Here is a 71,599-nt window from a genome sequence, read left to right as displayed (position 1 = left end):
ATTACACTTCTGCCACAATGTACAGCTTCTGTAGCATAGAAGACTGAAACCTTATTTGTTCATTCATTGTGGGTTTCAGCCCAAGATTTTTTCCTTGCACTCTTGTTTGTGATTACTTATTTCCTTATTTCTTCTGTCTTTATAAGTAGAGTACTTAGGATGTGTTTGAAGGACCACTTTTCAAGACACCTTTTATCTGTGCTTGCTTATGGAGGATGCTGTTGACAGGTAACCACTGTCAGTCCCTTTCAGCCTAAATTATTGTGTTCTACAAGCACAACTTCCTGAGCAATGGATGCATCTTTGCAAAGAAAAAAGAGTGTGGGCAGCATTTTAAAGATTTAACCTTAGGGTTTCTTAGAGGAATAAAAAGAAACGCTGTCTAACCACAGTATAAGCTAAGGTACAAAATACTGGGAATTTTTACGAAAAAATCACACCTGACATTTACAGCTACACCAAAGGCCGCTATTTCTGTGCCTTCACAGGAAGAGGTGCTATGTTTCTTTCTGGAAAAAGTAGTTAAGTGGAAGGCAAATTGTGTCCAAGTTCATTGACCCTCTTGCTGAAGGCCAGTCAACAGCAGCAGCAATGGCACTTCCCAGTCTTCCATCTAAAGCAGTGGTTCTTCTGTCTGCGGTTGCTTCTTCTCTGAAACTATTACTGGAAAAAGAAAAATCAGATATCTGAAAAAGCAGAGCTCAGTTCCCCTCACCACCTCCCAAGACTGCAGGCACTAAGTGGAGATTACGCCACAACTGATTAGTGGACTCTGCATAAGGTAGAAATCCACAGAGATCTTACTAGAAAGTGTCTTCTGAATAGCATAACCATTAGAAGTACTCAAGGTTGTTTGTAGGTAGACTCACTGTGGCCTTGAAACATTTTTGCTGATCCTGTATAGCTTGCAGATGTGTGGTGTATTTTAAACATGATGGTATCGGACAAATAAAAACTAGAATAAAAGCTTCTTAAAGAGAACTGCTTTGTGAGAACAAACCACAAGCTATCAGAAATTATTATATATAAATTCTATGAAATGTAGTATTTGCTGTACACAGATAAGCTCTGCATAATTTGGAAATCACTAATGTTTAGAACTCCTGTGTTGGAGCTTGGGTAGTGTGAAGGACAAGAGCCACTCAGTCCATCTCCTAGCCCACTCTTTATGCTCTCCTTCAAGAACACACGTGCATCACAGCAGTTGAATAGGCACATAGCCTTAGAGGGTATGAGACACGTGTAGAAGACTGAGCTAATGTCTCAAAGGGCAAGAAAAGGAAATGCTGCAGTCATCTGGGAGCCCCTGAGGTGTTACAGTTACCCAGCAAGGCCAGTGAGCACCTTTGAGGGACTGACAGTGAGGGAGTGGGAAAGCTCAGAAGCTCTACCAGTCTCCTAAAAGGTCTTAGAACAGACTGAGAATGTGTGAGCAAGACTATAAAAGACACAAACATGAAGGACTGCACATTCACCTGCCGCTGGAGGTCTACAGCTGTGAGCAGAGACCATAGCTGGATCCAAAGGTGATGGCATCTTTCCTCTTCTTTTTCTCCTTTTCTCATCTCTCTCGCAGTCTCTGACTTATCTTTTGGCTGGATCCAATCTTTCCTTTTTCTCTTTTCACATCTTTCTTTCTCTCTGACTTCACTTTTGGCACATAGGGGCAGTATCCTTACAAGTTTGGAATATCATAACAGTTTTGCAAAGCCATTGACCATTGGAATTCCACTGAATTCTCAATCAGTTCTGCCAAGTTGCTATCTTTTGTAAATCTGCCCAGTTTCTATGAGGGTAATATTGTTGCAAGTTTTGCCTCACTGCTATCCACTGTAATTTTGCTTTTTAAAGTACATCTGTGATTTGTTTGAACCTCGCAAGTAATTGCTCCTAGTTACTACACAGAGAATTAAAAGGGTAACTTCACCCTAGTCCACCGAGTGGGCTGGGACAACGTGCTGTGCCGCCGACCCACACAACCTAATACTGCACAGCTAATTCAAAAGTACATGCTCAGTATTCACCAGTTACCTTATGGAGCCCTGGGACAATTTCAGCTACAGATGGCTTTAACAACCCTGGGATGAACAAAGCAGGTGGTTGTTATTGCAACTGCTCCCCTGGAAAAGAAAAAACCTAGAATAAGATAGCACCTTCATTTTAATGTTTAAGCACATGGATGGGCGGATAGATGGAAAGAAACTTTCTTTCTTTCCCTAAAAGTCTCTGAAAAGGCATCTTGATTCATGCATACTCAATCACAAAGAATCATCACATCAGGTACTTTCAGTTCTGTTTCTTAGCTCTCATCCAGGAAATACCATCCTCTTGGAAACAGCATCTGGTATTCTGACTACAGTCCAATGCTGCCCAAATGTGAGGCTAGCATAATATCTATTACAAATGCAAATAGTTCTAAGCGTGTCCTCTCCATCTTCATAGGTCATTCTACAGCAAATAGTTTGGCAAGGGCAATGTAAGCTGGCAAACAGGCTGCTCAGTTGCATGAGCAAAGCAACAGGTAATTAGAAGTGCCTGACAGCGCAGTAAAGAACGAAGGTGGGAAGAAGCAGTCAACACGCAACCGCCCCAAAATAAAAGCTGTCTTGAAGAGCATGCATTTCCCTCCCCACGACCTCTAGACTGTTCAGCTCTCTCCTCCAAACCAGTCTAAGAAAAGAGGACATCGCAGTTAGCGTGCATTCCTGAAGTAGCAATGGGGAGAAAAGAGCAACAGACTGATCAGAGCAGTTGAAGGGATAGGGCTTTCCTGTTGGCAATGTTCTAACTTTGAGACTATCACATCTCATTTTCTACAATCTCAAATAAGGAGCCTGAAAGAATTGGAAAGGGAGCTTTCTTAAATCCCAGCGGAGAGCACAGGGAACCCCTGTTCGGCTCATTTGCACACCGTCAGAGCAAAAGTGATCTACAGGAATGAAGGATTGTTTCTCCCTTGTCCTATAACATCAAGGTCTCATGAATTCCAGGATTCCAGGATGATTAAATCAGTGGATAAATGAGATTCCATTCTTGTTAACAACCCCAGAAATATTTTCAGACCTTTTTACTTAAAGTAGCAACAACAAAATAACTAAGAGACTTTTTTTATAGCCCTACAAAGATATTTAGACATTAACTTTGAGGAAATACACTTTATTTTTACATGTGGAAAAATGGCTTTACTTTGATCAGGGATGAGAAATATTTCAACATTGTCCTGCACTGTCCCATTACCATCATACCCATTGGATGACTCTTGAAAGCTTGGGAATAAAGCATCATGAGCAGTACACATTTGGAGTCACTGCCTAAGCAGATGTCCTACCACAGAACACTATGGAATGCAGCTGTCTCAGTCTTTACTGTTAGGGCAGTAACATTCACCTAAAATAAGTACCAGATGAAGAACCAAGGTGTAAGGAACAACAAGAACCATCCAAACAAACAAACTCACTAATATCCAGGAATTTCTTCAAGTTTAGTGATTTTTTATTATACAGAGTGAAACGGTCTAAGCTGCTATAACTCAGTCTTCACGACTTGGCACTTCAGAGATCCTCCTCCAAATGAGACAAAGAGAGTATCAGAATTTGGGTCTCATGAGTTCCAGGATTCCTTACCTGCTAAGTTACTTAATATTGATTGCCTTGTTTCATGGGTAATGTCTAAAATCTACTGTAAATACAGTAATTTGATTCCAGATTTCCCGTATTTGTAAATGTCATCATAAACTGAGCATCTGAAGTCAAAGCATTTTGTTCAAGTTATAGTCAACAGGTTTCATTTATGCATACAATTAAGAAATTTTTCTTGATGTGCCAGTCTACCAGGCTAAAAAGAAATAGATGTTTTCAGTGCTGGTTTCCTGTACATGCAAACTTTGAACTCAGACTACACTACTGATCAACTTTAAATTAGCATAAATTAACTCTTCTCGGTAGCACAAGGAGTCCAGGACTCTGCCTTGTTAACTGAAATCTGTCATCTACAAACTACTTTGCTCCTTGCATCTGATAGGCAAGAATAAAGGAAAATACAGACACACACAATATCCCCTACACATTCAGAGCAAAATCCAAGTACCATAAGCCTTGCCATTGGCAAGTATACACAGTGATGCTCTGCATGAGGCATGGGTACATAGAGTTTGTTGTTTACAGGTTGGCAATTGACGGCTTCAAGGACAGCGATACACTGTGATCCTTCAAACGTGACAACTTCTATGCAACATCAGAGAAAAATGTCTGTAAGGCACTGCTTTCTCCTTTCACACACCTCAGTCCTGAAAAATGTACTTGCATGATGACAGAGGAAGGCACTCACTGCCTCTTGGATTCAGAGTATACTCTCAGCAATATTGAGACACAATGGACATCTCAACTCCCTCCTTGACATCTGGGGCTGTAACAAAACTCATTTCGGCATTGTGGCAATCTGAAATTCAATAGCCTTGGAGTGACTGGATAAAAACTCACATTTTGGTAAAGGAAGGAGTACAACTTTGAGTACACAAAGACATTATATGAAGGGAGCTCATATGGGAAGGAACTGGCTACTGCAAAAGTCTGCAAATAGAGGCTACCACAGGACTCCTGTTTAATATGAACTCAGCCATGCTGACTCAACTAGACTAGGCATTGTAAGCTGAATTTATTCTGGGCATGCATTTCATGCTTCCCAGCACAAGAAAGATGCAGAGCTCTTGGAACAGATCCAGAGGAGGGCCACTAAGACGATCAGAAGGCAGGAACACATTGCCTATGAAGAAAGGTTGAGGGAATGGAACTTATTTAGCTTGGAGAAGGCTCCAGGGAGATCTCATTGTAGCTTTCTGATACTTGAAGGAGGCACATAAACAGGAGGGAGAATGGCCATTTGTGAGGTTGGATAGTGATAGAACAAGGGGGAATGGTTTTAAACTGAGACGGGGAGGTTTAGGTTAGATGTTAGGACAAAGTTTTTCACACAGAGAGTGGTGATACACTGGAACAGGCTGCCCAAAGAGGTTGTGGATGCCCCATCCCTGGAGGCCTTCAAGGCCAGGCTGGATGTGGCTCTGGGCAGCCTGGTCTGGTGGTTGGTGACCCTGCACATAGCAGGGGGTTGAAACTGGATGGTCACTGTGGTCTGTTTCAACCCAGGACATTCTATGAATCTATGAGAGGATACTGAAAGCCACGGAATTAAATCAGGCAAACCACACTTCTCAAATAATAATGGATTTGTATGAAAACAGCCACGTTGAGTCAGACCAGAAATCCACCTAATCTATTATACTTTCTCCAACAGCATCTGTAAAGTACAATAATGTCATTAGTTCATCAGGTAGAGTAAAACCCAATGCTTCTATATTTTAAAATTGTCTAATTCAATATTGCAGAAGTCTTGCACACTCTTGTCTGACTTCCTCAGTTCTTGCCTGCAGCTAAGAGGTCCAAAAAGAGCCAACAATTATCAGTCTGCACAAACCTAAAACAGAACAGACTTCAGATTAGCTTCCTCAGATGAGCACCAAGACAAAGCAGTAGGTAGGAACTGCAGTTTTGAGAGGGGAAAAGAAGAGAAGAGCTACACCACAGGTAATCCTACCCTTGATTGCCAAAACTGTTGTAAACATGACCATGAAATTCAGCTGTTAGCTCTCCTGTAAGCTGCTAGCTTTCACAGTCCCTCCTTTCACTGATCCTCTGCTATCTTAGTACATTAATTTACCAGAAAACTTAACTATAGATTTCTCCCCTTAACTGACTTCGCAGACAGAAATAACTCAGTTAAGAATTTGTGAATGCAGCTATCAGATCTTTGATCCAACTTTCTCAGAGAGTTTCTGCAAAACACAGCATACCCCCCAAAGAGCTGCTGCCTCAGAACCAAGAATTCAAAGCAGAACCAAGAGAAAAAGAAGCACACCTTGTGTAGGCACGCAGCTTACACAAGACTCACTCGACAGAAGTGATGTTATTTCACAGTATTTCATACCCACAAACAACATTTCAGAATAAGCATCAAAACAAGGCAGCACAAAGTACAGTATCTCCCATATCCTACCTCTGGCAGCCTTCACTCTTCCCCAGACATCTAATCTAGTCTGTCCTACAACTGTTTACAAATTATGCGAAAAATCTGCACAAGACAGCTGCTTAAATTTCATTATCTCTACCCAGATTTCTCAAAAGAACACTGAACAAAATAATTCAATATAGCAGTAGGAACATAACTTCATTGAAGTCACCTAGACACTTCAAGTATCAGTAACAATCTTCTTAGCTAGCACTTCTGAAGTGAATGTCAAAACTGAAATACTTGGCATTTGGTCACAAGGCAGTTTGTCATACTGAGTTTTAAATCAACACAACTTTGCCTCTAAATTTAAGCAAGCATTATAGCCAGAGAAACAGCATAACAATATGCACCCTTGAACTTCCATTTCCTAGTTCCCTTCTGAAATCTGACGTGGCACTACTGCAGCCATCAGCAGGCAGTCTAATGTTATATAAACGATTTCAAAACTTAATGGTTATAGAACAGATGGTTACTTTGGAAGAATAAGATCTTCACAGCTTTGCTAAGTAAAAACTACACAATATAAATAAGTTTTAGAAGAATTTGGTTGCTTCAGGTTAGTACTTAAAAGTTTTTACAAACTACCTCTACGCGTCTAGCTGTCTTACTACCCCCACCAACAGCAGGCAACAAGGAGTCAACAGCAATCAGGAAAGAAATTTTAAGTTGCTAAACCATCCCATAAACAAATTGTGAAGTCATTCATTCCACTATGGAAACTGAGAAGTTCCTTGCTCGCTAGGATACAAAGAACATAAACTGTCTCTCACCAAACACTTCTCCTGAACTCAAAAAAACATCAAGCAGAAGAAAATCTACACCTTTGCTTCTTACACACCAACAGCAATGAGCAAGAACCAGGAAAAGCCCTTCAAAAAAACAAACAAACAAACGACAACAACAACAACAAAAAAAAAACAGAAACAAAAAACAACCAAGATTAAAGAGGGACTGCCCACCACACAGAATAGCAAGATGGAATTTTTCTGTTCAACTGGTTAAACCACATTAGAGTTTTACACCACAGTCCACTATGAAGCCCAGGAGAGATTTATAAAAATAATTATGTGCAAGTAATTACAACGATATGGTTATCTACCATCAGTCATCTAACAGCCCCAGGGTTGACACCAGTGCTATTTTGTTAAGAAGTAACCAGGTACTGAGTCTTTTTTTTTTTTCTTTCTTTTTTTGCCATTAACACCAACACTACATGTACCACAGTTCACCTTCAGACACCTATGCTTCCATTTGAATAGTTACACTCTTCACCAGCTCTAAGCTTGTTTACTGGGGATACCACAGAGCCTCCGTTAAGCACAAACACGGCAGACTCCAGCAAGGAACCCATCTCTGTGCAGTCCAGTTTCATTGAACTGAAACATCACTTTTCTTTAACTTTTATTAAGTTCACTTAGGTTGACCAAATGAGCTTCCCTAAAGTAAACATGTTTATAAAATATCAGCATGATTCTATCTTTAGGTGCTCAATAGAAACAAATACTTAGTTCAACTAGAAAACCTTAAAAATGACTTTAGATACAAAAGTGTAACAATTATACTGAGCAATACATCTGTATATATCACTAAGCCCATGAAAATTAAAAAAAAAAAAAAAAAAAAAGTTTTTGCACCATCAAGAACAGCCACAAGTCCTGAACCTCCATTCTTAACGCATCCTCGGTCAGAGTGAACTGAAACTTGGGAATGCTTGGGATTCAAAATACCCTGAGCACATACTAGTGCAACACCACAAAGCATACATAATCCATCAGAAAAGGGCGGGGGAGAGGGGGGGGGGGGGGGAAACGAGAATCGGATGGTGCTTTATTATACAAGCATGAAAGTTAAGTTCCTTTGGAAAACAACTTCTTGGGTGGACTTCTGGACCAGTGAGGTAGCCCGATGGGAGAAGTGGAAGCGGAACTTGGTCCCCACGCGCGGTACCCGCAGCCGGCCCCTCGCCCGCCCGGGGCCCGGCGCCCCGGCCCCGATTCTGGCGAGCCGTAAAGTGCAGCAGAAGAACATGATCCAGACAAAAGCAATGTAAACAGGTGACTGATATTGGTCTCTTTGTCCGCGCCGGCCTTCCCTCCCCTCCCGCCGCCTCAGGACGGCGCCACGGGCAGGCGGCGCACCCGCACCACGGGCGACAGGTCCACGCCGAGGATCCGCTGCGCCCGGCGCCGCGCCGCCTCCAGGCTGCGCCAGTTGCAGACGCCGCCGCGCACCCGGATGGTGGGGAAGGTGGTGAGGCGAGGGGTGGCCGCCTTCCAGATCTCCTCCAGCGACTTGCCGCCGAACGGCTGCCTCCAGGCCGCCTGCTCGGCCGGGCCGCCCCGCTCGCTGTCCTCGGCCTCAGCCTCGTCCTCGCCCGGCGGCCCCGCCGCCGCCTCCAGCCGCTCCTCGCCGTGGGTGCCATCGGCCGCCGGTGCCGCTCGGTGCCGCCAGCCCTGCGCCCTCCTGCGGCGCCGCCGCCGCCGCCGGGGCCGTTTGGCGGAGCCGCCCGTGACCGCGGCCCGGCGCTTGGCGGGCGGGAGGCGTCGTTTGCCGGGCCGGTGGCGGGGCCGCTCGGCCGAGGGCGGCGGCGGGTCGGGGACGACGGCGCGGCAGGAGGCGTAGCCGTAGACGTCCTTGCTGCGGAGGATGACCGGGGAGAACTCGTGCTTGAGGCTGCAAAGGAAGTTCCACAGCTCCGAGTCGGAGCTCATGAACTCGGTGGACTTGGGCATGAAGAGCTTGAGGGCGTCGCCCAGCGCCTTGGTGCCGGCGTAGGAGACCTGCGAACGCGAGTATACAACTTTCTCCGAATCCCCCTCCAGCCCCCAGGCGCCGGGCGCCGTTCCGTTCCCGGCTGCCCCCGCCGCCGCCGCCGCCGCCCGGGCCCCCTCCGCGGCGCTCCCCGCTTCTGGGTTCATCTTGCCGGCTCCTCTCTCCAGCGCCGCCTGCTTCCTGCTGCGGGTCATGGGAGCGGAGGGACGGGGGAAAGAGGCGCGGAGAAGGGCAGAGGACGGGCGCCGAGCGCCCCGCCGCTCGCCCGACAGGGAGCGACGATCGATATCCGCCGCCCGGCACAAAATGGCGCTTTAAACTCCCAGGCGGGGACTGCGCTCCGGCCCGCCCTCCCTCCGCGCCCGACGGTTCGCCCGTTTGAAACGCGTCGCGCGGGCCGAGCTCCGCCTTCCGCGCTTGGAGGCGGCTGTTGGGGGCGCTGCGGGGGCCCCGCGGGAGACCCACGGTGGAGGCGCGAGGGGCTGCCGGGGGCTGCCGCCCACAGGGCAGCGCCCACCCGTGGCCGGGCGCTGGGCTGCGCTGGGCCCTGGGGCTTCCCGCTGCTCTGGCTGGCTCCAATGGGCCAAGGGAGGCTTCATCGCACCATCGTTTCCAACCCTGCGTCCAGTAGGGTGGCCCAGTTGGCAGCCCCTTCCCTTAGGGCGCGGTTCTGGCGGCTTTGAGGTTGCAGGTGGGCTGACAGACTTGGCCGTGAAGGTGGGGCCTCTCTGCCACATGCTGCAAGGGCAGGGTGGTTCACAGAGCAGTGGGGATGGTGTTTGCTTCCTCAAAATGTCTTCAAGTAGGGGTTTAGGGTTAGAGGTTTCCGAGGACGAATCCCTCAAAGGGAGAAGAAAGGCAGAAGAAAATGACAAAATGAGCAGAGTAGGATTGTTCATTTGGCAGTGACCTACAAAGATCACCAAGTCTTTTCAAACTTCAGCATTACCCAAAAGTTAAAGCGTATTTATGAGGATGTTGGCCAAATGCCTTTTGAGCATCAGCCGCCTCAATAGGAAGCCCATTCTAGTGTTTGCCCACCCTCACAATAAAGAAATCTTAATGTAGATCCAGTCTGAATTCCAAGATGTCCAGTCTGGCCTGAAATGAGTGAATAGACATGTTGTGATGATCACCCAACATTAATTACATTCATCCTGTTGCTGCAGAAGAGTTTTAATGTGATGCTGTTGGTCAGTAACTCAACAATGTCATCAAGACATTGAAATACAGCACCATTGAGGTACGCTTCATGTCCCAGCAAAGCTGACCGATAATGAAAGCCATGAAAAAAAGAACAATCTTTGCTTGGCTGAGCCCTTTCTAAAAATCACCAACTGAATGAGTCCATGCTACCTTTCTGCATGGCGTGGCTATGCTGGAAGCTTTGTAGGACAACTTTGTCAGCTGCCACAAACCCCGCGGTCTCCCTTGATGGTATTTTCCAATAATTCAGAGATTGCTATCACAGGAAGAGTGTCTTGTCAGGTTCCTGGATTGTTTCAATTAAATCAGCACTCCTTCCAGTACCCAGAAAAGTGAAGTGGCAGCAAGGTCAGAGGTGGTTTAACCTTCCCTACGAACCCTGCATGGGGTTTGATTAGACTCCTAATTACTTTCTCTCAGCATTGGTAAAGGATGAAGAATAACAGTATTTCTTCATAGACAGTCTTTATACTGTAATTAATATCTCAGTTTAGAATAGGGAAATCTTTTATTCTCAACTCATCAAGAAACTAAATTGGAATGTCTGGGTAGCTACTCAAATAAGAGGCAGAAATTATGTATAAGAAATTATTACTTACTGCCAGTGGAAATAAGTGAATTTTTCTTCACGGTATAATTTGGCTTGTGCTCACGGGAAACTCAAGAATATTAATCCAAATAGCCATTTAAAGTAGGTTTTGACAAAACTATTTTAAATCTTCATGGAGACAGTCTCGAGATTTAGCCATATTCCAAAACATCTTTATAAATGATCTATTTTTTTTAAAATACACTCTCCCAAACAATAGTTGCTGGTGCCGTTTTTAATCAGATTTGTTCCGCAGCTCATTTCAGAGCTCAGTCGTGCCAGCAGACTGCTTTACCTGAGGGACATATGCTACAAAGCGAGGGATAAGAAGCCATAGCTGGAAGCCTTAGGACCACACATCTCTTATCCAGCTGTGTTGCAGTTCCCCCCCTCTCTAGCACGAGTGCCTGGTCACAGCCATGGGATAGCCACAGCTCACCGCCCTCTGGGCTGCAGGAGCTGGCATAAGCATTCCCAGTGGTGAGAGCTTTCACGCTGTCAGATTCAGCTGCTCAGTTGGTCAGTATGCCCTCATTAAACTTCAGAAATCCAGTTGTTTATTGGCTATTGGCCAAGGTCATTGGCCATGGCCTTTTTCCTGAAATTACACTTCTGGCTTATGACTCAAAATCATTAATAGAGATTTTCAGCAAGCAGGGGAGGAGCCACTGTATAAGTTAAAAGATAGATGAGCATGTTTTTGTGTTAATCAGCATTTACAAATTACTTTTGCTTCTGGTATGGATGATACCATTTTGCAGCACAGAATGTAATCTCAGTTTGACAACTTCATTGTAGATTTCTGCAGTGTAACATCCTCCTTTTAATACCTTACGAAGTCATCTCAAGAAAATCCACAGTAATTGGCTCTTTCAGCAATTTACAATAGCTCAGTGCAGTACTAATGATGATAATAAAATTAATAATCCTTTGGAAGTACATAGCTCTTCACTTTAATCATACTGCTGCTTATATGCATTAATTATCGCTCTCAGCACTCCTAGTTATGTAAGCAAATATTGCCTCTCTTTAACAGAGGAATAAAATGAAGAAATGGATTAAAACAGTTTGACTAACGTGTATGGACTCAATTACTTAATTTTCTGTAGATCTTCTTAGTTTCTAACAATCATTATTCTAAAAATACATTGAATGTCTACACCAAAACAGAGAAGAAAAAATCTAGTAATCTTCATTCTATTTATTCACTAGAATTTCTTTACAGAATTCTTAAGAATGGGAAACAAAAGTATAAATTGATGAACTATTGCATTAATGTTTTATTTCATAAAGAATTCCTGCCTAGTATCAAACAGTGCTGCTAACTACTAAAATGTTATCTGTACACATGATCACATAGAGCTTTGAGTCATGGTGATTTACCCGAAAATCCTGGATATTAAGTCTTATGCTGCTGGGGATTTTTCTCTAACATACTCATGCTCTTCTACCTAGACAGCAAGGACAGTCTTTTACTGTCCAACACCCCTAAAAATGATCACTCTTTCTTGCAATCTTTTCCTCTGCTCTTGAGAGGCTGTATTAGCTAGTGCTCTGCTTCAGTCACTTTGTTTCTTAAATATCTTTAGCGCATTTCTGGGAGACCCTGTGTGACCATGCAAGTCCACATACATTTGCAGCTCAATTTCAGGTGGTATCCAGCAGTCATCAGGTTCCTTGTTTTGAGCTGTTCCCAGACAAGCACTGGCAAAATTCCTGAAAGCACTTTCATTAAAGACAAAAGCAAGGGATTTGTAAGAATTGTGTCTCAGTTATTAAAAAAAACAGTTGCTCTTCTATACGTATATAAGAATCACAATGTGTACTTTAAAAAAATTGCTGATGCAGTTGCTGTCAAAAAAGGAAATGAGATGTTAGGAATTTCTCTGGAAGGGAAAGAAAGCAAAATAGAAAACACCACTGCTGAATACAAGTCCATTTTGCCTCCACAGATCTGTGCTTGTAGTCCTGCCATCTCTGAAAGGATACAGAATGATACAAAGAAGGGCAACTAAGATGAGCAGAAATATGGAACGGCTTCTCTTCATTATGAAGAGAGACTAAATAAGCTAAGACTCTTCAGTCTGAAAAACCAGATGGTTGAGAGGGAGTACGATAAAGGTTTATAAAACTGTGATAGTACAAAGAAGATTGTAAGTTATTATGTCTTAGTTTTCATAATCTAAGAATGAAAGAGAAGTACATGAAGCTGTAGAGCAAAAATTTTTTAAATAACCAAAAAGGTACTTTTTTCAGATGACTCATAATTACTCTGTGGAGTTCCTTTTCCAGCAAAGTTGTGGGTGCCAACTTGGAAACTTGTACCGCAGTACTGAATATAAAGATGAGCTCACTGAGAAGGGTTTACAAATATTACAGAGCTCACCATTCAAAGCAATGAAGGAGTGGAAGACATGAGGAGAAGGCAAAGATCCTGTTCTGCACAAAAACCAAGACGATCCCCTTGGTCTTGGAAAGCCTGGAAGACAACGGCTAGGCGAGAAGGGAAGACTGCATCAGGGAGGGAATCCTCAGTGTTTGGCCCATTCTTGCACTCTCTCCCTACCCCACCTCTTCTGGCCCTTAACAGACAGCCCACCAGACCAGGTGAACTCTGGAGCTGGCCATCATTCTATTCTACAGACTGACAGGAAAAGAGAAGAGGGCAACCACAACAGTAAAATGTAGCATTTATTTCCCAGTGCCTTACTGGTGCAACAGCTGGAAGAAGATATTCTAGAACTGAAAAGCAATGAAGCATTTTCAGAGAAAGGAGTGCAGAGTTTAAAGTCCATTGGCCGCCAGGACCCATGGCCAGGAGGAAGCCCCTGCAAGGACAGAGCCTGAGGTAAAGAGTATTCCACTGGTTATGATTATTGCATGTTCGTTTTCCATTTTGTTCATAGCCTCAGTAAACGCTCTTTCAAAATGGTGAGTGACTAGGTGCAAGAGGGAAGAAAAGATTTTTTTTTTAATGCATTCTATTTCAATAGCATTTGTTGACAATAATGTTTGGAGGAAAAAAGGAAAAAAAGAAAAAAGATATCTGTTTTAGCAAAAGACTTCAATACATCAAAAAAAAAAATCCCTCAAGCAATAGTGAACATAAAAATGCACCAAGAAACATGCTTTGTCATACAGAAAGCACTCTTAGATGTTTCACCAGATGCTGTTTAATGTTTGTTTCCACGTTCTGGGAGTAATCTCTGTATGCTGCACATAGCACTTATGAACTATGTCAATATAATCATTGTCCTGCTATTAATAAATGCTGTACTGGTGGTCACTGCAGTCTTGACAATCAATAATAGACTCTTAGTCTAAAATGTTAGGTTCGTGTCATAAAATACGAGACATTACTTTCAGAGCAGCTCTCAATAAGCGTATAATATAGTTAATATATATATAAGTAACAAAACTTATTTGATTTTTTAATGTTTTTTTATTAAAATGTATTAAAAAAAAGAGCAACAAAACATAAAAAGCTTATGAGATATTTGACCTTGTTTCTGTGAAACTAATACAGTAGTCTGGTTTGATGACAGTTGCTGCAATTCAGCGATTTCTCAAGGTGCTCAGGGGGGATTTTTGATAAAATTTTACTCTTCCTATACTTCATCCTTCAAAATAATTTTTCACTAATGTACTCACTGCCAAATGACACAAATAAGGCATGGCTCTGAAGTGAGCAATATTTCTCTTTGGTAAGAGAGGGCTTATGAAAGTTTGGTAGACAGACATGGTCAAATTTTTTACTTCAACTCTATCAACATCCCACTGGAAAACCATCAAATAATGCTTCAACTGCATATTGCTGTTTATAGGACTGTGTTTAGTCAATGTATCAAAATCCATAAACATATTTGCTATAGCTTGAGTTGGCACTGCAGTGCAGCCCTGGTTTCAGCCCAGATGGAGTCAACAGGACACCAATGTTGGGTTGGTGCTGAGGGCCGGGCGGCTCGGTGGGGCAGAGCTGCTGCCAGGACAGTATGGGGTGGGGGGTGGCCGCAGTGCGAGCTGTGCTGGGCCATGTGGGCTGCGGGCTGTGGGCTGATGTGCCTGGATGAGATCTTCACCAGAGGTCTCTGCTGACCTTGACAATTCTCCAAAAGGCAAACAATTTATTTCCTTGTATTTTTTTCCTTTGTTTTGATTTTTAGTTTGCTTTTGTTTGTCTTTCATTTTCTTCCCCCCTTCTCTTTACCGATGGTAAAATGCATGCAGGAACATTCTCCTATTTTTTTTTCCTATTGCTTTCTGTCAAAAATACAGTCCTGCAGCATATCCTTCAACTGATAATTTCAATTTATAAAACAAAAGAATGCTCTGCAGCACTTTCCCATACACGACCAACCGGTGTGGTTTTAATCTGAAAATGTATGTTACCGACGGTGCAAAATTAGTAGATAACAAATCAGTCTAGTAATACTTTTTGAATACAATTCCAGCGTAAGAAATACACTGCTCAAGAACATGGCTCTCATGCATCACAGACCATGTCATTCTGTAATGTTGGTCACACTGCATTTCCTGAGGCTCAGTACTATTTAAAGTACTGAGACTGTTAAATCAAATGTGAATTTCACTCCCTTGTCTCAACACAGACTATGTTTGAAGTCTGCTAAGAATTATTTAAAGACCTTATCTTTGATGCCACATGTTATTGAATCATAGAACCATAGCATCACCAAGGTTGGAAAAGACCTCCAGCACTGCTCAGTCCAACCAGCCACCTACCACCACTACACCATGTCCCTCAGTACAACGTCTAAATGTTTCTTGAACACCTCCAGTGACTCCACCACCTCCCTGGGCAGCCTGTTTCAGCACTGACCACTCATGTCAATTTAAGAATTCTTTTCCTGATACACTCCAGTCTATACTTCCACTTTCCTTTATTCCAGACGTGCGTTGCCAAAGTGCCAGGCAGTAGAATTGATTTTTCGTTTAATTAGCCACGGGATATAACACAGTGTTTATATTGGGTTTATATTTTATTCTGGACTGCAGAGGCTGTGACAGGCAATCCAGCATAAAGCCCATGGAGAGCAAGCTGCCCTTCAAAATGCTTTGAATGAAGTAGAGTAAGGGAATTCAAGCTGGATCAGCTTTTTATGTCATAGGGATTCGGCATTATTAAATGGATGCTTAGAGCAGCTTTTCACTGTCACTCGACATGTCTTAGTCAGGCTCCTCTAGTTTGTTTTCTTCGTCCACATGAACCTTGCCCTCCTCTCTGCCGGCAGTGCTTGTTTTAAGAAGTGTAGATGCGGATCTCGTGCCAACTCGGCCCTGGCACTTCCATGGGGCAGAGGGGTGATCTTCAGGAGCCTGAGGTACGAAAGAGTCTTGTTCTCTGATTCAGTGAAGCTTGTAAGCCCTCAATTATTATGCAGATGTTGGTTGTTAGCATTTTGAATTTCTCTTTTGTGCTTTGAGTTAGGCATGGACTTCAAAAGCCTGGAAGGATGATCTGCTTACCCCCAAATTGCTCCTGCTAAGGGACCTCTGCCCCCACTGCAGCACGGCACGGGGATGTGCAGAGCTGGGAGCGCGCTCACGGACGTGACAGAGCCAGGAAACGAGTTAAAACGCCTGGCGTCGGCTTGTGTGACTCGTCTGAGATCCTTTCTCGACGTAAAACCTGCCAGACGTTTGCTCGTGTTATTTGTGGATGTATGATCTTATATACACTGAATACACTTACCGTGTTTCATGCATTTATTTGAAAAATATTCCATATATTTCATATATTTGGTGCAATTCTAGATCAAAAACCCTGGATTGTGATTGGTATTCATTTTCAAAACATTCTATTAAATTGAGGTTCAGTAACGATTGGCAGCATTCCTTATAATCAATTTAAAGTTATTGTGAATTCACCTCTGCACAAAATAAATACCTAAATTAGATGATTGGAACACATTAATTATTTTGACTAGTTTTCAGAATATTATTTAAAGAAAGAATAAAAATGGGAACCTTAAAGAATATTTTGAAAATGATGCTTTTAGTTTGTACATTTTATGATGAAAAAAAAATACTGCACAGCTGTAGATAATCTTCATTTCAACAGAGAGATAGTGAGTGAAGCTAGCTGAGGTCTTGGCCCTCTACATGATCTGCATTACTGTTAAGTCTCTCCTCAAAAGTCAATGATATTCAAGGTAAGTTCATTCTCCATGAATCTCCAGTAGGATGGAGGTGGATGAATAGCTCATTTGCAAGTATTTCAAAATGATCTTTCAGAATTGCAGTGAATTACTTAGTATTTTTGTTCCCACAGTGGCTTATTATCAATGCTATCAATGTACAACTGCACTGAGAATTTTCCTATTTATACAAGCGTTCCAAACTTTCATTATAAAGTGAAAAAAGTCATCAAAGTTAACAAATGATCCACACTAAATCTTACCTTTTGAAGGTCCATCCAAAGAAGAAATAGTAGTGTTTTAATCTTTATTAATTAAATTAAACCCATGCTAAAACCTAGTATGGACATTTGCTCCAGTTTATGTGTATTTTATTTCAGTTTATTTTATGTTGGCTTCTATTCAATTTAAGCTCAATGAGCCATTCTTACACGCATTTAAGAGTACCCGCATAAGGGTGAGCACGAGTTTAATTATAGCCATCTAATTAAGCCAGCATTTTCACTGTCCATTAGTTTTTTCTTACATCTGCATTTTGAGCCTTAAGTTTTTGACACTAGGAGCCTAAAGTTAAAGTCTCGAATGCTTTGTCTGAAGCGAGCTGCTCAGTGCTGCACATTTGCAATTCATGGCCTAAGCCATTCATTATCCCCGCGCAGGCAATGAGATCTGCAAATGTCTCATCACCTTTGAAAAAGTGGTCATTATTTAGAAGTGTAAATGAAGATGCCAGAGGCTAACTTCAAGTCTTGCCTGAAACGAAGGCCTACATCTTAAATCTCCTGACGGCAAAGATGAGTTGGACATGTCGTAACAGGGAAATACTACATTTACTCTGAAAATAACATATTACGTGTATTAGAGCTGCTTTTTCTTCCATATTCCTCATATTCTCTTTTTCTTTTCTAGTTTCTTCCTAATGCACATTCTCCTTAATTGTCCCTCCCTGGCTGAAAGCTGAATCACCGAAATTCCTGCTCATTTGCTTCCTGCCAAAATGAGCCAGTATTTCCAAAGGCAGCACTTCCTTCCAGTGACTAATATATTAAAATACAGATTTGCTTTGCTTGGTGCATGTCTTGTTTTGCCTCACAGTGGTCATAGAATGAAATGGTTCAGTTACAAAGTGAATATCATATTATGCAGATCTTCATATGTACATGTCATATAAATAATGAAAGCAAAGGAAAAATAAGTAAGGAAAGAAGCAATAGCAAAAAAAAATGAAAAGCCAAGATTCCAAGATTGCTGTAAAAGACATTGATAATGAATAGTTGAACCACGGTTCCACTCAAAATTGCCAGATATAATCTGTAGTTGAATGAAATTTTAAAATTAATCACCAAAGCAAAGTGCTACAGAATAGCTCTCCCACAGGCAGGAACTTCCCAGCAGAATGCTCTTGTTTTAGGAAGGTTGGAATATGTGAAGATGGAGAGCTGGCCAATTACAGAAAAGTGGAAAGATTAGGAATGGATTAGAAAATAAGCAGAGAAATACAAGTAGATTACAGAGGCAGAACTGGCTTGCATGATGGCAGTATAAATTGGGCACATTTCAAATTTCTGAACTGTCTAATGTAAGCTGTCTGTCAGGGTGCATATGGGCATTTCAGCCATTTATCTCCACTGATTTTAGAATAATTTTATGACTAGGTTAGATAGATAATCACTAGAAGTCCTGACTAAAGCAAAATTCACTCTATCACAAGTATAAAATATGCTTTCAATCAAGAACACTTCCTTCAACCAGTCTCTAAATTGTCTTCCATCCATTAACATGAGACTAAAAGCAGAAATTGAGAGATCTGTAGTGTAAACAAATTGCTTATTGGTGGCCTTCTATGATAGAGTGATGGCTTCAGTAGACAGGGAAAGGGTGATCTACCTGGACTTCTGCAAGGCCTTTGATATGGTCCCTCACCACATCCTTCTCTTTAAATTGAAGAGGTGTGGATTTGAATTATGGACTGTTTGATGGATTAGGAATTGGCTGGCTGCGTGCAGCCAGAGGATTGTGATCAGTGGTTCGGTGTCAGGGTGGAGGCTGCTCACAAGCCGTGTCCCTCAGGCGTCGGTCTTGGGACCGGAGCTCTTCAACATCTTCATCAATGACACAGACAATGGCATGGAGTGCACCCTCAGCAAGTCTGTGGATGACACAAAGCTGAGTGATGCAGCTGATACATTGGAAGGAAGGGAAGACATCCAGAGGGACCTGGACAGGCTGGAGAAGTGGGCCCGTGAAAACCTAATGAAGTTCAAAAAGGCCAAGTGCAGGGTGCAGTGCTTGGGTCAGGGCAATCCCAGGTATTTATACAGACTGGGGGAAGATCTCCTTGAGAGCAACCCTGCAGAGAAGGACTTGGGGGTCCTGGTGGACAAGAAGCTGGACATGAGCCAGCAGTGTGCACTTGCAGCCCAGAAGGCCAACTGTGTTCTGGGCTGCATTAAAAAAGGGGTGGCCAGTAGGAAGAGGGATGTGGTCGTCCCCCTCTACTCAGCTCTTGTGAGGCCCCACCTGCAGTACTGCATCCAGGCCTGGGGCCCCAGGTTCAGGAAGGATGTGGAGCTCTTGGAGTGGGTCCAGACGAGGGCCACTAAGATGATCAAGGGGCTGGAGCACCTCTCTTGCAAGGAAAGTTTGAGGGAGCTGGGCTTGTTTAACTTGGAGAAGGCTCCAGGGCTCCAGGGAGTTCTCACTGTAGCTTTCCAGTACTTGAAGGAAGCACATAAACAGGAGAGGGAATGGCCACTTATGAGGGTGGATAGTAATAAGACAAGGGGGAATGGTTTTAAACTGAGAGGGGGGGGGTTAGGTTAGATATTAGAAAGAAGTTCTTTACACTGAGGGTGGTGACACACTGTAACAGGTTGCCCAAGGAAGTTGTGGATGTCCCATCCCTGGAGGCATTCAAGGCCAGGCTGGATGTGGCTCTGGGCAGCCTGGTCTGGTAGTTGGCAACTCTGCCAGTAGCAGGGGGTTGAAACTGGATGATCATTGTGGTCCTTTTCAACCCAGGCCATTCTAGGATTCTATGATTCTAACCAGTTTGTTTCCTGTGCAAGCTTCTCCATTCTCTCCTCATGGTCTATTTTCCAGTACATTACCTTTCCTAGAAGTCACTTTTGAGCTCATACTTTTCTTCAAATCTCTCATTATGTCCACTTTCAGTAACATCTGATTCAGTTCTGATTCAGAAATGCACCATTTAGTTATGGCCAGTAAAAAGGTATTATCTTCAGAGTATGGCATGTGCCTAGATAGATATATTAAGGATGAACGAACCTAGAAAATCTAGGTAAAAGAGTTTTCACTCTTTTATCCAAAGGGAATACCTTTTGGACATACACAGCTCCTAGTATAGACAAAAGCTACTGTTTGTTTGGCATATCCATGTTTGACTTCCAGCTCCGCTGTAATCATTATTGCTTGTCAAACAAATTATATCAAACTCTGGCTAGTATTGTACGTGGTTCCTTTAGTGCTTTGGAGCTCATTAGCACTGACATTCTGAAAATCCTGATGTCTGCAGCAAGATAAATACTTTTGAAATTTTGAAAATATGTTCAAGACAAAGACCCCTGCCCAAGATTAGCTGACATCAAATTATACTTCACCAAGCCTAATGGTTTTTGAATCTGAAATGCAGAACACTCAAAGACAACATGAAGGTGAGCCAGGACCTGATGATGACATCACTGTAGGTGATATAGCCCCTTTATGAGTATTGCTACCCTTCAAAGCTGATGCTTCTCCCTTCCTTCCAGCTATTGCCTCCTTTATTTACCACAAGTAAAACCCATTCACCTTTAATTTCCCTTTTGTACTGTGGTTTCTTTTGCATGCGTTCATCTTTTTCTCAATGTTTTCATTTTCATAGTTATTTTTTCTTTGTATTTTTTTCACTTGTTACCAATTCCTGCCATTCCATTCTTACAGACAAAGTCTGAATTGCTTTGTATCAAGTGCACATCTTGGCTCTTGCTGCTTGACATGATAGACAATCATGGTCCATCTGTTCTGACTCCTTGGTAGTGGTATCAGTGGAGGTTCAGCAGTGGTAACAGAAGTGGTACAAATACAGCTGCAAGACGGAAATGATGAGGCTGTGGTGCTACCCCTCTTTTCTTTCCTTGTGCAAGGATTGTGAGGGTACAAGTAAAAACTTCCAGTCTTCTCTTGCATGCTCCCTTCCCCCTCTGCTTACTTGCACTGGATGCCTATGTAGAGAAGATCCTCTAATCTCAGAGGTGGCAAGTGGTGGCCAGCATCTGGGCTAGCAGTCACATTAGATGGAGGGTTGCTGCTTTGAAGCAATCAAGAACTTACAGAGAAACAAAAGCAAAACTTGCCAGTGGCAAGACCTGTTCTGGTCTCCACAGTCATACCAAACACTAAGACAGAAAAATCAACTCCATCCCAGCTGAAACTAGGACAAGACCACAGACATTAAGCTTAACACAGCAGCTTGCCTGTAGTGTACGATCTCCTCATCCCTACCCTCACTTCTGGCCACAAACCATTTTCAGTTTGGGAATTCTTAAGCCTTCTGAGGAGTTCTTGCCAATGAGTGTGTTCAGGCTTCCTGTAAACCACATGAATTTTTAGCATTCACAACATTACCTGTCCAGGAGCTTCTGGGATCTACTATGTAACATGGAGATGTTACAATCACTGGAAAATTCAGCAGCTAGGCTTTAGCTGGAAAGAATTGCAAGGAGAACATAAAGAGTTTTAAGGAGATAAACAGAAAAGTTAAGGACAAGAGCCCAGAAGGATCTAATTTCATGAAGAAATAGTCTGCATTACTAGTTCCACAAACTCAAGGACTCTAGATACAGCACAGGGCCAAAGGCATTATGAAAAACTGGAGTTGAAGAGTGAAACTAGATGCAGTGGGTTAACCAGAGACCTGTGGTTCAGTCATTAGTTTTTCAAATAAATGTTTATAGTTGCTCTTGGTGACAGCATTCTTCCAAGCTTCAAAAACACTGTACAAAAGATATGATGCTTCTATATGTCTGTGGGATTCCTTACATTGCAATTGTAACAGCTTGGAAAGCACCATGGCAGTAATTTCAGCTAGGCAGCAGCATCATCCCTTTGGTAAGTGTGTATTTGCATAATATTCAAGCAAAGTTCCTGAAATAAGCTTCGTTATAGCCAGCCTGCAAGGACCAAACTCCTTCTGTGCCTGTGTTTGAATTCTTTGGCTTTGGTGTAGCCCTGGACTTTGTGTTGAGAGTACCTCTTCTCTAGCATCTATTATCGCAATTCTCTGTAAACATTTGGTTGAAATCTAGTCAGCTGTGCATCAGACACCATCTTCCTCTCTCCAAGGGCAAGTAAGTCAAGCTGACACATTATTTAAGCAAATAAGCAGTATTAATAAAGGACAAGAGAAGAAAGGACAGTAGAAAATAACAGTATGTGACCATAAGGCCATGGAACATCTCTTTGAATACAATGTGCAGTCCTTATCAATAGCTTTGGTATAGCAGTGCTAGGAAACTCGCAAGGAAGAAACTTGACAGGGGTTGTGCCTTTACAAGAAATGAGTGCTTGAACTTTTAGCCTGTTGAAAATAGGTTTATGGCAGAGATATAAAATCATGAGTGTCTTTCATAATTTAAGGCCTAGAAGGCATAAAATCAAATCCTCAAGTGGCAAACAAAAGAGACATTTTTCTATGAAGTGCACAATTAAGTTGTGGAACTGATTGCAAGATGCCGTGGGATTCATAAAGCTAACATAATTCAAAGAACAATTAGATAAATTCATGGCTGAAAATACCAAGGACTATTCTTAGAATTACAGATTATCCCAAGTTAGAAGGGACCCATAAGGATCATCAGGTCCAACTCCTGGTTCCACATAGGACCATCAAAAAATCAGATCATATGTGTGAGAGTGTTGTACAAACGCTCCTTGATCTCCAGCAGCTCCGCGCCGTGCCCACAGCCCTGGGCAGCCCGTTCCGCGCCCACCGCCCCCTGGTGCAGCGCCTTTCCCGAGCCCCTTTTCCCGCCCCTCCCCTGACGCAGCTCCATGCCGTTCCCTCGGGCCCTGTCGCTGTCACACAGAGCAGAGCTCAGCGCTGCCCCTCCGCTCCCTGTGAGGAGCTGCAGCCGCCATCACGCCTCCCCTCGGCTCCTCTGCTCTGGGCTGAGCAAACACAGGGTCCTCAGCCGCGCCTCATGTCTTCCCCTCCAGACTTTTCACCATCCCAGCAGCCCTCCTTCAAACACTCTCTAATAGTCCTTTGGCCACTCTCTAACAGTCCTTTCTCTACTGTGGTACCCCAAACTGCACACAGTACTCAAGGTGAGGCTGCACCAGTGCAGTGTAGAGTGGGACAATCACTTCCTTGACCAGCAGGCAGTGCCGTCCTTGATGCATCCCAGGATATGGTTGGCCTTCCTGGCTGCCTGGGCATATCAAATGAAAGTATGCCAAAGGATCAGATCTTGGTGACCTGCTGGTGAAATAGCCAGCAACAAGTTTGGTTGTGTCCCCAGGATTAAGCCCAGAAAACAGTCTGGAGATGCCAGCCCTCCTCCTGGAACTAAGAGGCAGTTGCTATACTGGTTATGATGAAATGATAATTAACACAACAGGGCTAGCTAAATTTCTAGTTCAGAGGGATACTGCAACATTGTGGACCTAATGTGAGGATGGAAAGGATGGCAGAGACAGGGGGCCAGGGAAAACTAAGCTGGGAAAAAACCTTTAAGGAAATTTGTGATTTTTGTTTACAAGCTTTGCACTTCTTAATTTTAAAAGGCATAAATCTTGGCATAAGACATCTGTCATGATTGCTGTAATCCATAAGCAGACCTCAGAGACTACAATTACAACAAGAAAGAAAAAAAAGAAGATTCTTCCTTGCCCATGGAAAGTTCCTAACTATTCAATTAAAAAGAAACACATCACTTTCTAGTTTCAGTTGCTCTGAATTTATGTGTTTAAAATTCACATCTTGGCTGTGCATACCCCAGAGTGGCGTTCATCTTTTTGTAGGCATCCATGAACAGTGTACTCTCTCACTGAGCAAGCATTAGTTGTACTGAGGTGACACAAGAAAATTATTCTGGATCCACTACAAGCAGGAAAAAAATACACAGCCCAGAAATGATACAGTCATCACCCTCCACAAAGATAAGTGGACATCAGAATCACCACAAAGCAAAGGAGAACACTTTCACTACTCTGAAGATTTTTGATAGAATAGTCCTCAGCCAGTGCCAGGGCTGTACAGATATTTGCTCTGTTTACTTATGGAAATGTCATACCAACAGCCTCCATTCCTTCTCTGACCTGCTGTGGTCAGCATAGCCACTGGAAAATTCTGGAACTGGGCATCCCATGAGCCAGGATAGGCAAGCATGTCCTGGGCTTTGTGTAGAAAACCTCACTACACTCTATGTTACTCTGAAACTAAGGTCACTCTTAGTGCGTCTGTGCTTTGGTTAATGCCAAACAGTTCCAATCCAGTTTTGAGTTCAGCATACACATCTGTAGCTATTTGCAGCTGCCTGACAGCCTGACAGCCTGACAGCAAAGATTCCAGTAATCAAAGTTATTTTATTATAACTGAGTTTGTTAATGAATGGTTGTGACACACTGCTGAATGAGCTTGCAAAAGATTCAAGACAGTGAATCCAAAACAGAAAATAGCAAACCATCTTATAGTGATCATCAGGCAAACAAGAGCAAGACAACTGGAAATGAATATGCCTTACTTCACAGCACTACACAGAATCTAAGAACATCCCAGGTGGGAAGGGATCCATATGGATCATTGAATCCAACTCCTGGCTCCACACAAGACCATCCAACATTCAAGCCCTATGTCTGAGAGCATTATCTAAATGCATTTTGAACACCAGCACGTTGGGCCATGACCGCTGCCCTGGGGAGCCTGTTCCTCTGGTGAAGAACCTTTTTTGTAATACACAACCTGACCCTTCCCTGATGCAGCTTCAACATTCCTCTGCTGCAGTCTAAAATGCCCTCACATGAATTCTTACCAGTTGAAAGCATGAGATCTCCCCTTCTGTGTTACCATCTCTGCCCAGCCCAAATGAGTCATGCATCTACTAACCATCTGTTGCTCAGCACCAGTGCTGTAACCTCACCTCTGTGTGTAAATTCCTTCCTTCTCCTGTTAGGTCTTATGCAGTAACAATACAGGTGACGTTTGATTTACTAGTTTTGTGGGCATAGCCATCCTGCCTTTGGCTCATCCATATCTATTTTCTCCTTCCAGAGGGAAACAACCAGCTTTTCTGCTCTGCTTTCTACTCTTTTTTTTACTCTGGGAGAAGACCAAGTTTAAAGTCAGTTTTTCTCCAGCTTCCGACCATGAAGTGAGTGCCCAAGAGCCATATCTCCCAGCAGTGTCTTGCAGTGAGATTCTCAGTGACTTCCAGCTCTCCCTGCTGGAAATAAGTTGTCTTGCTCTCAGTAGAGTTAGCAATTACTTCTGTTTGCTTGCTTTTTTATCCTAACTGGTGAAAGACAGAGACCACCTGCCACTTAGGAAACATGGTCCCTTGCCCATGGCCAGAAAGACTGAGGGCAGCAAGGTAGGAAAAGGGAGTGACACCAGCAGTTCCATTGGGCGGGTCATGCTTCTACCTGCCTATATTGACTTTCTGGAAAAATTAATGGAAATCCAAGGGCTTTAATTTCATATTAGATGTTTCTTAAAACATTCCATTTACTCCAGACAAACCACGTTTGAAACTTATCAATATTGCTGACTGCATCCTGTTCAACTTCTGTTCTTCAGGAACTGTGACTACTTTTAAAAATATTAATTCCAACTAGTCAGCATGCAGTGCTATTAGTATGCTTTTTCTTTTTTAGATCCCCACCTCATGTTACTGGAGAAATGTTTATGTTTCATTATCATTTGGCTTCTTTTACTAAACTCAATAATATTTGCTATATCCCTTTTGCTGATATCTTGACTGGGATCTTTGCCTTTGAATTTAATAATATCCTTGCCCTATACTCTGCTTTCCTGCATGAGGGATAACTATCAGCTTATGAGTTCGAGTAGAAGTTGGCTCATCATTCCCCCATCAGACCTGCTGGAGCTGTGAGGGTGAAGGGTTTTGCCATCTGACAGATAATGTTCTGCCACAGATGGTAATCTGGGTGCATACTGTAACACTGCTGAATGGATGTCTTGCATCACACGTGGCAGGTTTGATGTTTCTAATACCTCTCATCCTTGGAGTGGTTATCTGATATCAGGATAAATAAAATATGTAGGTTAATCAAATCCAGACATCGTACAGCATAAATAAGGGAGAGCATGGAGCTGATGGAAAGGAGCAACAGATGCAGAGGCTGCATTAATGCTGCTTTCAGATCAAGCTCCTAGGTGAGAGACCCATCACAGTGGCCTTAAGATGTCAGTGTTTAATTCTAGTTTGTTCTAGTTTGTTTAGTTTAGTTCTAGTTTGATCTAGTTTCAACTCCCCTGCCATGAGTGGACCATTTTGCCTCAAGTCACATACAACCTGGCCTTGAACAACTCCAGGGATCCACAACTTCTCTGGGCAGCCTGTGCTATTGCCTTAGCGCCATTATATCTGATGTAAGTCTATCCTCCTTATAATTTAAAACCATTACTTCTTCTCCTATCACTACAGATCCTAATAAAAAAACTCCATCTTTCTTAGATTCCCCTCCTTTAAGTACTGGAAGGCTATGATGAGGTCTGCCTGAAGATGCCTCTTCTCCAGGCACCTCACCTCCCAGAGACTCCTCTCATGGCAAAGGTGCTTCAGCCCTCTGACCATTCGTTAGAGATCCCAGGCCCACACCTGATGCGCTGCTCAGCATGGGCTGTCTGCTCAGCTCCGGCAGTGCCTGTGCTCAAGTCCTGGTGGGCAGATGACAGCTCCTTGGGCAGACTGAGCATTCACCCTGAGCCCATCTTTGGCAGAAGTCATTCCTGTTCCTGTCCTGCTCCTCTTGTGAAAGCATGTCCAGAGCTCCTTTAGCTGCTCACGTGACTACATGGGACTTGGTGTGATGGGAAAGCTCTGCCAATGCTCATTTCAGACAGCACTTATAATTGTAGAACAGACAAATGAAAGCCATGTTGCCAACTTTATTCCATAGCCACACAAATATTTTGCATTTCCATATCCTGAGGATCTTAAATTACAAGAACACCGTGGATGCCCTTGGAGATCAATATTACTGTCCATGTCCCACTAGGGAAGGAGATGCACACAGAGACAGAATGCCCAAGACCTTTCTTCAAATCACATGAGTGGTGGAGCTTTGAGGAGTACATAGACCCACTGACTCCCAAAATTTCACAGAATCACAGAATTGTAGGGGTTGGAAGGGACCTGCAGAGATCACTGAGCCCAAAGCAAAGCAGGCTGCCTACAGCAGGCTGCACTGGTAGGTATCCAGGCAGATCTTGAATACCACCAGAGAAGAAGAATCCAGAACCTCCCTGGGCAGCCTGTTCCAGTGCTCTGTCTTCACATTGTGAAGAAGTTCCTTCGCATATTTGTGTGGGACTTCCTATGCTTCAGTTTATGGCCACTTCCGCTTGTCGTGTCCCCACAGACCACTGAAAAGAGGTTGGCCGTGTCCCTTTGACTCCCACATTTAAGATACTTACAAACATTAGTAAGATCACCTCTCAGTCTCCTTTTCTCAGAGCTGAACAGATCCAGGTTACTCAGCCTTTCCTCACAAGGGAGATGCTCCAGGCCCTTTATCTCTTCAGGAATCCCTATCTTTAGGCAGGGGTGGTGGGGGGCACCCAGCCCACGGCAGGGGTTGGGGCTGGTGGGCTTTAAGGTCCCCTCCAACCCAAACCATTCTGTGATTCTATGATTCCACGATCCCTGTTTCTTACCGCCGTCGAAGCACCTCAGGCTCCCCGCACCTGTCCGGTGGCAGCGGGGATGGGAAGCAGCGGGACGCAGCCGCTGCTCGCCGGGCTCAGCCACCCAGAACTCCCGCCCCTCTGCCCGGCGCGGCCACCGCCGCCACCGCTCCGGCCCGGCAGGTGTCAGCACAACACCGGGGCCGCCCCCAGCCCGCGTGACGCAACAGCGCCCGGGCGCGTGATGGCGTCACACTGCGGCGGTGACGTGGTGGGGGAGGTGCCTCTGTAAAGCCAAAGCTTATCTATAGGAGCGCCTTCGTTTTGACACCAAAAGGGAAATGCCTTTGTCCGGGTTGTTGTTGCTGTTAATTACTGACATCTTCCTGGGCACCTACACTTCCAGGGCTGAAAAGCAGGCAAGGAGTATGGCTGTGATGGATGGCGGTTCAGAGCGGTTAGGTTCTGAAGCCTAGGCCCAGTCACAGAAGTTCATTTAATGTACCCTTGTGGCAAGTAATGCTGTTGGAATGCCTGCATTCATGGCACCAATGTGAGGTGTTTAGCTGAGCCTCCTGGCCTTGTCGCATTACAGGCCCCTCTGTAGTCAGCACAGGGAGACAGACATTTCCTACTTTGGACCCTCTTATGTGGCTGAATCCAATCTTGGATTCAATTTCCTGGCATGTACCAGTGCCAGAAGTTGCCCATGTACCTCCCCAAACTCAAGCCTTTCCCTCCCCCCCGCTGCAGGGCCTGTGACACATATGCTTATCTTAGAAATCTGCAATTTCCACATTCAGTATTTGTTTAAAATGGGATTAGCAGGCTAACTTGAACAGCTTTTTCCCCCCATTCACCAGTGAAGACAATCTTTGATTTTTGTGTTCCTTCTTTCAGGGAATTAAAGCCGGATGATGGAGTAATGCCGAGTTCCTTTGAAATGACTGCCAGCACAAGCACTGTCACCCTTGCAAACGTATACTGCATCAAATCCTTTTTTTTTTTTTTTTTTTTTTTTTTTTAACTTTTTCCCATGTGTCGGCCATGCATTACTTGAAGACTGTTATAGTTAGTCAAGGATAGCTTGTGTAGTTGATTGGCCTGCATACATTTTATCTTCTGTTTTGGTCAGGCTAATTCATATTACTCACACTGGAGGAGTGGAAACATTTTGCAAGCTAAATTTAGGATTTTAGATCAATGAGCTTTTGATATGCCTTCATTCACAGCATATGGACACAATGATGAGTATCTTGATGTTTATTTCAAGTGGATTCAAAGTTAAACAAGCTCACCCAACCCTGTTCTTTACTGAGCTATTAACAGAGGCTCTCATGAACTGAGTACAGCACAGCCAAGCCGTGGTCTTAAGGGCTGCTTTCCCTCACTAGCACACTTCTGGATCCTCACCCTCAACTCCTGAACTCCCAGCAATAACTTTGCAAAGATCTCATCCACCTACAAACACTTTGGGGCCAGTGACTCAAAATGGAGGCAAAAATAAAGGAAAGAATGAACAGAAGTGTGGTTTCCATCTCCAGTGCTCAGTGTGTTGAAATACAGATCATTAGATTTCCAGGGTTTACTTTCTGAAGGGGCTGTAAGGCAGCATTCTCTGTGCAGGTGCTGATGCCCAAGGCACTGTGCCAGCAGATTGCCCTTCCTCAGGTCCAGCTCCATGGCCTTGACCCAAGTCCTCACCATTGTCATTCTTAAGGATGTGCTTCCTACACATCTACAGTGCTATCCCAGTACAAGCAACTCCTGTGCCTAAACCCTCTGCTAAATGACCTTCAGTAGCCCATCAGGCAATCACCTTTTTTTAAAAACACTACTCTCAAAGTTACTAATTTATTCAGGTTCATTAAGCATTCCTAATATCAATCACTTCTCCAAGAAGGGCATTCCTGATGGAATGGACTGCTTTCTTCTGTGGAATCCAGGAAGCGTCCAAGGACTATCTGGAATATTTTAGATTATCTGAGACCAGAAAAGGAAACACTCTTCTAGTATCTTCCTAAGTGCATCTCATGTTTGTATCCTTATTCCCATTCCCTTACCAGGTCATTTTTGGGGTACTGATGTACTCTGGAAACACTGCAGCATCTGGTTTATCCAGAACTAAGTGATTCTATTCAAGGAGGACAATTATTCCATCTCAGCTAAAGCATTTTATTATTGGAAATACATGGGAAAAGTACTGGGAAGACACATCGGCTTCACAAGGAAGAATAATTGCTTGCTGCTGGGACGAAACAGAAAGCTCCTGTATGTCTGCTTCATTATGTGAATTTATGTGAAAGACTTCCTCTAGCTTCTGAAATGTATCAGAGACTGTTGTTCAGGAGATGAGTATTGTGGGCTATGTCTCTCTAGTAGCTGGTAGACAACTAGATGAACAACTATGAAGAGATCCAGCTCCATGCTCTGCCTGTTTTCAGCAGGCAAGCAGGCTTAACAAAGCCTGGAGGTACATTAGTCTGACCAGTGTACTTGGGATCACTGTATCCTGCATGCTCTAAAAAGCACGATCTCTCCGTCTGCCAATTTTTACAGGCAAAAATAAGAGCCATTAAAAATTTGTCTCATACACTTATCTAGGTGGAGCAGAGACAGGTACTGCTGCATTCCTCATGTGTTTTGGGGTACAGAACTGCAGTTCAAAAACCTGTTGGCTTTTCTGGGGAGCTGAGGCACAAGAAAGCACGCAATGTGAAGAGCAGGCTCTGACCAGCACTTTGGCTGCTACCTTCCAAGATGGATGAGAACAGTCCCACCTAAACTGGGCTCATCCATGCCCTCCATGGGCTCAGGGTTCATATTGCAAGAGGGAAAAGGCTAAAGAAGTTTCATGGAAGTTTGCTGGAGAACTCTATCTTTCAACTGCAGGTAGGAATGTATAGAGATGTGCATTTTACAGGTAGAGTAATATTTGTGATGATAAGGAATTCTAAAATAAACACCCTGTCTGGCAGTACCAGCTGTTTTACTTGGCTGATCCTCCCATGTTTGTCTCTCAGTGACTCTTACAGACATACTTTATGGAGGACCATCTACACAGAACAGACTGCCATGTGATGAAGCATGAATATCCACAGCATAATGCTGCCCTCATTTTCTGCATATAGGCCGACCCTTTCCATCCTACTGTTTCCCTGCTTTTCTTATCTTTTCATTTCTGTGAAGCAGGTATATAAAGTGCCAGGTCTGAATCTGGTTTTTAATTTATCTTAGTTGTGCGGCCTGTCTGTCAAGATTTTTATTTGCCTGTAAAGAAAGAAGCTGTGTATTCCAGTACGAGGATAGCTATTTATTTAACAAAATACCTCACTGTGATGAAATACTGTCTCCTGCAGATGAAGTGCTGTCACAGATGCAACCCCAGCAGCTGACTGGGATTCCCATCCTCCTCATGAGAAAAACAGATTTTCCCACATGAGTCCAGCGCTTTGGAACTAAATCTTCTGCTCTGGTCCAGAATCATGCAAATGTGGTGATCTTCTGGGCAGTCTGCAGAAGCCATTTGTTAAAGCTTTTGGAGAAGGGTAAGGGTATATTTCCAGAAAACATCAGGAGAATGCACCAACAAGCAAGCCTACAGCAGAGCCAGTTTTCAGATATTAAAAGAAATAAATGTCTAGGCAGTAGGATAATGGCCAATGAGAACAGCTGACGTAGGGAAGCCTATGGGCAGACAGTTAGACTCATTATTTTTGGTGAGAGCACATTTCAGAGACTGAGAAAATTCTATCTGTACTGTATATTTAGGGATACTAATTTGTTAGTGTCTGCTAGACTAGAGACCTTCTTAGTAGTGTGCTCTCCTTTTCTTTACATTTCTATTTCTGTCTTATTTCATTTCCTTTGCCAAGCCCCAGCACCACCAGATGATGCAATATTGCTTCACCACCTAATACTGAGACCTCTGACAGCAGACACAACTCATGGGCTCACCCACTCCTTGTGAATAAACAATGGTCTTAACAGATCTGCTTACACACACTGTGGTGTCACGAGGAGTAACATTGCTGTCTGACAAGCACAGCCATACACATATAAATAGATAAGCTATGTATTGAAGCTGGTAAGAGACATTACATGAGTTTTACATCTCTGCTTATGCGTGCATGCAACTTTCAGAGGTGTATGGAGGAAACAGCTTGTACTCCCACCTCTGAGCTTTAAATAACTTCTCTGAAGGGCAAGAACCCAAGTCAGTTAAGTGGGAGACAAAGCCTTTAGCAAATGTATCTCAGAAGGCTTCTGAACACCTGTTGCTTCCTGTTTTAAAAGCCCGAGATGTCTGAAATGAGGCATTTTAGGCAGGATCCAGGCTAGGAGCACAGATCTACCATGAAAAAAAGAAAGAGCAGGTATTTTTTTGGAGGAGAATGGACTTGAGACAGATGAGGCTCCTCTTTTCCTTGTTTGAGCTTTCTTCTAAAGAGAAGTTCACAAAAGATGTTCTGAATTGGGTCACGGGGTTACTTCCATGGCCGAGAGATCCTGAAAGATTCCCTGAGTTGCTTCTCCCTGGGAACCCCAGCCAGTCACTCGTGTAGAAGATATCTTACAGAAGATGCAGCTGCCACTGGCACCCCACCAGAAAGGGACTCTGCAGCAAAAGCTCTTCTATTTGGTCTTTTTCTGGGTCCCACCTTTTTCATGTGGGGTCCTCTATTGTTTCTCTGAGCAGTGACCCAGACCTGGCGTAAAAATAGATGGACTGCCTTTCCCTTCCCACTATATGAGCAGCCACCATACCCAGAACATGACGCAAAAGCCAAAGAAAGCCCATCTTACTCTTCAACTTGTTAGAAAATTATAGCAAGAACAAAAACTTATTTCTGACAACAAAGTTAACATAGTGTCACATACAATGAAGTTAACACAGCTGATGTTTACATGGTTGGTTTTCAGAGCAGAGCTGTAAAATAAAGGCATTTTGTTAATTTATTTTCAATCCTGAACTGAACACATCATAAAGTGCTTATGATTCATTCAGAAAATTCCAGCTCATAAATTCTGTAGGAAAGGGGAAAGCTGCTTACCCTCCATCAGAAAGTACCATGTATTCCTCAGTATTTCTTTCAATGTCCTTTACATAAGGAAGCAATTACAAAAGTGAATGTTCCTCTTGCCGAGTTGAGGCAAGCAGACTCTGGCTTTGTTGGTATCAGACCTACAACATTTCTGTACTGAAGTTTTTACTCTGATAGCGATACAGAAAAACACACAAGCTATTAGGTACTGCTCCAAAAACTGCAATGAACCCAGTCTGTCAATGGCAATAGAACATCTACATCAAGTTTCAGCATATGTTGGTACATAAAGTTGTTGCTGAGCATTTAATGTGGCTGTTATTCTTTATCTCAATTCTCCATGAAGCAACATAAAAACTGATATTTCACTGTATGGAGGACACAATAATACCATCTTACATTTTTCCAACCTCCAAAACTCCCATTAAAGATCGTGACAGCAATTTCTTGTCATATTTTTATTACAGCTGAAAGATAAAGGAAATAATTGCATTGTGACTGAACTCCACAAGATTTTATTAGCAAAGTGATTGCTTCTTTGCATGACTAATTTTGATTAAATCAGCTTCATTTAAATACCAAATTGTGTTCTTCGCTTTCCTTCATTAAGCTATGGTATTCCTGAACATTTGGAGCTCCGTTTTTATGTGATAAAATAGCCTTTCTCTATTTTGTACTGGTTGGTATTGACTGAAAAAGAGATACACTGATAGCTAATTTATGAGAAAGGGTTAAAGTCACATTTAGAAATCAACAGGAATGAAATAATTTTAAAATATGCATTTCTGAAGAATATGTGAGCTATAAAGAGAGAACCCTAGTAACAGGAAATTCTGCGTTACTTCATTTGCCACTAACAGTAATAAATACATGTGCTGTGTATGTAGGAGTGGAAAATTAACTGCAAAAAATTAATATTTTGTTAGCCTACTAAATCCTGAAATAAGGGGAAAAAATTGTAACATCTCACAAAATATTCTACCTCATTTTCTTGAATGGAATACAGAAAATTCTTTATTCTTTCATTGCAAGTAGCATTATGTTGATTTATAGTTATTTAAGGTATTTCATACAATTCTAGCAGAAGACGACATGAAACACGTTACTCATGTTGTAATCTATTCCTTTTGAATTTGTCTTCTGACAAATGAAAGGCTTTGGTTTAGCTGCTCCAATCTCCATGTTTGTGCATTGCCAAATAAGCCCACAGATTTCAAGAAGATTAGTAGGCAGACTTACTATCCCGGCATTCCTGGAACGATCTGGCTGGGGATCCAGCCAACAACAAAGGCTTCCATTTCTGATAAGATTTTGTAATCTCTTCTAATTCAGCACTGCACATGCTGTGCAAAGGTGAATTTCCTTGACCAATATTACCAATTATAGAAGGCAAAACACAGTCAGTGAATCTTCAACAAGTTTCCCCTGTGCTGCAAGCACATCACGTGGATGCTGTTAAAGGTTTTTATTTTGCTTTCATGTTCAGAAAAAGAGGAACTTCAGTCCAGTACAGAGTTACATTTCCATTTAGCCACTGTTCAGTGTAATGTACATTAATTTTAAAACTCCATGTTCACACTATGGTTTCTGAATTGCTTTCTGCATCAACCTGGTACTACGGTTCTTTTGTCATGCAGATGATTTTTTAAGTCAAGAGAATTCCAGTGTTACAATGACAATTACCCAAACTTTCGTCATAGCATCTGTGCAAGTAACATACTAGCTATTCCTTCCTGACATTTTTCTGTATGTGGAAGTTAATGCAGTGTACCTAGAAAGATGTCTTTGTGAAAACCTATGATCTCACCAAGCACTCCCTGGAGATGTAACCTTGTGTCAGCACACCTTTCAGGGCAAGCATGTGGGCTCACTGCTGCCCAGGGTTCACCTGTGAATTGCGTATCAAAATCAGGGCCAAAAAGGTCTCAAGTGCTGAAGTAATTTTGCTAACCATTTCAAAATAGAGCTGAGGAGACACAAATGCTCAGATCCTTTCAGAGTCAGGCAGCAGCCAGGGCGGGGAGTGAGTAGTAAAGGCAAGTGTTTGTTTGGGTTGGAAGTGAATGGTTTCGCCTGTGCTGCATGTTGAGTCCTGGCACCGTGAGGCTGATGAATTAATCCTGCTGTGGGCAGCTTTGGCAGGACGTTAGCTGGAGTAGTCCTCTGTCCAGTTCAGGGCAGTGCTTTCCAAAACAACACGGCCCATTTGACTGGAGCCCAGAGGCGGGCTACAGGGAGCCCCGCAGGGCTGAGGAACTGCCTGGTCTGAAGATGCAAAGACAACAGGAAAACAAGAATACCTTCATCTAACAAGTGGCAGGAAAAATAAGGGGAATAAGACAACTAAGAGGTAGATCCTGTAGAAGTGGACATGTAATAAGCCAACTTGAAAATCTTTCCAAAGGAGAAGGCCACCGAGCAGGGCAGCAATGACCATCAAAGGGTTTCCTGAGGTCAGCTCAGCCCGGTACAAGCCAGCCGCTCCTCGCTTCGGGACGGGCACCCGGCGAGGCCCCCTGGCCACGGCCACACCGCGCGGGCGACCCGGGCGGCGGTTTCCGGAGCGCGATCCGCGCCGCTCCCCGCCCCGATCGATGCGGCCACATCGCAGCCGCGCGTCCCCCGTCCGGCGCGGCCGCCCGCCGCCTTCCGGCGGCCAGGCGGGGCCCGGCGCCAGAAAGACCCGCGCGGCGGCCCGGCCCGGCGCCGGCCCCTTCCCCGGAGGGCCCGGCTCGGGGGAAGGGGCACGGCCCCGCGGCCCGCTCCGCGGCAGGTCCAGGCGCAGCGCCCGGGGCCGGGCCGCGCCGTGCCGGCCGAGCGGGGCGGGGAGGCCCCGCCGCCGGTTCCCCCTGTGCCCGGCGCGTGATTGGCGGCGGCTCCGGAGCTGCCTACCGCCGGCCATGGAGCCTCCCCTCCGGCCCCCGACCCGCTCCGCTTCCTGCTGAGGAGAACACCTGTCCGGAGCGGGGCCGCGGCCGCGCGCAACGGTGAGTAGCGCCGTTCCGGGCGCGCCGCCGGACCCTTCCCCAGGCCGGCGCCGCCCGGGGCCGGGCAGCTCGGACGGGGAATCCCGCGGTGCGCCTCCGCGGCCCGGGCCGGCCCCCGCGGCGGGCGGAGGCGAGCGGGCTCGGGCTCCTTGTCGGGCTGCGGTGCGTTCCGCAGCTCCGCTTCTCCCGCGGGCTCTCGGCCCCGGCCGCCATGTCGGCCGGCTCCCGGCTGCGCCCGGCCCGGGGTCGGGCGACGCGCTCGGCCCTGAGAGCAATTGGACTCCGCTGAGTCGTTAGTCGGCACCGCGGCCCGCAAGGCGGGGCTGAGTGCGTCCGAGCCCGGCGGGTGTTTCGCTCTGCGTGGCCTCTGTGCCGAGTTAGGGCTTGGCCCGATGACGAATTGCAGGATTGATGAGAAACCCTCCGTGTGAAATTATTGGTGCGCCGATCAAACTGTGCCAAGTGGGTGATCTGCCTGCATGCGCCCTTAAGGTCTGCGACTTAGCTGTGCTGCGCATAGAGTTTAAACAACAAATGACTGTATTTCCTCATCAAACAAATAATAATCTCTTCTGTGACCCAGTCACAAACTTATAAGTCATAAACTTTCCCTGACCAAAAAAAAAAATTTTTTTTTGAAAAAAAGCTTAGGACATTCTGGAGCTGGCATTCTCTGTAGGTACTGCTGGTGGCAGGGAGTTCAACCTAGATGATCTTTAAGGTCTATTCAAGGTCTCTTCCAACCCAAGCCATTCTGTGATTCTATGATCCTATGATACAGTTTGAGGTCAATATTTGGAAAAAAAGGTGCAGCTTGAAATAACTGTGTTACAGCAGCCAGAGCTGTGATCCTTCGGTTTTCAGACACTGCATCGATTTAAAAGTAAATTACCCATCACTGATGTTAAATGGTTAGCCAAGATTCTTCCAAACTTCCTATCTTTATTTTTAGAACCAGCTAGAAGTTAATGTTTCTTCCAGTTTTGGGTATCTATGCCAGATAGAGAACTAGAGTAGAAACCAAAATATGGAGAAGTCTTTAGAAAAGACTTGGGCCCTGAAAATATTGCGGTCCTCCCCAAATTGTAATCTACAACCTCCTGTTAAGCTGTATCTGCTGGGGAATATATTTTTTGATGTAGAAGTCTGCAGAATTATCTGTAATGTTTACTTGCTAATGGAAGGAACTTGTGTTGATCTAATCCTGGTGAGAGTTGGTAGTTGCTAGTGGATTTGACAGGAGAACCTTTCAAGGCAGTTCTTTTTTACCTGTGCTCATGCTTAACATGTTAGTGCTGCATCTTCCCTGCATAGCACATAACTGCATTGTAATGCATATAGTAGGAAGATAAGTTTTACTCATCCATCAAATGCAAAGCAGTCTCCAGCTACGAAGCAGTGCTGGCATGTAGATAGTGTACTGCTTAGAAACCTTTGGGCTGTGTCATATATGTGAGTTTTTTCCTTCATTTATCTCTTTACAGTTAGCGTTATCTCAGAATGTCAGTGTAAGTGAATCATTATTGTATTTGCATAACATATAATTCTTGTTTGGATAGTGCCTATTTTCCTGTAGATTCACAGTAAAGTGAAGAGACTGATTTAAAGTGTTTTTCATATGGTGGATTAACTAAAAGTAGAAACTAGTAACAACGTAAGTATAAATGGTAAAGAATAAGCAATAAATAGTAAAAGTCTGTCTTAACCAGGCAGGGAAGTTTGACAGGTGCACTGCTTTAGTATTACTATCTGTTATGTTTCAGTCTCTGTTACTGTGAACAGCAGTGGTTTCATTCCCTTTCCTGCCCTACCACCCCTGCAACTGATGAGTCAGATCAAGGAACTGATCCAGCTGAAAATTAACCAATCTTTTCTGTTGTTGCAGTCAGTTTGCTGACCTGAGCAAAGAGGTGGGAACTTTATGGGAGATGGGAGTGAACCTGTTTGCTTCTTTTAGTTACCTAAAGGCCCTCCTCCTCCTGTGTTCTATTGTACCCTCCAGGATTCGTGGGCCAGTGGTAGGATGCTTCAGTTATAGGGATATTGAGACTTGATGAAGGCTCATAAGAATTAAAAAAAAAAAAAAAAAGAGTTAATTTAAATTATTTTTTGGTGTTGTTGGAATAGGCATATAGAAATATCCATACTGGAAGTAATGCTTAGGCATGACAAAGATTTTAGGAAGTAATTTTAAAAGATTTTCAGTTCTAAACTTAAATCTGTGCCATGGCCATGCATGGATTAGCAGGGAATAGTTACAATTTTGACGTCACCTTAAGTAAGATGGGGACACTTATGTGTTTGTCACTGCAAAAAGCACAGGCTAGTGGTGATCGTTGTTCCAAAAACTGACTTCTGAAGCTGTTGGAGCTGGGTCGGAGATGGAGTTGGATCTTTGCACTGGAGTACATGTGTACTCCAGGTAGCAAACCAAATGAATGTGGGAAGAGGGTCTTATATGGGCAGCTGCACAGGTGTCACACACTTGGCACTGTATCTGATGCAGGTTTGCTGGGGGTATCTGATTCTTTCATACTGCTGCTCTACTGGTAGGTCCTAAAATGAGATGAAGCTGTCAGTCACTGTAGTTGTGCAGCGTATGGGGTAATTCCCTGCAGCATGAGGTAGAGATGCTTCACTTGCATGTCTTGACAGTGCTGATCAGTGGACTAGTGCTGGATAACTTATCAGGAGGTGGAATATATGCGTATACTTGTTTGGAAAATTTATCCTTGAGTACATATTGCACAGTGGCAAAAAAGGATGTTTTCAGCAGGCAAAAAAACTGTGAAACTGTGATGAGTCCGGGTTTACTTAGTAGGGTCATCACAAAGACTTTTAGGATGAGAGGTACTTGCAAGAAACATATACATCCTTTGGGCTTGAGAAACCTCCCTGCTAATAGCTTACCTTTAAATAAAGAAAAATACATTAAATTCCTGACTATATTATATCTTTTAGAAATTACACTTTAAAATACAGACTTTGGAAGGATGCTGCAAAGTCAAGCCCTCAAAATTTAAGGATGAAATCCATAGCTAAAATTCTTCCCAAATCTTAAGTTGTCATTTCTAGTGGGTTTCACCATGTGTTTGTAACCGTAACTGCATGAGTTAAAAGGATGAGGAGGAAGATTGCCCAATGATTCTGTTGTTGAGGTTACCTTGCAAAATCCTTGGAATATACCATCTCCATGTGATGTTTATGGAGAGATTGGCTTAAAAAAACCTGTAATTAATGTAAGCTGGGGGTCCTCAAAGTGCTACCACCATGTAAATAAAAATAAGGAAGCATTGCAGATTAGTTTCCTTTTGTCCAGTATTTTTATTCAACTCTTAAGAAGTAGCTAAACTCTTTAAAATATACTCCATCCTCATGCTGATATTAAAAATGTTTTATTTAGATTCATTAGTTTTATTGCCCAAATTATTTTTAGCTGTTTTAGCCTGTGCTAAAGACAGGCTGTAAGCGTGTCTCCTATGCATGTGTGTTAAAATTACATTGCTCCATTGTAAATGTATTTTTACTGTTATGACAGGAAAAGCGCTCTGCCTTTTTTTAAAATGAGCAATCATACGTATAATCAACTCGGTTAAAACTTCCTTCCTGCTAAGTGCAGCACTTCCTTTGCATCTGGATAGGAGGGCGAGCAAGAAAAGCAGAAGAGTTTAACAAAGTATTTTTTGTATGAATGATCTTCCTTTGAAAAATAGGAACTTCAGAAATTAAACAAATGAGTCGTCTTCAGCAATTCAGCCTTTATTTGATAAGCAGGTAATAATTCCTTGTGTTTTGTCCATTACAGAAGTGATGACCACAGTTTGCTTTCCGGGACTCGAAAAAAGAGTTGTAGTTAGCACGTTAGATCATTTTAGCTTAAGATGTTTTTATCTTCTTGTTCTGTTATCTGCTGAAGCATCATTCATTGTGTTGTAGTTTTTCTAGTAGTTAGAGAAATATTTTTTTTGTAAAAAGCTTTATCTGAGGAAGATGTTTCTATGTCGCTGTAAGTCAGTGAAAGAAAACTCAGCGGGCGGCTTGTGCAAGTGCGTCCAGTGTCTTCCAACTCTTGGTCAATAATTTCCACTTAAGCTCATTTTCACTGAACAGTGTTAAATTGTGAACAAAATGCAATAAGATACAGGGTAGTAAGATGCCATAGAATCATAGAATGGTTTGGGTTGGAAGGGACCTTAAACATCATCTAGTTCCAGCCCGCAGCTTAGGAGGCTTTTTTATGCCCTCAGCTTAGGAGTTTTTTCTTCTGTAACATAGTAATAGTTTATGTCGGAAATGCTTGCTTTTAAAATTGCTGTCTGTTATAAGTTTGGTGAGTGGCTTGTTTGTAAAAATCACATCTAAAGATACTGGGCTTGAATTCAGATGCATGTTAAACGTCTGTCTTGAGAAGCTGGCTTTTGATTTTTAAGGAATGTTTTTGGTGTAAGTCCTTATTCCTCATCATGAAAAAGAGAGTTAGAGGAAAATGAGTCCAGTCTGAAAATTAATCATTTGTTTTTTCATATTCTGTCATTCCTAGAACTCGGTAGGATAGTATTCTGTTCATATGCTTTACGGTATCTTTTGATCTCTATGAAAATCCACTTCTGTTAGTACCAACAACATCAAAAAAGAGGAATCGGCATTTGATTAAAGAGCAAGACACTGGGGCAGAAATACACTGTCAGACTGCTTATCCTCAGTGAAATCTGGGAAGGCTGTTTAAAAGCTCTATTTTAATTATTTAATCATTGGGTTTGGTTTTTTTCCTTATATTTGGTTTTGAATTGAAAAGATTACATCTGGAGTGGTTTATATAAAGCAAGAATTTAAGACTAACAATTAAGGGGAAGAGGAAATCTAAAAAACGTGTAGCAGGATTGTGACTGGTTTTTGATTTTAATCACAAATAAGTAAAAAATAACTGTAACGCAAATGTAGATGAGAATGCAATCAAATGTTTTTATATTTTGTTAGATTTCTTCTGGCATGGAGTTGGGTGACTATGAACAGCCTGTTGTTATGAGAGAAGAAAACAAACGAAGGAGAAGAAGAATGAAACCTCATTGTACATCGAGTAATTTGTCTTCAATGGAACTGATATCCATTGAGTTCATTTTACCTACAAGCAATAAGCATACTAAAGTACCGGAAATGATGTTACTCGAAATAGCTGGAAACTGTACTGTTGAGCAGATGAAAGCACAAATTTGGATGCGTGCGATAGAGATGAGTCAAACCACAGACTTCTACCATGCGTTCACGCCGGATCAGTTCGTACTTCAGTATCAGAAGAAGGGGCAGTGGTATGAAATTTATGATAAACATCAATTATTACAGACATTAGACTGCATACTGTACTGGAAAGTGTTACAGAAGAAAGTAGGCAAAATATATGTAGTCCAGAAACAAAAACCATCAGAAGAAGTTCAGGAATTTCAGCGGCAGCTTAATGATTTAATTGGTTATGATGTTACTGATGTAAGCAACGTGCATGATGACGAACTAGAATTTACCCGGCGCAGATTAGTCACTCCACGAATGATAGAAGTAGCCTGTAGAGATCCTAAGTTGTATGCAATGCACCCATGGACTACATCTAAGCCACTCCCAGAATATTTGTTCAAAAAGATAACTAATAATAACATTTTTATAATCATACATAGAGGAACGACGAGCCAAAAGATTAAAGTGTCGATAGATGACACTCCAGATATGATTCTCCATAGCTTTTTCACAAAAATGGCAAAGAAAAAGTCTTTGATGGATATTCCTGAAGATCATAGCGAACTGGATTTTGTTCTTAGGATTTGTGGCAGAGATGAGTACATTACTGGAGACACACCCATCAAGGATTTTCACTGGATAAGACAGTGCCTTAAGAATGGGGAAGAAATCCACCTTGTGTTAGACAACCCTCCTGACCCAAGTGAGGATGAGGTGCAGAAGGAAGAGTGGCCATTGGTAGATGACTGTACAGGAGTTACAGGATATCACGAACAATTGACTATAGATGGAAAAGATCATGAGAGAGTCTTCACTATCTCTTTGTGGGATTGTAATAGGAAATTCAGGGTGAAAATAATTGGTATCGATATCCCAGTTTTACCAAGAAATACTGATCTTACTGTATTTGTAGAGGCTAACATTCAACACGGGCAACAGCTCCTTTCACAAAGGAGGACTTCCTCAAAGCCCTTTACTGAGGAGGTTCTGTGGAATATTTGGTTGGAGTTTGACATCAAAATCAAGGATTTGCCTAAAGGAGCACTCTTGAATCTTCAGATATATTGTGGTAAAGCACAGGGATTGTCCACAAAGACAAACCTTCAGTCACACGAATCCCCCAACTCTGATTCAAAATGCAAAACTCAACTTCTGTATTACGTGAATCTTTTATTGATAGATCACCGTTTCCTGCTACGAAGTGGGGAGTATGTTCTCCACATGTGGAAAATCCCAGGCAAAGGGGAAGAGCAAGGAAGTATCAATGCAGACAAACTCACCTCAGCAACTAATCCGGATAAAGAAAACTCCATGGCTATCTCTATTGTGCTGGACAAATACTGTCACCCAATTGCCTTGCCCAAGCACAGGATAACATCTGATTCTCAGGGGGACAGGACACGAGCTGAAATGCCCAATCAGCTTCGCAAGCAACTTGAAGAGATCATAGCAACTGACCCACTTAATCCACTTTCTCCTGAGGACAAAGAACTGTTGTGGCACTTTAGATATGAAAGTATAAAGCACCCCAAGGCTTACCCTAAGCTGCTTAGCTCTGTCAAATGGGGACAACAAGAAATAGTGGCCAAAACATACCAGTTGCTAGCTAAAAAGGAGGCGTGGGATCAAAGCACTTTAGATGTTGGACTCACAATGCAGCTTCTGGACTGTAACTTTTCTGATGAAAATGTACGAGCAATGGCAGTTCAAAAACTGGAAAGTTTAGAAGATGATGATGTTCTTCATTATCTTTTGCAACTCGTGCAGGTAAGGTGTATTTGTATGTTTGATCTTTGGCTTCTGAGAGTATTTACAGTACCATATAACCATTCCCATGCCAGCAAAAAACCCTGGTTTTGAAGCCTTCAGATTTTAATCAGAGCAGTGGTAGTAACCAAACTAGCCCAAAATTCATTTTCAACTTTCACCTTCTGTCTGTATCATTATTTTGGTATTAGGATTGCCTTGTGCCTTACAGTTTGCATCTTGTATCTACAACAATATGTTATATTGTCAATGCTTAACATGGCTGTGGTGGGAGCCAATCCTTACTGTGCTATCACTAATCCTGTTCTTGTCACGTCTGGATAATGCTCTTGGTTACCTTTACCAACATAGAAAAAGAAAGTAAAGGCAGATGTTAACACAGCAGAGGCCCAAATAAAAATCTGGAGTTGGATTTCAGGATCTGGAATGTCAGTGCTGTTATATAATGTGTGGCAGCACTGTGAATCGTGGACTGCTAAGGGAACCCAATTTATCTAGAAGGTCCTAAAAAAATTTAAAAGCAAATAGAAGTTTGTTATTCATAGATAAAATTAATTCATTCTGGGAAGTTGAGTAAAAAAAAAATGTGTTTTTATGGAAATGAATCACCACTGTATTTATTTGAAGTGCTTTGTGTGCAGTCTACTAGATGAAACGTCTGGAAAGTTGGCATCAGTTGTACAAGCAGATCGTTTGGTTTGTTTTTCACAAAGTGGGGCTGGAGCTGGGCTGGCTGTCAGTGGCAAAGTTCTATGGCTTCTGAGAGGTGGGACCTGCAGTCCTGCAAGGGCAGCGTGTCCCCCAGTGAAGCGGGGCGGCGCTGTGGCTTCCTGGGCCTGGCAGGTCTCTGGGTTGTGTGCAGGGCTGTCAGCCTGCACAGCAGGAAATGCTTTTTTTCAAAGAATCAGAGAGCAGAATTGGCATTAAGAAACAAAAAACAACCCCACCCATCCACCTCCTCTCCAAAGAAAAGAAACCTGCGAACCGTGGGATGGGGCTTTGGATTTCCGTGTGTTCAGAGGGTCCTGGTTGCTGCAAATTAAAGTTCATTTTTCAGATTTAGATGCACTCTGGCAGTGCTTTAAAGAAACCTTGTTAGCCTTGTCTTCACTTGTCTGAAGATGAGGCTCCCCAGGCAGAGTTGGTGTGCTTAGCATTAGCTGAAGGAACCGCCGTGGTTGCTTCCCCAGACCTCCCACATTGATGGGCTGGATCTGCTTGGCTGCGGCTCTGCAGTCTGCACGCAGCTCAGCGATTTCATTCTCCTCTGTACCTAAATTAGGGTGTGGGATGGTGATTGGTCCATGTCACAGTGCCTAACAGAAGGGGGAAAATAACTCTTTTAAAAATTCTTTTTGATATTATTTACTTTCAGGAGAGAGTTTTAAAGAGAAAAATCACTCTAAAGATAAATTAAACGAGTGTAGTATAATTTCATAGTAGTTTAATTTCACCATGTCATTTTTAGTAAGAAATTTATCCAGGTATTAAAATACTGTCATTCTCAAAAGGGAAAAAAAACTAAGTCCCAGCTTATACCTCCTACCTGCTTCCTTGGATTCTCTTCCATGGTTAATTGCAGGGCACAAACCTTTGGCACCATGCAGCCAAGTATTGATGCTGCGTGTTTTCTGAGAATGAATGGATGCTTGTCAGTGCTCTGCTCTAGGAGGACATCATGGTTGTCTATCTTGAAAACCGTCATGACTTCTCACGTGTGCCTTTGTGAAAGCTTTACAGCTTCTTTCCCTGTGCATAGAGTGCTCCCATCCTACATCCCAGTGCAAGTGGGAATCGTGTTATTTCCCACTTGGTCTATCCCAAACAGAAGTAGATATGCTGTGAATAAATCCACTGAGCATCCAATAAAGGTCTGTGGCTCTCTGTAGTAACACGTGGCAAGGACAGTTAAATCACAGCAAAATCCATTGGAAACCAAATGCCAGTGAAGAAAATCATGCTACCTTTATGTGGCATTGTGCCAGTGCCTCCTGTTGGTGATCTGACCCAGCAAAGGTCCAGGAAGGGAAATACTGTCAGGCTTTTTCTCATGGCTGGTTTTTATTATTCATATTCAAATACTTGTAATTGTCTCTTTGCAGGAAAAAAAGGATTGATTTTTTAAAAAGTAATTATTTCCAAGACACAAGCATAATAAGGACAGTCATAAAACTTTTTTTTTTTTAGTATTTCTTATGTTGAAATTTACATTTACAACTTTAAAGTAAGGAAGTTTTGTTTTGAAGCGGTGACCAGGCCTTTGGCTCTGTTTCAATCTGAAGTTGTTTTTCAGTTATGTGCATGGAGAACGTTCAGCAGAATGTATACCAGAATAAAGTCTTTAATAGCTGTCCTTGCAAGCAAATCCGTTTGAATGTATGCAATAATTACTGCTTTTAAGTTCCTTTTGGCAGTGAAAGTAAATTTTTATTAAAAAACATACCTCATTATCTCTCATGTGAAGTAAAAGTTCTTACAATCTGTTTAAGATTGTGAGTTCTTATTATCTTTCCCAAGTAAGATGCTGTCGTTTAGGAGAATTAAACTATTGGAGACTTAGTGTTGATATTTTATGAATAAAGGTAGAACTTGTGCTGCAGTACGTTTAGGAGATATTTAATGAATTCAGCGTAGCTATGCTTATGGCTTGGTTGTTTCCTTGCAAGCTGCAGAACACAGCGATCTTGAAAGAGCTGTTATGCTGCACTGCATAGCTATCCCTGGATGTTTGTGTACTGTGATGCTTCTGAAAGCTGAGCATGCTGCATGCACCAGGCTCTGCTCATCCCTTTGGTTTGCCCTTAATCTCCCCATTGTCACATCCTGACTGTTTCCAGAACCCAAAACCATTCAGCAACCCCTCTATCCACACAAGGGATTTTGTGACTTTCTTCCAGGGCTTGTTTGCTACTACTTTCTCTTTCTGTGTCTACATGCCTGCCTTTCATCCTCTAGCCTCAGTACGATCCTCCTCTAAGTTTGAGTCCTTCAGTCAACAGAAAAGAAGCAGATGGAGAAAGCACTTGGAGGAGTCACCAGGCTGCCCACCACAGCTCAGGGCCCAACCCAGAACATGGGTTAGATTCTGTTTTGTCGACCAACTCACTTGGTTATTGTGGTGAGGGTGAGAATAACAGAACAAAATTCCTGAGACTTAAAAAAGTTGTTGACTTTGTTTCCACCCCATTTTGGCAGTGTCTTGGCAATATCTGTGGGCTTGGTGCAGGGGAGTGGCTGCTGGAAGAGAAAATATCTATCTGTGCTCACAGAGCCACTGAAAAAAGCAGATCTGCTGAAGTCTTCTTTGTAGCTGTGCTCTATCCTATAGAATAGTATTTGTATCAGAGCTTTTCTTCTTTTTTGTGGTTCGCTGGGACTGAGAGTCAGAGTGCCTCTGGTGATGGGCACTGATAAGCTGCTCCTGGAGTGGGAGCAGCTCCTACTGCTGTGGGAGCTGGGGCACCCAGCAGGGAGCCCTGCTTCCCGTCCTGAGGTGCTGCCTGTTAGCAGAAATGGTGCACTCTTACTGAACGTTTTGTTTAAAGAATAGTTACAAATACATTATTTCATTTGGCAATAATCTTTTCAAGCATTCTCTGTGCCAGTCAGGCTGCAGGCTGTTTTCTCATTTTGTTAGGTTTTCCTACAGACTGCTATATTGTTTCACTGGCAGTCCAGAACTCAGTCTCACCAGTTTGCTCAGCCCTGCCTTGCTTGTCATAGAATTACAGAATGATTTGGGTTGGAAGAGACCTTAAAGCCCACCATCCCCAACCTCTGCCGTGGGCTCAGGCTGCCCAGGGCCCCATCCAACCCGGCTCTGAGCGCCTGCAGGGATGGGGCACCCACAGCTCTATGGGCAGCTGTGCCAGGGCCTCACCACCCTCTGAGTAAAGGGCATCTAACATCTAACCTGATCTCTGTCTTTTAGTTTAAAGTTGTTCCCCCTTGTTCTGTCACTATCTGACTGCGTAAAAAGTTGACCCTCTGCTGCTTTTAAGCCCCCTTCATGTACTGGAAGGACTCAGTGATCTCTCCATGGAGCCTTTCCTTCACCAGGCTGAACAAGCCCAACTCCCTCAGCCTTTTTTTGTAGGAGAGGTGCTGCAGCCCTCTGATCATCTTCATGGTCCTCCTCTGGACCCACTCCAACAGCTTCTCATCCTTCGTGTGCTGGGGGCCCCAGGCCTGGACACAGAACTCCAGGCGGGGCCTCATGAGGGCAGAGCAGAGGGGAACAATCACCTCCCTTACCCTGCTGGCCAGAAATTGCTTGTTGCATTAATCTGAAAAGAAAGTGTTGCGGATAAAAGTTGCTTGCTGAACCCTGCAGAGAAGTATTGCTTTGTTTTTTCAACTTTGTTTCCTCAAAAAAACTGTTTTGTTATGCTCTTTCTTACATAAAGAAAGTGTTCAGTACGTGTGATCTGTAAAATGTAAGAGGGCCTTACATGTTACTAACATGTCTTCTCTGTATTTTCCAGGCTGTGAAATTTGAGCCTTATCATGACAGCGCATTAGCCAGATTTCTACTGAAACGGGGTTTAAGAGTAAGTGTTTCAAATACAGTCAGCTCATGCTAAGTTACTGGCATTTTCTCAAGGAATTGTCATGTGTGCTAATTGTAATGTCTTTCTTTACCACTAGAACAAAAGAATTGGTCACTTCTTGTTTTGGTTTTTAAGAAGTGAGATTGCCCAATCCATGCACTACCAGCAGAGGTTCGCTGTGATCCTAGAAGCCTATCTTAGGGGCTGTGGGAAAGCAATGCTGCATGATTTCATGAAACAGGTTCAAGTCATTGAATTGTTGCATAAAGTCACAATGGAGATAAAATCAGTTTCTGCAGAAAAATACGATGTCACTTCTCAAGGTATTTATTAACAGACATTTCTTTGTTTGTAATAGTATTGTTCTTTTCTGTTTAGCTGTGAAATCTAGGCATCAGATTGCCTGGGTTATTTAAAAATCACAGATAGATTACAGATGTAATATTTCCATTCTTTGACTTATCTTCTTGAGCCTCATGCCACACAACTGGAAAGTTAGAATTTTATACTTAATTCTTAGCTGAATACCAGCACTGAAAAATAGAAGCAACCCAGGACACAAATATTAACTGGAAGTACAGAGCAAAAAATGGCACTTGCCAAGAAACACAGCCTTACTCAAGCAAGGCCTGGAACACCCTTGGCAAGGGCAGTGGGGATGAGTTCAGACCAGTCTCTGCTAGACCACAAGTAGCTGATGGATCAGCCCTGAATATACAGAGCACATCTTTGGTGCTCTGCAGCGCAATGAATAGGAGTCCTGTGAGACACAGATGTGACGCTGTTATTTTCAGTTCCTGTAAGCACTGCTTTGGCCCCACATAGGGTTATGTAATGCCTGTTTACCTCTGTATTTTCCTGCCTTTTTTTTTTTTTTTTTTTTCCCCTCAAGTGACTTCCTTAAAAGCATTTTTATTAAGATTCCTGTTAGTTGCTCAGATCTGGGACTAAGTGCAAGAGACATGGCAATAATAAATTCTAAAAGCTGTAAAATTTGGGAGAGAGACACACCAGTTCTTCCTATGTGTTCAGACCAGTGTGTTCTAGGCCACAAAGTCCTTGGTTCAAAAGACATTCCTGTTTTGGTTACTGGGAAGTGTCTGGGGTGCTATTTGAGATGCAGCTGTTTTTACAGACCTTGTCTTGGAAAGTAAGGAATCCACTGTGGAGCTGATGGCTGTGCTTACTGGCTCTCAGGAGCTATTCTTCAGGGCTGGAGGTTTCCATATTAAAATATAGAGCATAAATACTGAGCATTCAGTACTGCCTTTTTATTAAAATTGTTTGTATCAGTTGAAAAACAGATTTATTTGTGATTGCATAAAGTGTAAAGGGAATATGCAATTGTTCTTTGATATACAATGTGCTATCAGTTACACTACCACTTAGTGTGAATTTTGAGACTCACTGAATGCTTGTACAGAATTCTTTCTAAACTGCATTTTAAATGTATCTAAAAGTGCTGTATAATCTAAACAGATCTGGTCAGATCCCATGTTTCTGAAAGGAACTTAGAGACTTGCAGATGTACATGTCTGTAACAGCAGTGGTTTCCTTAACACGTTATCTTTGAAGAATCTGTGGAAAAGAATAAAGTTTCAAGAGAAAGCAATCACTTTAGCACCCACAGGATTTTGAAATTAAAGAGTCTCTGTACTTATTCTACAGCAGAACAGTTAAAGAAGTTTTATGTAATTGAAATTTCCACTGAATAAGGCTTCCATTTAGGCTGTTCTACTAATGAGACTAGTTTAATTCATTCTCAGATCGCTGAGGATACAACTTTTTCTATAGACATCCTAAGCTTCTTAAATTTTTAAAAATCTATTTCCTACACTTTCTTTTTTAGTTTATTGCTTCTTTTTCTTCCATATGATTTCTATTCTCCTGTTTTTTATATTTGAAGCCTGAATGCTTTAAACTGTTTCAGTTCATTCTTTCATGCAGTCACATCTAATTTTTATATATTTTTTTTTCTTCCTTCCATGCTTGTAGTTTTTTAAATTTTTAATAAACTACTTTCAGGCCTGTGGTATTCCAGTAACAGTTATGTCATCAAACTTACATTCACCTTATTTGTAATCTCTTTCTTTATATTGAAAACATAGCAATCAGTGAAAATAAATAAATTCTTAATAATACAGCAGTACCAGCTTGTATTGGATTGTCTGCTTTCATCACTGTGCTGTTTGATGATTTGTGATCCCTAGGTGTGTATGTGTAGCTGTTTCTTCTCTTAAAGAAGAAACATTTCTCTTAAAAGATGTAGTACTTTGTTCTTAAGCTAGATCAATGTGGAAATTGGTTTAGGAAGTGCTTTGACCTGTGTCAGCTAACACCTAATTTTTACACATTTCAGTTGGTCAGTATACAAAATTTTTCAAAGATTGTCTGACATTGTGAGAAGATTTACTGAAATTGAGCTAGACTTGTGTAAGGGATCAGTAGTTACATTTTAGAAAGCTTTTACATGATGACCTATGCTACCACAACCTAGTTTATTCTTAGGAAGGTTGTCTAAGGGGGGAATGGTTTTAATCTAAGGGGGAATGGTCTTAAACTGAGACAGGAGTGGTTTAGGTGAGATATTAGGAGGAAGTTTTTCACACCGAGGGCGGTGACGCACTGGAACAGGCTGCCCAAGGAGGCTGTGGATGCCCCATCCCTGGAGGCATTCAAGGCCAGGCTGGATGTGGTTCTTTTCAACCCAGGCCATTCTGTGATTCTAATTATACTGTTCACTATTAGCTCCTGTACCTCGCTGGCAGATCTTATTTAATTTTTCATTTTTACCAGATTAGATATCACATCAGTCACCAAGTTTTCTTGTTACTGTAATATGAGATTTTCAGGGCTGCAACAAGAAAACTTAAATAAGAAATTCAGCATATCTGTGTTTGAATTCCTTATGACTACACTGTGCAGCTCTGCATGAATTCAAAAGCCATGAATCTGGATGTAGGAGCAGTGAGATAGGTGAAAATAGTATTGGTAAATGCAAGGTACTTTCAAGTTCCCCTTTCTGCTGAGCCTTTGAGGGAGATATTTGAGCATTTCTTTGTCAGTAATAAGGGAAATATACAGATGTACATATACATTTTGTGTTGTGTCATTTTGTTTTTTTTTTAAATGAAACTTGTGGTTTTAATGTGATCTCTTCACCCGTGGAGATGGAGTCTTCTGAAGAATATCAAGCACTGTGTGGTTTTGAACTGCATAGAGGGACCTTGAGTTGTGAGGTGCTTGAAGACTTTTGGGATCTGAAACAGCCCATTAACCATGGGAGTTTTCCTCCATTCCTCAAAATAGAATGTCTTTAAGGAGTGCACTTTAGAAAGTAGCTAATCAGAGGATTTGTTTTTAGCTAAACATCAATTAAGAAGTTCTATTAGCTGTAATGCTTTTACTTCCAACTTTTGATTTTAGTGTGTTTTCTTGCTTGCAATTGCAGTTATTGCACAGCTTAGACAAAAACTTGAAAAACTACAGGGCAGCAAACTTCCAGAAAGTTTTAGAGTCCCATATGACCCTGGGCTAAGAGCAGGAGCCCTAGTGGTAAGTACATCTTGAGTTGCTACAAATCCTTTTTGAAAAAATCATCCTATCTGCAAGTACGTTTCCTTTGGTAAAAACATCTAAAGACCTTATTTCACTGTGAATGTGATGGCATTTCATGGCTTTAAAAAAGTATTCTTCCTAATGCTAATGGCATTTTTCTAAGTGAGATGACATGCTACCATGTGGAAAACAAAACAAAACACAAAAACAACTCCTCTTAAAAAATTCTAATAATTAAATGTCAATTAAATTGAAGATTTAACAGGTGGCTGAATTCTGTTTATATCAAATGCCTGTATAAAACTGTTTCAGCAGACTTCGGAGATTTTGCGATGTTCAGTTTTTCTTCTTACTTTCCTTGCCTTACCTGAAGGATGTGTCTGGCCTTCACGTGTCTGTAAGGTTTATTTGAGACCTCAGTCTTACTAACACAAACGTTTTCCTATTTCTGATTTTTTCAGTATCTCTGCTGACTGTGTTGCTTTTATTAAAAAGTACATTAACATTGCGCTAGAAATATGTTAAGAAACACCTGTTTCCTCCAGTGCTGTCATGTGATTGTCGAGGTCTGTGCCAATTCCTATGTTTTGCACTTAAAAACATGATGAATAAATCAGCAGGTGTATTGTGACAGTACATTTGCTCTTGAAGCTACTGTGCTATGTGAAATTTGGGTAAGGAAACACAATGAAAGCTCTTTAGATGCACCTGATGCGCAGCCTACAAGAAAGGAATCCTTTGGTTTTTCTCTTAGCTAAGAACAGATGAACCATCCAGTTTAGGAGATGGCAGTCAGCATTCTTGTCTAGGTGACTGATAGCTGTTTTCCAAGTCCATCCATGTTTCTCTTAAATAAGCCTTTGCCTTGGTAGCAGCCTGCAGGCCTGTCTGCCTTCAAACTGAAAGAGCTGCACACCTCCCAGCTGAGGACCACAGAGGTACTGTCTGTACAGAAGTCAATTGAAACAATATTTACTCAGAAATACAGCATTTCTGATAACTTCAGAAGCTTAATTTAAATAATTATAATTTTTGTAGGTTTGTACATGTTTAACTTTGAATATTTATTTTGTTAAGTTTTTAACAAAAAAAAAATGGTCTTCAAAATAAAATATCTTTGAGGCTTTTCTAGTTTTCCCTTACTTTGGAAGTGGGCAGCCCTTCCAAGGTCTTCCTAGGTACATGAAGTAACTGGTTTACAAAGAAAAGAAGCTATGTCCAAAATAGATGCACCTGTTTTGTTTTGTTTTTCTATGAACAGAAATGTTTGATGCAACATTTGATATTGGCAAGCTTTAATTTTGTCTTTGTTCTAGCAAGTGTTGCTTGTCCATAAGCTTAAAATCCTCACAGCCTGAAATTTGAATAGTCTAAACCAGATATTAGTAGCAAAACCGGTGTTTCAAGTTCAAAGCTGTAACAGTTTTTTCCCCTTTTAATAGAAATAGTGATAAAAGCTGTTTTCTTTTAAACTCAAAGTTCAGAACCTCAGTCTATGAAACGTGAATATTCTGAAATACTCTTTCTTGAAATCACCACTTCTGTCAGCTCTCAAACACTGGTGTGTAAATGCTTTTATTATTTTATGTGATTTTACTGTAATAATTATTCCAGAATAGGAAGTATTTCGTACCACATTTGTACGAGACATAATCAGATGAGAAAACGTTAGAAATAATACTATTTCAGTAGTTTCATTGCTGAACTTCTCAAAAGTGAAAAATTAGTAAAACTAAATGAGTGTTTGTTCTGTTATTTTATGAATTGCTGTGTTAAATTACTTTCACAAATGCCATTTTCACGTGAATTTGGCTGCACAGTTTTCTAAGGAAATTGAGTAAAATCAAGGAGTCTGTAATAACTGAGATCTCTAAAAGTCACAAGGGTGGACAATATGGCAAATTGCATTGGGTGACTTTCCTGTTTTGTAAAGCATCTCAGAATGCTCTGGGGCAGTTCTAAGTTTCCCAGTGATTTCAGAAGCTCTTACTCCTGGCTTAAAAGTTCTTTCTGTCTGAAACAGATTTACAAGTTAAAATCAGTTGCAGAGAGTCAAGGCTTATGTTTCCCTTCATCATGGGCAGTGTTCAAAGCTTTGCAGGTTCAGTGAGGATTTCTCTGGCAATGGAAAACCATCCTTTACATGTATTTTCAGTGTATTTCTTATGGTTTAACTGATTGGAAGTTGGTGAACTACTCTCTAGCTGGTGTATAAGAACGTTGGTGTGCTGATGTTGGAGCACAGTGCCTAACGATAGACGTCTCTTTCACAGATAGAAAAATGTAAAGTAATGGCATCCAAGAAGAAACCCCTCTGGCTTGAGTTTAAATGTGCAGATCCAACTGCTCTATCAAATGAAACCATAGGCATCATCTTTAAACATGGAGATGACCTCCGTCAGGACATGCTTATTTTACAGGTAAGATAATGCTGTATTGGAGGAATAAATTGAATATGTAAATATTTTTAAATTGTTTTACTTTTCAGAGGAGGATGTGCTGTCTACTTAAAATAGGAGGCTTTCATTTTGTAAGCTGTACGGCAAGCTGATAGCAAAAACAGGATCTTCTTTTTTGTACTACTGTGTTTTAAGTTACTCTTATCTTTCTTTCCTGCCATATTCCACACAAACTTAATATTTTGGTGTTCTAGAGAAGAAGTCTGTTATTTAGTGCAAGATGGCTTGTTTTTCTGATGAAGAATTTTTTTCATTGGCGTATGTGATAGGTGAAATTACAAATGGAAAAATAATGATAGATAGCATTGCTGTAGTAATATTTCAGCGATTGCTCTGACAAATGGGGTTGTTAGCATTTGCAGGGATATGTATGGTGGAAAATGGATATACTGGCTAATGTGTTCAATCTCAGATCATGTAGAAATCATAGAAAACACTTATTAATACCTTGTATGCAATAGAGGTTGCACAGTCACAGGACAGGTTAGGAAAAAAAAAACCACCCTGATTCTGTAACTGATAATCTTGAATGGCTGCACACTTTCTATGTTCTTCTCTTAAGCCACAAAATAGACAAGTAAGTTTAGTCTTATGTCAGAAGTCTGTGCAGTGTTATTTGTCTAAGTAATGAATAATGTCTGGGCAATGTAGATTAGATCCTGGAAAGAAATCTTTATGCTTAAGATGATGAAGGCACCCTCAGGTGCCAGAGAAGCTGTGGATGTGCTATCTGTACAGAGAAGGCCAGGTGGGGTTCTGGGCAGCCTGATCTAGTGAAAGGTGTCTCTGCTCATGGCAGAGGATTGAAACTCGATAATCTTTAAGGTCCCTCCCGACCCAACTCATTCTGTGATTCTTTGTTTCCATGAACTTGCAATAACTTTGTGCATTCCTTTTTGTTTTTGCTAGATTCTTCGCATTATGGAATCCATTTGGGAAGCAGAATCCTTGGATCTCTGTTTGCTACCATATGGCTGTATTTCTACAGGGAACAAAATAGGTATGAGAACACAGTGTAATTAGAAATTCAAAAGATTATAGTTACGGAAGTTGTGTACAGGAGAAGTATTCAGTATACTCTGCAGTCCAGAAATCAACATCAGTTTCTTTACCTTTCTGTGAGCAGCCTTCATTTGTCTCTTAGCTGTGGTTTCTGCTCTTTCTGATGGATATCTTTATACTGTTAGACTAGCTTAAGTGATTGTGCTTTCTTTGCTAATCCAACTGTTGAATCCAGCTGTAAGTTTCTCTTTAATAACAATATTTGATATGAAAAAGCAGTGAAAGCAAGTGACTTCCTTAATATGTGTTTTAATGTGCTAATAAAGATGAAATAGAGAAAAGAGTTAAAATAGAAAAACATTTATGTTTTTTCCTGACCTGAAACTCCATACCCTATACTTCCTAGAAGCAGCAGCATCACTTGATGGAATGTTCAGGCAGTGTTTGTCAGTAAGCATGAGTTCATGCAGTGGAGGTTTTGTATTTTGTAGAGTTCATAATGGGAGAAGTCAAGAGGTTCCTTGAAATTTCCTGGAGAACTGTGTCGTGGTATGTAGAGCAACCTGATAAGCTTGGCAGCAGTCCACTTACATCCAGAAATACCAAACTGATACATAATGTATACATCCCGACGGCTCCATGACTCACTGTGTTGGGTTTGCATGTATTATGCACCCTAGCACACCCACATGGCACAGTTTCCCAGTATTCAAATAACAGGGAATTGACTGTCACAGTTAATTCTGCTAACCAGATGTCATACAGCTGGCTGGAGGAAAGCTTCCTCACTGCAGAAAAATTGGCTATGCCCAAATTAAGCTTTCGTGCTGAAAAGAATGCTTTGGCTGATATAAACTATTCATCAGTGAGACAGATTAGCAAGTAGTGCTCTGCCCTTACTCAGATCTTGAACATCAATAAAAAGTAGCAAGTTTGTTAACGCCTGTTATCTATGTAGCTGGCAGTATGATAGGAACTGCATGGAGTGGTAAAGTCATTACAGTATGAATGCTGCCACTTATTTCACATGATATCCAGCTTTTTAGTTGTTTTATTTTTTTGCAGTATATTTTGCTTTACAGATGGAAGAATGTTAAACTGAGCCCCAGTGAAATTAAGAACTCTTTTAAATAATCTGCAGTGTACTTCCTCTCCAAAATCGCCACGTAACATTTTTATCATTCTTTCTTTTGGCTTCAAGATTTCTCAGGAGTGCAGAAAGCTCAGCTCACTGATGCAGTACTTGGAAGTGCAACACATAAATGTTTCTTTTCTTCTCATATAAGTGTTTTTAAAAATAAAGAAATCATATTGATAGAATTCTAATAAAGTCAAAGGAAATGGTCATGATACACCAAAATATAAACTACGCTTAAACTGTAAATATAGGTCATTTTTTTAACCTTCTAACATTTTTTATATTTTTATAACAAATGTAATGCTTTCTTTTTTTTTCTTGTTTAAAATCATCTTAAGGCAATGTAATATTTTAAATTAATGGAGGAAGGTGTAGGAATTCTGTCAGTGGCCATTGTGTTCTTATATTCAACTTATAGACTTCAGTATTCTGTCTTAAATTCATAATGGGTTCCCCGTTCTGTGATCTCAAGGAAATAATCGTTTATTTTTGAACATGCAGTGGGGAGGGAGATGTAAGAATTCAGCATCCCCCCAGCACCATGGTGGGGCCATGGTTAATCACATCCACACTTCACTTCTATGTGGCTTGCTGAAAATACCTGCAGCCTAAATTAGTAATATGCACTGTGACACCTTGAAACACAGCTTATGCTTGTTTGAAACAAAACCAAAGTGGTGACATGCAAATTTTCTTTCACAGTATTTTTGATGGTTTTCTTCCAAACTGCTTCTTCCCTTCCTCTTCATATTTTCAAGAAACTTAGGACAGTTTATGTGTGTTTACACAAGGACAGTACCCCATTTTACAACGAAAAGAGGGAAACAGACAGATGTCCTACAGATTTGCTAACACCTGGATGGTATCCCCTCCTGTGTAGATATTTCCCAGTCTGTTGAAGACATCTGTTTTCAACGCAGTTTGCAGTTCTGGAAATGTCCACTGCTGCTGCCAAATAGACCTCAGGAGGAGGAACTTTCTCTGCCACATATCATGGGTGAACAGTCGTACCTTCCTATCTCTCCCGTTGGCATGGCCATATGTTCGTGGTTTTATGAGGCAGTTTTCACTACTTACTGTGCTGGGTCACTGCCAAATTTAAAAAGCTCAAGTTGGCACATAATGTAAAAGTCACCTACCTCAGTACCGCAGATCCCCAGTAACAGGCAGCACTGTGCTTTTGCTGCTTTCTGCTCAGATGAATGCAGCCCAGTTACTGAAGTCTTCTCTAGGACTAACCATACCTACTGAGAGGCGTATCTATTTAGAACGATCTGCTGGGAGAGATGCACTATTCCAGCACATACCTGGAATATTTGCTTAGGCAGAATAAGCTGTACAACATTCTGTGTAGGTTTTGTACTGCTGTTTTAGCTCCACAGCAGAGAATGATCAGTAAATGGTTGTCATTAGCATCCGCTCTAAAATCTGTAGGCTTTTCACACTGCTAAACTACACAGCTATTCTGGGAGAACTTGAAAATGCAAAGAGAAGCAAAAGATGTCTCTTGTAACAGCTCTGCTCCCCCAGAATCAAGAAGCTGTTCACCGGCAGGGGGAGATTTGTGAGCACAGGCAGGAGAAACCTTTCCAACAGCTGGAATGTGATCTGGAGCTCCTGAGAGACAAACAACAGCCCAGCAAACAGACCGAAGGACAGTGCTATTCAGTTTGGTGGTTTACAGAGGTTGTATTTCCACAGTAGTGTTGTTATGGGCTCTGGCTGACTTCAGCTGGGAGTGGGCAAGAGGCAGTGTTGCTTGTAAAATAAGTGGATGCTCACAAGCTGTTGAAATTATGCAGAAGGTTTAGAAAGCAGTTTAAAATATTATTTTGTGTATTTTTTATGCTTTGATATAAATTTAATAATAATTCTAGTTTTTTCTTTGTTTTCTGTTAGGAATGATTGAAATTGTGAAAGATGCTACAACAATTGCCAAAATTCAGCAGAGTACAGTTGGCAACACTGGTGCATTTAAGGATGAAATACTGAACCAGTGGCTCAAGGACAGATGTGTCATTGAGGAGAAGGTGAGTTCTTTGAGTTTTCCTCCCCTAAAGTGGGATGGGGGGTTATATCAGAAGGAGGGGAGAAATGCAAAACTCATGGGTTGAAATAAAGACAGTTTAATAGGAAAGAAAAGGAGAAAAAGGAAAAGAAAAAAAGCATCAAAAAAGACTACACAAAACAAGTGATGTACAGTGTTATTGCTCATCACCAGCTGAGTGATGCCCAGCCAATAAAAGCCCTCCCCAGCTAACTCCCTAGGTTTTATGGTTAAGCATGATGTAGTATGGTATGGGACATTTCTTTGGCCAGTCTGGATCACCTGTCCTGCTTCTGTCCTCACCCAGCTTCTTGTTGAGATTCTCATTGATAGAGCAGTGTGAGAGGTCAAAAAATCCTTGACTTACTATAAGCACTGCTGAGCAACAACTAAAACATCCATGTGTTATCAACATTATTCTCATCCTAAATCCAAAACAACACCAAATAGATAAATAGATAGGTAGATAAATCTACCCTAGCTATACCCAGGTCACAGAGTTTTTGAAAGCACCCTAGTAAATGAGAAGCATAGTGTATCCACAGTTGTGTTTAGAGTTGTGTTACTCACGAGTTTGAAAAATCCATTCATTTCCCTGCACTCAGCTGTGCATGTCTGTGGAAGAGCCTTCTGCATCCAGCTGGCAGCTGGGCTTCTGAGTTAGAAAATGCTTTAGAAATGATTCCTTTGCCAGTGGTATGTAGAAGTGATACACGAGGAGCAGATTGAAAGGACATATAGGAACACTGAGAGGCACTGTGGTTTTAGAGGACTGAAGTACAGATTTGGGTACTCGTAACTCCTTTGCTTAGGTTCAGTGACCTGTTTGAGTTTTATTTTCTCAGAAAGTGTGGACTACTATGTGCTAATTTTATTTGGCTTAGAGAGTACAGCCTGTTCTCACAGCATAGCGAGTGCATTGCAGTGCTGTGATCGTTATCTCTGCTGTGCAACAGTGTACTTTATAAGACAGTTTGTTTGACTTTTGGTTGATACACATCAACAGAAAGGCATATTAATTTGAGAATGACTGAAGGAACATTTCTAACACTGAAGCATTTAACATCTCTAAAATTATTTTTAGTTTCAGGCAGCTGTGGAAAGGTTTGTTTATTCCTGTGCTGGCTACTGTGTGGCAACCTTTGTTCTTGGAATAGGAGACAGACACAATGATAACATTATGATCACAGAAACAGGTGAGTCTGGGTTTTTTGGGGGGAATTTCATAGAAGAGGGGACTATCTACACCTCACAAGGTTTATGTTTTAATCTAATAAGTTATGCATATAGCAATGAATGAAGGTAAAGAATCCAGTTCTGTTACCATTACTTTCAAATTCAGATACTTCTATGATATTGAAACCTATCATTACCCTTTTTTGGCCTTTGTATAAGATTAGATGTTTATTTGATGGAGTGACAGCATGAGTGGACAAAGGAAGGACAATTGATGTTGTCTGCCTTGACTTGTGCAAGGCTTTTGACATGACCCTGCACCACACCTTTATCTAAATTGTAGAGATACGCAGCTTGGAAGGCCAGCAATGTTCTGGGCTGCATCAGAGGAGGTGTGGCCAGCAGGGCACAGGAGATGGTTGTTCCCTTCTACTCTGCCCTTGTGAGGCCCCATCTGGAGTACTGTGTGCAGGCCTGGGACTCCCAGAACAGGAAGGACGTGGAGGTGTTTGAGCAGGTCCAGAGGGGGACCATGAAGATCAGAGGGCTGCAGCACCTCTCATATAAAAGAAAAGCTGAGGGTGTTGGGCTTGTTTAGCTTGGAGAAGAGAAGGCTTCGTGAGACCTCATTGTGTGGCCTTCCTGTACTTAAATGCAGCTTAAATGGAGGAGTGGTACAGACTTTTTACACAATCAGATAGTGATAGGACAAGGAGGAATGGCTTAAACTAAAGCAGTGGGCATTTAGACATAAATTACTTACTCAGAGAGTGATGAGGCCCTGGCACAGCTGCCCACAGAGCTGTGAGTGCCCCATCCCTGCAAGCTCTCAGGCCCAGGTTGGATGGGGTCCTGGGCAGCCTGAGCTGGTGGGGGACAGCCAGCCCACGTAAGGGATTGGGGCTGGTGGGCTTTAAAGTCTCCGACCTAAGCCATTCTACTTAATAGTGCTGTTCTTTTCCAAGGATGAGTTTGTTACAAAGTAAGTAATCTGGCCTTGCAAAACAAAAGTTTATGTCTATATTTAAGATCTAAAAGCCAAAAGGTTTTAAAAGTAGACAGATAGTCACTTGTCTGGAGGGTGAGAGCGGTTGTGAGTGGGATTGTATGTGCTGTCAGAATGAAAATATTATTAGACTGTGATCGCTTCAAACTGTTTATGTACCTTTGCAGAAAATCCTAGAAAATAAGTATACATGGAGTGTGGTATTTTGTTACTGAGATCTGTGGAATGGTGTGTCACAGAACAAAAGTGCCAACAGTTCAAACATGAGCACACTAAATGAAATGTCAACAATTTAAACATGAGATATTAAAGCATGGAGCTAAGCATACTTGTCAAACTGTCAAGAGATTGCACCTTTAATGATTAATCTCACCTGCTGATGAGCCAGAAGAAGCTGCCAGCCTCTTCTGTACTCTGTCACACCATTGTTTGTCTTCTTTGCTGGGAAGCTCTTCCGTGCCAGCCAATGAGAGCTACCTCAAACTTGAGTTGCTAGCTACCTTGTAAGGGTGGCTGCATGTGGTCACCTGACCAATTGGCTAATGCAGGAGCACCAGACGTGTTTCTGGAAGGTTGCTGGTCTTTATATAGTGGACTATTGTCTACTGACCAGTCTATCTCTGTTCTTCAGGAGGACGTTGTCAGGAACGTGCACAGGTGGCTTAATGGGTCAGCACAACCTGGTCGGCTGTGAATAGTCCATTGAAATCTTTAGGAACCAATGTGTGATAAATCAGATTTCTTTGTAGAAGTTGGCTATGCAGATGTGTTACATGAGCATGCTATTGTCCTTTCGCCATGCCTGAGGAAACAAACTTCTCCCCACATGGCTGCATGCCTCCTGAAAGACCCTAAATTTTTTTGTATTACAAACTTTGGGATTACTTCCTTATGGACATCCCAGGGAAGCACCCCAGATTGAGCTGCACATATGAAGGCATTCTATCTGGCCTAAGGAATTCAGTTCCAGTTTTATGAGCTCATTACTTCCTAATTAGTCTTTACATAATGCAAGGAGACAGAAAATACTTTTGGTTTTAGTCAGAAGACCATATATTTAATATTAATCATATTGTAGTTAAAGTTTTACCAGCTGAAGGCTGAAGAGAGGAAGTACCCTGAAGGCAGAAATGAGCTAATTGAAGACTACAATTAAAAAATAAAAAAAAAAAGTTCACCAGAAATCCTTGTGGAAAAAAAGACAAAGAAATGCTTTAATTTCAACATTATATATATTAATAGTACTGATATTAACAGTACTATGTATATTATGTATTAGCAGAAAGTGCATGATAGGTCAGTAGAAAGGGGGACAGTAAAGGAAATGTTACTTGTTTATAGTCAGGAGCAGATTAGCCAGAGTTTAACAGGAGCTGTCTGGAGCAACAGAAGGGAGAAGGAGGTGACTGAGAGGTCTGCAGAATATGTCAGCACTGGGGTAGGTTGTGAGGACTCAAAAGGTGGCTGAAATGCTGGCGCATGTAAGGATGGTACACGTCAGGATTGCTGTTAAGTAACGTCCTACGTCATTCGACGTTTTGTCTTCTTGTGTGTATATGCCATTATTACAAATGCATGCTTTTAAGTGAACATACTCTTTTATCCTTACATCTTGTTTGCCAGTGAAACTAATAAATCAATCTAAAGAGCAGTGGGCCACTCCAGTCCTATAGGTGTAGCACTCCTTAAAAGTGAAGTTTTTCATTGCTTTCCCAGGACCTGATACTATACTGCAATCTCAAAGTTATCCGTAGTGTGGGAAACTTATTCTGTACACTGCAGGAGGATATATAAACTGGTAATACAGGTATGTGAAGAAGAAGCATGTTCTAGTTCCAGAGTTACTGTGAATTAGTGCCATAATTGACAAACTTTTCCCATGTAGTGATGTGCTGGGATCTGATTGTTACGGATTTGGAGGCACAAGCTTTCCTCATTTCGTGATTGAAAAGCTGTGAGTGTATGTTTAGAAAACATAGCAGGCCTACCTGGTTTTAACAACTGCCAAAGACAAAAAATAATTTCACTAAGAAAACACAATTATGTATTAAAAAAAAATAAAAAGAGAGAAAAAATAGTCTTTTTCTGCTGAACTACAGAGTCGTAGTTTAGGCCTACAAATGGTTTTGGAAATACAGTAAATGCATATGAGTGTTCTTGGCAATTTATTGCATTTGAGCCTAATTCTGACTTCTTTTTATAAAGGTAACCTTTTTCATATTGATTTTGGCCATATTCTTGGGAATTATAAAAGCTTCCTTGGAATTAATAAGGAAAGAGTTCCTTTTGTGCTGACTCCAGATTTTCTGTTTGTCATGGGGACCTCCGGAAAGAAGACAAGTCTCCATTTCCACAAATTTCAGGTAAAGTGAATATTTAACTGTAAATGAATTAAGTGGCATTTTTTGCCCTCTGAAATGAGCATCAGTGCCTTAGACTTCAAAGCTCTGTGCTCCTGGGTATTTCATTAATATAATTTACTGAATCATAATACATTTCTGGGTTATTTTAGCTCTAAAAGAGAACACTATCTGTAGGATTAGGGGAACTAGGATGCAAACAGCCATGAAGCCACAGTAAGGAGCTTCAGCTAGCTGCAGTCAGGCAGGCAATCTTTTCTTTGTTTCTTGTTTAGACTGAAAATACTTTGTAAGGGACATCAGTATGTAGCTGCAGAGAGACAGCGTTAAGCAGAGTATTCTGTATGGTACAAGTCAGTGTTCCTCAGCTGGCTGTGTCACTGTTACTCCCTCCTGTTTCTGCCCTCTTATCCTAGGGCTGGGCCTGCTGCATCTCGACAGTGCTTTACAGTAACCTTAGACTGTGTACGATTCTGCTTTTGTAAACTGAGTGGACTGTTGTAATAGGCGTTAAGGAGGCTTTATCGGGATGTGACGCGTCAGGACCTCCCCTGCTCCGTGATGGATTTATGATGCATGCTTTAGGGGCGTAGATGAAGCACGTAGGGCATATAAACTGCTGTGTAGTTGCAATAAACACCGTTTGCTACTCCTCATATTGGTGTCTGTGTAGCTAATGGCCCTAGCCGTTCGCTAGTCCTAGACGGCCTGAACCCTTCAAAACGGGGGCAACAGTGGACTGAACTCTGTGAGAGAGAACAGTGTTAAAAATCTTTTCTATTGCAGTTCATTCAATTTTAAGTGAGCTCCTCCAAAACAAGTTGTGATTTTGTAATCCTGTGACAATGAGAGAGCAAAGCAAAATGCTGTTTAGTATGTTTAATGAAATGTCTGAGAGAATGGCTGAACAAAGGTAAATAGATGTTGGGCTGGTCTTCATTCACACATCATTAGGAACTTTAAATTTGCTCTTGACTAGAAAGGAGGTTCTCTGTGTTACCCAGAGTCCCCTCCAGAGTGCAGATCAGAGCAGCAGCCTGACTTCAGTACTCAGGATTCCCTTTGGATGGACCATTCCCTCTGCCCTACCTGCTACAGAGTCTGCTTTTTAACACTGTGTACCTGTGGGGTAGTGGGCAGGGTGGGCAGGTCCCAGTGAACATACACGTAGTTGTTCAGCAAATAACCAGGCAAGTGTCATTCTTGAGCCCAGACTTCTAAAAATAACTATAAACCACCAGGTGCCATTTTTGAGTCTTTCTTTTGCACAAGGACTAGCTTTGGAAGTGGGAATGCTGAGCCCATGCTCTTAAAGAAGTCCATCAGCTGTACTTCATACAAGAAGGGAGGCACTACTCAGTCATCAGCCATGTGGGCTGGGACACCCATCTAGGCTACATCAATATGTAGAACACCAGTTCTGGAAGCAGGAAATAGTTGAAAATATGAAAGTGTGCTGGTGGAGAACTGGAAGACTGGCAAGTTCTTAGCATCTGGTTGCCGAGCTGCTCTCCATCATATTTGAGAAGTCGTGGCTGTCAGGTGAGGTCCCGGATGACTGGAGGAAGGGTCACGTCACTCCCATATACAAGAAGGGGAGCAGGGAGGACCCGGGGAACTACAGGCCAGTGAGTCTCACCTCCGTGCCTGGGAAGATCATGGAACAGATCCTCCTGGACAACATAAAGAATGAGCATGTGATCCGAGACAGCCAGCACGGCTTCACCAAGGGAAGGTCATGCCTGACTAATCTTGTGGCCTTCTATGATGGAGTGACGGCATTGGTGGACGAAGGGAAGGCGACCGATGTCATTTACCTGGACCTGAGCAAGGCCTTTGACATGGTCCCCCACCACATCCTCATCTCCAAATTGGAGGGAAGTGGATTTGATGGGTGGACGACCCGATGGATAAGCAATTGGTTGAAAGGCCGCAGACAGAGGGTGGTGGTCAATGGCTCTATGTCCAGGTGGAGGCCGGTAACAAGTGGTGTCCCCCAAGGGTCTGTCTTGGGACCGGTGCTCTTTAACATCTTTATTAATGACATCGATGAGGGAATTGAGTGCACCCTCAGCAAGTTTGCTGACGACACCAAGCTGAGTGGTGCGGTTGATACGGTGGAAGGAAGGGATGCCATTCAGAGGGACCTCGACAGGCTGGAGGGCTGGGCTCGGGTGAACCTAATGAGGTTCAACACGGCAAAGTGCAAGGTTTTGCATTTGGGCCGGAAGAACCCCAGGCACCCGTACAGGCTGGGAGGAGTGGGCCTTGAGAGCAGCTCGGCAGAGAAGGACCTGGGGGTCCTGATGGACGAGAGACTGAACATGAGCCAGCAGTGCGCTCTGGCAGCTCGAAAGGCAAATGGGATCCTGGGCTCCATCAGGAGAGGGGTGGTCAGCAGGGACAGGGAGGTGATTGTCCCTCTCTACTCGGCTCTTGTGAGGCCCCATCTGGAGTACTGTGTCCAGGTGTGGAGCCCTCGGTACAAGAAAAACATAGAGATCTTGGAAAGGGTCCAGAGGAGGGCGACTAAGATGATCAGGGGGCTGGAGCACCTCCCCTATGAGGACAGGCTGAGGGAGTTGGGCTTGTTCAGCCTGGAGAAGAGAAGGCTGCGGGGCGACCTCATTGCAGCCTATCAATACCTGAAGGGAACCTACACCCAGGAGGGGAGTAAACTCTTCCAAAGGGCTGACAACAGCAGGACTAGGGGAAATGGATCCAAGTTGAAGGAGGGAAGATTTAGGTTGGATGTTAGGGGGAAGTTCTTCACAAGGAGAGTAGTTAGGCCCTGGAACGGGCTGCCCAGGGAGGTTGTGGATGCCCCGTCCTTGGACGTGTTCAAGGCCAGGTTGGACGGGGTCCTGGGCAACCTGATCTAAATGTGTATGTTTGGTGGCCCTGCTAGGCAGGGGGATGGAACTACATGATCCTTGAGGTCCCTTCCAACCCGGGTGATTCTGTGATTCTGTGATCTGTCATGAGGAGATGTTGTGTTCATATATATGGATCTTACAGCTTTTCAGAGAATGTATGACCTTTACTTCAGCAGTCCACATGCTTAAGTAACAGGAGGTGACTTTGGTCTGAGCTTCTTTTCAGTAAGCCCTCATCATACAGAGCAATCCTGAATGTGTTTATTTTTCTACTGCAGTACAAATTTCTGAAGTAAATACTGCTACCGTCCCACTGGTGCAGAAATGCCACGACAGTGCCAGTGTCAGTTCCATTCGTGTCATTAACCAGAGGAACAGTGCTTAATGTGCTGTACCGTTGTGAGCAGTGACCGTGACACATAACCTGCTCATCTGATGTGGGATGATGTGGGCATAGACAAACAATAATACGGGCTGAAAAAAATGTAAGTTTGTGTACAGTTCTGCTGCGTTCCAAACTGTATGCAACCTACTGTACTGTACTGGTAATGCCTTAAAGGATTTAAAAAGAAAGTTGAAAGTAAAATACTTCTGTATAAGTAAAATGATGACACAGAGCAAGATATGCATTTCCTACCTTGCTGTAAAAAAGTGTGTTTTAATTATATTTTCAGATAACAAATGTAAACAAAATGAAAGCCTTGCTTTCCAACCAGCAGGTTGTGTCATGTTCCCAAATAGCGAGGGATTCATTCAGTGTGCCTGCTGACTCATGCAAGCAGTAATGGAAAAGTCTCGGCATTTATCCATCATTAATTTTTAAGAGCATCGCTCATTAATTTGTGCTTCAGCTACATTAAATATGTTGTACTTTAGAAGAATGCTTTGTTTTCACAGGCTTCAGTCTCCTTGATATTCTAAAATACCCATGGGTTTGTCTGGCTTTATGTCCTGTCACCTATTGGTCCCTACAGATGTGTCAGACACAACTGCTACTGCAGGTATAACTACACAGCTGATTTTCAGGCTCCCTGCAGCAGGGTACAGCAGTTAGTGCTGTGCTGGCACTGCTGCACTGTTAAAGCTGGTGACTACTTGCTTCTCTTAGCTCTTACTCCACATTTTGCTTCCCTTTTTGCTCTTTTCACAATAACTTAAAAAAAAAATTAGATGCCAGAGGCTGCTAATGAAATGACAGAAATGTTTAGTAGAAAACATCATTTGATAAGCATGATTTAATCTGAGAAGACAATTATTTCTCTGTCCCATCTGTGAATTTTTCAGCTGCCTCAATACTGTCCAGATTTCTCTTGCTATGAGTGTCAAACGTCGTGGCATTTCCTTTCCAGCTTTGGCTGAAGCCCATGCCACTCTTTTACTCCTATGTATGTTCTCCTTCATGTATTACATGTAGGAACCCTTCAGAGAGCCTTATTGTAGATCTCCCTAGACTTTTGAGCTTTGTCCACCAAGTTATTATTACGTGTAGTTAGCCTAAATTTCTCTTTACTGCTTTTGCCATTGAATGAATTTTTATTCATTCTGTCTCATTTATTTCATTTTTCAAAGTTTTTCATTACTTTACCCTGCAGACTTGATGTTACAGGGGTCTGTGGTTTCAGTACTGATCTAATCATTTCTTCTGGTTGTGCCACTTGCTTGCAGAATCCAATGTATTTGACTGTAAGACAAAGGTGATAGAAGGAAGAAGGATGTACACTTCATCACTGAAAAGAGAAGGCCTGTATAACAGAACTTGGGCACTCCATGTTATACAAACACTTGACCCTTAGGAAACTAATACTTAAGGACAGATTCAAGCTCCCAAAATAGCCCATTGTTGTCTCATGGACAAGTTGGGGGTGGTTTCTCCTCAGCTCCTCTCATTTGGCCTGTGGCTTTGATTAGTTAACAGCTTTCTTCCTAATCCCACAGTGTGCACATAGCCCTGACACGCACTTGTGTCACTTTTGGTTCCCACTGCCTTTCTCAGAAGTACAGAGATGACTTTTACTGGGAGATGTTAATTCCAAACTCCATTCAGCTCCTGTCTGCATATAACAAGGAGGTGCAGATGTTTTAAATCCTTTGAATTCTTTCGAGGACAGTGATGCCAGTTTCTTGACTGCATAATTGTTTTTCTGTCTCAGACACCTTCAGCAGTGAGATGTATCATCCACAAAGAAATGCAAAACCTCCTTTGATACGACTATAAAGAGCAGAGCTTTCATCTCTTTCAAGAGAAACAAAAGCCACACTAACTCTAGTGACAAGATTTCCCTGTTTGAAGTCGATATACATAAGAATTTTTTTCTTGGTGTCATGAAGTGAAAATAATCCCTGTGAAAAGTTGATTGTGTTTTCTATTGTAAACTGTGCTTTGGCCACTGCAATTCATCTTCTGCTTTGCCAGATCTGAACTGACATTAAAGTTCTCATCTTATTTCAGGACAGGATTTATTAGGAAATGTAAGGGGCCCAAGAAATAGGGGAAAAAATGAAAAAGAAAAAAACCTTGCGGACAGATGTTTAAAATATCATCTTTCTTCCCTTGTGTTTTCCTGACCTGTCTGCTCATTTGTCTGACATCGCTGGTGTGAGCAGTGATAGATGTTAAGGTTATTTGTGCCATTCTTACTGTTTCTGAGGAAGAAAAAACGTACCCACTGTGTCAGAAATAACCAGAGTTCTACAGAGCTAATGAGATTTGTTAGAAAGGTATACAAAAATATTTGAATTGCATAGGACTTTTAAAATTAATTCAATAAATTTGTGGAAAGGTTAATTTGAATCTTTATTTGGGTAAAAATCAGTGTTGCTTCAGGTTAGGTTTTAATAGCAACAACCTTCTTGGAATTATTTCTCGTCTCTTCCCATTACTGCATTGCAGGCCTAATTTAACTTCCTCATTTTGATTTCTAACGTTTGATCGCTTTTCCTTAAAATGTTATTTTAAAAAATAAATGAGTAATGAATTCAGTGTAAGAAATAATCATTCTGATTTATGGATTAGTCACTTATCATTAACCATTCTTTCCAAAGGTATTTCATGTTTTTCTAAGCTGCAGAGATTTAATTCTTCTAAAATTTATGCTGCTAAGCACAAATTACTTATATATGGAGGTGAAAAAAAACCAAAACAGTAATCCCTTGAATCCAATAGGACAGTACCTAACCGTGGCAGTCCTAAAGAAAGGCAGCACACCTGTGTTTGAAGCAGAGCTGTGAGCTGGAGAGGCGTGACAGAGCACCACGCCTGGAGAGCCATCTCCATTAAACAAGCTGTCAGCTCCGCAGATTTAAAGGCATCCACATGAAATGAAGAATTGAGCCCTAGAGGTGCTGCTTTATTCAGTCGCTTGCTATCCCATGGTCTTTAAATGGAAACCAATTGTGAAGAAAGACAATGAATTACTGCTGCCTTTTTAACAGTCTCAGCAAGGGATTACATGACAGGGAAATTAATTTGAAATTCTGGTGAAGCTGAGCTTTAACAACTAATATCATATTATTTAAAAGAGCCATTAGTTTGTTCACCAAAGCAGGACTTGTTGCCCTGAGGTGCACCCACCAACAGCGTGGCAGTGGATGCAGACGTGAGCGTGATGTTTCTGCTCGGGTGCGCGGCTCTCTGGGGTCTCCTCTCCCTGACACACCGGTGACTGAACGGTGTCGGTCGGTGGCAGTAGTTCATACCAAGTTCCCATGAAGTTGCTAAGCCCTCCCTTTCCGTGCACCCCATCATTTAACAGAAAATCCTTCTCTTTTGTAGGATGTGTGTGTGAAGGCTTATTTAGCTCTCCGACATCACACCAACCTGCTCATCATCCTGTTCTCCATGATGCTAATGACTGGAATGCCCCAGTTAACCAGCAAAGAGGATATTGAGTATATCCGGGATGCGCTGACGGTAGGGAAAAGCGAAGAAGATGCTAAAAAGCATTTCCTTGATCAGATCGAGGTTTGCAGAGATAAGGGCTGGACTGTGCAATTTAACTGGTTCTTACATCTCGTGCTTGGAATCAAGCAAGGAGTAGAAAAGCATTCTGCTTAACATTTGGTGTAAACTATCTGTAGGTGTATATAGGAAGTTAGTGAATGTACTTGTTGTTATTTATGCATTCCAAATACATGAGCAGTCAGTACTGCCTTTACCTCACTGGCAGCTTCTAAAAAGGCTTTTTTTTTTTTTTGTCTGCCTCTCCAGAAGAGCTTTCCTGCAGTTAAGATATATATATTTTTAATGTCTAATGATGCTTCCAGTTGCCAGACTGTCAAATAGCTGCTTTGCTGATGTGGCCTGCAATTTTCTTCTTTCCTTTAGTAATAATGAAGGAGGAGCTTGGGTCAGATGATAACCTACAATCTCAGATAGAAATTTTCAGTGGCATTGCCTTAATTGTTCATGGGAGTCCAGGCTTCAAATGGGGAAAAAGAGTCGGTTTAAAATCGACAGTAATATTGAAATCCCTGCAGGAAATTTATTTCTTTATCAGGATGGCTTTTACTCAAGTGTTCTTCACCCACATCACCCTTTGTCCCACTTTATTCTTGTTCTGATTTTCAATATGCGTCAGTAGAAAACAACCTTAACTCCACTGCCAAAAGAAATTGCTTTATTATTATTGTGGTCTCTTGACATACACAGCTGACCTTGACTGTTGCTATAAGAGAGCTTCATAGTTCCCTGGAAGCTCCTCTGGTTTGAATCTGAAGTTCTTGAGATTTAATTTTGGACTATTTTTTTACTGGTTTGTTTTGTTTTTTAAACAGGAAGTTCCATATTATATTACAGATTATATTATTATTGTAAATTTATTGAAATTCCACCTATATGGTAAAAGCTTTGTAGAAAACTCAATGGTACTTCCTTATTCCTCAGAGAAAGCTCCTCATGTAAAAGCAATTGACATTTTACCAAATATTTGAGAAACCCAAAGCTATTTATTCTTTGGAGAGATATTTTTGGGAGATACCCATAAGGAATTAAATTTAATCTTTGAAATTGTGTATATTTTGCTATTTATTTTTAAATTCTTTAAGAGACTATACTACTGAAAAGCTATTTATGAAAGAAAAGAAATAATTTCAATATTTAAAGCTAAAAGAGGAAAAAATGATCAGTGTTAAGTAGAATTGTAACTTCTCTGCTGTAGGATACCTGCAAATCACCTAGACTGCCTAAAGTAGGAATAACTATATATCATGAATTAGTCTTTGACTCCAGTTGTTACCACGTCCTTCCTGCTGATTGATTCTTACCAAAGAGAGAAGATGGCTTGCAGTATTGCTTTTTTGCACTCGTGCCCATGTAATTTCTTCTTCCATTGTAATTTTACATGGGTTTTACTTTACATTTAAATGATGAACTGAATTTTGTAATTCTGTTATCATTTGCTTTGATCGTTTCACAGAACTGTTTTTAACTACTGCTACCACTGTTACTACTGAGCTTATCCTGGAAGGATTTGTACTAAATGTACTGTAGTTGGTGTCTCGGTTATGAGATAGAGCCAATCTATTTTTGAAATACAGATGTTTAATTGATTCCCATGCACAATGATGTTTTTGATGCGTACGATTGACTGATTTAAGGAAATCTGAAAAGGTAAAAGGTAGAATAATTTGTTGTTCTGTTACATTACCATTCTGTGCAAGATAGGCTTAAAACCATACTAAAATACAAAGTAAATGGTGAACGCTGTCTGTAAAATGCTATTTTTAGGTTTGTATTTTGTAGATCAGAAATAAATTGATTGATATGTTCTATTCACTTGATTTTTCCTTCATGAATAGGCACTTTTTCCCAATATTTTAAAGATTGCAGTCTCAGTAAGAAATCATAAGTAAATCTACTGCTATGTTTGAATGCAGCATAGGGAAATAAATGCTAATCACAACTTGAAACGAATGGCATTCCTAAAGCAGCCTTCATATGCAGATGGATGTCTGTGAGGAACCCACAGCCAGAGGAAAACTGCTCAATTGCACACTAAGCCAAGACAGGTCATTTTTGTGGAGTTTACAGTGTGCTGCATTGAGTTGTATACGGCGTTTGTTACAGACTTCTGCAGCAGCTCTGTGCTGAGCTCATTAGCAGATGTCTCCAGAGCTCTCTGTGCCTGCTGCCGGGCTGCCTGGGCAGTGCTGGGCTTCCCTCTGCTATGTAGTGATAGGACCAGCAGCAATGGCCTGAAACTTGAACAGAGCATGTTCCATACAAACATGCAGACAAACATGCAGAAGAACTTTACAGTAAGGGTAACAGAGCACAGGGAACAAGTGGCTCAGAGAAGATTGTAGAATCTCCTTCTATGGAGATATTCAGGACTCAGCTGGGCGCTCACCTCTGCAATCTATTGTAGGGAACCTGCTCTAGCAGGAGGTTGGATTCAGTGATCTCTTGAGGTCCATTCCAGCCCCTACAATTCTGTGATTCTGTGACTTCAGGGAGTAGGAGCAGCTGCTTCATCCCCTTGTTAACTACAGAACAAGCTGTCTGCTGCCTGACACTTTGTTAGTAAACAGCTGTGCACCCATACTGCTGGTTGTCTGTCAGCTGCTATGTGTCAGTGTGCGGCTGGGCACTGCCTGTGGCACCCCAGGCCTGGAAGGGTGCAGCTTCAGGACAGCTGCCACTGCCATCGCAGAGAGTTGGGCACCATTTGCAGAGTTGGGGCCTACAGTCTTCCAATGCTGGAACACACTCCAAATAGACCAACCCTTCAAAACAGCTTTTTCATA

General features: G+C 42.1%; 2 protein-coding genes and 1 long non-coding RNA gene across 6 annotated transcripts; 2 read left to right on the top strand and 1 right to left on the bottom strand.

Moving 5' to 3' along the window:
• Positions 1-3,140: 3,140 nt before the first annotated feature.
• CCDC71L (coiled-coil domain containing 71 like) lies at positions 3,141-9,187 on the bottom strand. Its single transcript, XM_052680958.1, has one exon. The coding sequence runs from the start codon at positions 9,030-9,032 to the stop codon at positions 8,175-8,177; it is 858 nt and encodes a 285-aa protein (XP_052536918.1). The 5' UTR covers positions 9,033-9,187; the 3' UTR covers positions 3,141-8,174.
• A 5,253-nt stretch (positions 9,188-14,440) lies between these two features.
• On the top strand, positions 14,441-17,854 carry LOC128079607 (uncharacterized). Its single transcript, XR_008206233.1, has 2 exons — positions 14,441-15,972; positions 16,080-17,854. It is a non-coding gene; the product is annotated as an uncharacterized LOC128079607 (long non-coding RNA).
• A 17,661-nt stretch (positions 17,855-35,515) lies between these two features.
• Positions 35,516-70,624, top strand: PIK3CG (phosphatidylinositol-4,5-bisphosphate 3-kinase catalytic subunit gamma). 4 transcript variants are annotated; one of them, XM_052680824.1, is made up of 11 exons: positions 35,516-35,690; positions 40,668-42,683; positions 47,168-47,233; positions 47,331-47,556; positions 50,685-50,788; positions 53,065-53,211; positions 54,160-54,250; positions 57,290-57,420; positions 58,522-58,633; positions 61,921-61,982; positions 68,628-70,624. In XM_052680824.1, the coding sequence occupies exons 2-11, from the start codon at positions 40,680-40,682 to the stop codon at positions 68,907-68,909; spliced, it is 3,225 nt and encodes a 1,074-aa protein (XP_052536784.1). In that variant the 5' UTR covers positions 35,516-35,690; positions 40,668-40,679; the 3' UTR covers positions 68,910-70,624. The 4 variants fall into 4 exon arrangements, with proteins under 4 accessions (XP_052536784.1, XP_052536785.1, XP_052536782.1 ...); XM_052680825.1 differs by lacking the exon at positions 68,628-70,624 and adding an exon at positions 65,753-68,617 and having other exon boundaries at positions 61,825-61,982; XM_052680822.1 differs by having other exon boundaries at positions 35,517-35,690; positions 61,825-61,982.
• The last annotated feature ends 975 nt before the right edge of the window (positions 70,625-71,599 follow it).

The sequence above is a fragment of the Tympanuchus pallidicinctus genome, unplaced genomic scaffold, assembly GCF_026119805.1.
Source record: "Tympanuchus pallidicinctus isolate F22 unplaced genomic scaffold, pur_lepc_1.0 scaffold19, whole genome shotgun sequence".
Classification (NCBI taxonomy): Eukaryota; Metazoa; Chordata; class Aves; order Galliformes; family Phasianidae; genus Tympanuchus; species Tympanuchus pallidicinctus.
The sequence above is the reverse complement of the archived record's forward strand: the minus strand, read 5'-3'. Positions and strand labels throughout refer to the sequence as shown.

Excerpts from the sequence above, each read along its gene's own strand:
- CCDC71L (XM_052680958.1), bottom strand. The coding sequence starts at position 9,032 with ATGACCCGCAGCAGGAAGCAGGCGGCGCTGGAGAGAGGAGCCGGCAAG.
- PIK3CG (XM_052680822.1), top strand. The coding sequence starts at position 40,680 with ATGGAGTTGGGTGACTATGAACAGCCTGTTGTTATGAGAGAAGAAAAC. Across the intron at positions 42,684-47,167 it reads ATCTTTTGCAACTCGTGCAG|GCTGTGAAATTTGAGCCTTA; the intron begins GTAAGGTGTATT and ends TGTATTTTCCAG. Across the intron at positions 61,983-68,627 it reads TCCATTTCCACAAATTTCAG|GATGTGTGTGTGAAGGCTTA; the intron begins GTAAAGTGAATA and ends TCTCTTTTGTAG.